Source organism: Hydractinia symbiolongicarpus, chromosome 11, assembly GCF_029227915.1.
Source record: "Hydractinia symbiolongicarpus strain clone_291-10 chromosome 11, HSymV2.1, whole genome shotgun sequence".
In the NCBI taxonomy this organism is placed as follows: Eukaryota; Metazoa; Cnidaria; class Hydrozoa; order Anthoathecata; family Hydractiniidae; genus Hydractinia; species Hydractinia symbiolongicarpus.
The window spans coordinates 3,347,683-3,419,771 of NC_079885.1; positions in this window are offsets into that span (position 1 = coordinate 3,347,683).

Below are 72,089 nucleotides of genomic sequence, written 5' to 3' on the forward strand. Positions count from 1 at the left end.
TCACTATTAAAAGCGATACAACCTAGTAATACCAGAAAGATATCACTAAATACATGTTGGTACGAATATGTGACGCAACCGCTGTAACTCAAACGGACTGATACCGTTAGAAAGTCATTGAAATGTAGTTTTTGAAACTGCCTCTATTTCTTCAACGGGCACTACCGGCCAGGATTGGTCCCAAAGTAAAAAAAGACTTATTTATCTAAATTTTTAAATGAAGTGTCCCAAACAGCTGGGATCATGTCAAATTAAGAAGAATAATACTTCTTGGTGTCCATTTCGCTCACTTATCACATTTATAAAGTCACAGTCCAAAGTTACTTCAATTAAGTCCCACAGTCAATCGTTTCACTGTTAAAACGATACAACTTAGTAATATCGGAAACAAATCACTAAATACATGTTGGTACGAAAATGTGACGCAACTGTTGTAACTCAAACGGATTGACACCGTTAGAAATTCAATGAAATGTAGTTTGTGAAAGTGTTTCTATTTCTTCAACTCGCGCTCACGCCTAGGTTTGGTCCCACAATACAAAATGACTTATTTGTCTAACCTTTTAAATAAAACGCTACCACAGCGCCCAGTGAAATCGGTAAATTCCAGCAATCATGTCAAATTAAGAAGAATGTTATTTCTTGGGTCCAATTGTCTCACTTATCACATTTATAAAGTCACAGTCCAAAATCAGTTCAATTAAGTCCCACAGTCAATCGTTTCACTGTTAAAAGCGATACAACCTAGTATTACCAGAAAAATATCACTTAATACATGTTGGTACGAATATGTGACGCAACCGTTGTAACTCAAACGGACTGATACCGTTAGAAAGTCATTGAAATGTAGTTTTTGAAACTGCCTCTATTTCTTCAACGCGCGCTAACGGCCAGGATTGGTTCCACAGTAAGAATTGACTTATTTATCTAAACTTTAAAATGAAGTACTACCACGGCGCCCAGTGAAATCGGTAAATTCCAGCAATCATGTCAAATTAAGAATAATAATACTTCTTGGTGTCCATTTCGCTCACTTATCACATTTATAAGGTCACAGTCCAAAGTTACTTCAATTAAGTCCCACAGTCAATCGTTTCACTGTTAAAAGCGATACAACTTAGTAGTATCGGAAACAAATCACTAAATACATGTTGGTACGAAAATGTGACGCAACTGTTGTAACTCAAACGGATTGACACCGTTAGAAATTCAATGAAATGTAGTTTGTGAAAGTGTTTCTATTTCTTCAACGCGCGCTCACGCCTAGGTTTGGTCCCACAATACAAAATGACTTATTTGTCTAACCTTTTAAATAAAACGCTACCACAGCGCCCAGTGAAATCGGTAAATTCCAGCAATCATGTCAAATTAAGAAGAATGTTATTTCTTGGGTCCAATTGTCTCACTTATCACATTTATAAAGTCACAGTCCACAATCAGTTCAATTAAGTCCCACAGTCAATCGTTTCACTGTTAAAAGCGATACAACCTAGTATTACCAGAAAAATATCACTTAATACATGTTGGTACGAATATGTGACGCAACCGTTGTAACTCAAACGGACTGATACCGTTAGAAAGTCATTGAAATGTAGTTTTTGAAACTGCCTCTATTTCTTCAACGCGCGCTAACGGCCAGGATTGGTTCCACAGTAAGAATTGACTTATTTATCTAAACTTTAAAATGAAGTACTACCACAGCGCCCAGTGAAATCGGTAAATTCCAGCAATCATGTCAAATTAAGAAGAATAATACTTCTTGGGTGCAATTGTCTCACTTATCACATTTATAAGGTCACAGTCCAAAATCAGTTCAATTAAGTCCCACAGCCAATCGTTTCACTGTTAAAAGCGATACAACCTAGTAATACCAGAAAGATATCACTAAATACATGTTGGTACGAATATGTGACGCAACCGCTGTAACTCAAACGGACTGATACTGTTAGAAAGTCATTGAAATGTACTTTTTGAAACTGCCTCTATTTCTTCAACGGGCACTACCGGCCAGGATTGGTCCCAAAGTAAAAAAAGACTTATTTATCTAAATTTTTAAATGAAGCGCCCCAAACAGCGACCAGTGTAATCGCTGAGTTCCGGCAATCATGTCAAATTAAGAAAAATGTTATTTCTATGGTCCAATTGTCTCACTTATCACATTTAGAAAGTCACAGTCGAAAATCAGTTCAATTAAGTACCACAGTCAATCGTTTCACTGTTAAAAGCGATGCAACCTAGTAATATTCGAATACTACAGCTAAATAGATGTTGGTACGAATATGTGACGCAACAGTTGTAACTCAAACGGATTTATACTGTCAGAAAGTCAATGAAATGTAGTCTTTGAAACTGTTCCTCTTTATTCAGCGCGTGCTAACGGCCAGGATTGGTCCCACAGTAAAAAATGACTTATTTTATATAAATTTTTAAGTGAAAGGCTACCATAGGGCCGAGTGTAATCGCTGAATTCCAGCAATCATGTCAAATTAAGAAGAATGTTATTCCTTGGAGTCCAATTGGCTCATTTATCACATTTATAAGGTCACAGTACAGAATCACTTCAATTAAGTCCCGCAGTCAATCGTTTCACTGTCAAAAGCGATACAACTTAGTAATATCGGAAACAAATCACTAAATACATGTTGGTACGAAAATGTGACGCAACTGTTGTAACTCAAACGGATTGACACCGTTAGAAATTCAATGAAATGTAGTTTGTGAAAGTGTTTCTATTTCTTCAACGCGCGCTCACGCCTAGGTTTGGTCCCACAATACAAAATGACTTATTTGTCTAACCTTTTAAATAAAACGCCACCACAGCGCCCAGTGAAATCGGTAAATTCCAGCAATCATGTCAAATTAAGAAGAATGTTATTCCTTGGAGTCCAATTGGCTCATTTATCACATTTATAAGGTCACAGTACAGAATCACTTCAATTAAGTCCCGCAGTCAATCGTTTCACTGTCAAAAGCGATACAACTTAGTAATATCGGAAACAAATCACTAAATACATGTTGGTACGAATACGTGACGCAACAGATGTAACTTATGCGGATTGACACCGTTAGAAAGTCAATGAAATGTAGTTTTTGAAAATGTTTCTATTTCTTCAGCGCGTGCTAACGGCTAGGATTGGTCCCACAGTACAAAATGATTTATTTATCTAAACTTTTATATAAAGCGCTACCACAGCGCCCATCGATATCGGTAAATTCCAGCAATCATGTCAAATTAAGAAGAATGTTATTTCTTGGGTCCAATTGTCTCACTTATCACATTTATAAAGTCACAGTCCAAAATCAGTTCAATTAAGTCCCACAGTCAATCGTTTCACTGTTAAAAGCGATACAACCTAGTATTACCAGAAAAATATCACTTAATACATGTTAGTACGAATATGTGACGCAACCGTTGTAACTCAAACGGACTGATACCATTAGAAAGTCATTGAAATGTAGTTTTTGAAACTGCTTCTATTTCTTCAAAGCGCTACCGGCCAGGATTGGTCCCACAGTAAAAAAAGACTTATTTATCTAAATTTTTAAATGAAGCGCTCTAAACAGCGACAAGTGTAATCGCTGAGTTCCGGCAATCATGTCACATTAAGAACAATGTTATTTCTTGGTGTCCATTTCGCTCACTTATCACATTTATAAGGTCACAGTCCAAAGTTACTTCAATTAAGTCCCACAGTCAATCGTTTCACTGTTAAAAGCGATACAGCTTAGTAATATCGGAAACCAAATCACTAAATACATGTTGGTACGAAAATGTGACGCAACTGTTGTAACTCAAACGGATTGACACCGTTAGAAATTCAATGAAATGTAGTTTGTGAAAGTGTTTCTATTTCTTCAACGCGCGCTCACGCCTAGGTTTGGTCTTACAATACAAAATGACTTATTTGTCTAACCTTTTAAATAAAACGCTACCACAGCGCCCAGTGAAATCGGTAAATCCCAGCAATCATGTCAAATTAAGAAGAATGTTATTTCTTGGGTCCAATTGTCTCACTTATCACATTTATAAAGTCACAGTCCAAAATCAGTTCAATTAAGTCCCACAGTCAATCGTTTCACTGTTAAAAGCGATACAACCTAGTATTACCAGAAAAATATCACTTAATACATGTTGGTACGAATATGTGACGCAACCGTTGTAACTCAAACGGACTGATACCGTTAGAAAGTCATTGAAATGTAGTTCTTGAAACTGCCTCTATTTCTTTAACGCGCGCTAACGGCCAGGATTGGTTCCACAGTAAGAATTGACTTATTTATCTAAACTTTAAAATGAAGTACAACCACAGCGCCCAGTGAAATCGGTAAATTCCAGCAATCATGTCAAATTAAGAAGAATAATACTTCTTGGTGTCCATTTCGCTCACTTATCACATTTATAAAGTCACAGTCCAAAGTTACTTCAATTAAGTCCCACAGTCAATCGTTTCACTGTTAAAACGATACAACTTAGTAATATCGGAAACAAATCACTAAATACATGTTGGTACGAAAATGTGACGCAACTGTTGTAACTCAAACGGATTGACACCGTTAGAAATTCAATGAAATGTAGTTTGTGAAAGTGTTTCTATTTCTTCAACTCGCGCTCACGCCTAGGTTTGGTCCCACAATACAAAATGACTTATTTGTCTAACCTTTTAAATAAAACGCTACCACAGCGCCCAGTGAAATCGGTAAATTCCAGCAATCATGTCAAATTAAGAAGAATGTTATTTCTTGGGTCCAATTGTCTCACTTATCACATTTATAAAGTCACAGTCCAAAATCAGTTCAATTAAGTCCCACAGTCAATCGTTTCACTGTTAAAAGCGATACAACCTAGTATTACCAGAAAAATATCACTTAATACATGTTGGTACGAATATGTGACGCAACCGTTGTAACTCAAACGGACTGATACCGTTAGAAAGTCATTGAAATGTAGTTTTTGAAACTGCCTCTATTTCTTCAACGCGCGCTAACGGCCAGGATTGGTTCCACAGTAAGAATTGACTTATTTATCTAAACTTTAAAATGAAGTACTACCACAGCGCCCAGTGAAATCGGTAAATTCCAGCAATCATGTCAAATTAAGAATAATAATACTTCTTGGTGTCCATTTCGCTCACTTATCACATTTATAAGGTCACAGTCCAAAGTTACTTCAATTAAGTCCCACAGTCAATCGTTTCACTGTTAAAAGCGATACAACTTAGTAGTATCGGAAACAAATCACTAAATACATGTTGGTACGAAAATGTGACGCAACTGTTGTAACTCAAACGGATTGACACCGTTAGAAATTCAATGAAATGTAGTTTGTGAAAGTGTTTCTATTTCTTCAACGCGCGCTCACGCCTAGGTTTGGTCCCACAATGCAAAATGACTTATTTGTCTAACCTTTTAAATAAAACGCTACCACAGCGCCCAGTGAAATCGGTAAATTCCAGCAATCATGTCAAATTAAGAAGAATGTTATTTCTTGGGTCCAATTGTCTCACTTATCACATTTATAAAGTCACAGTCCACAATCAGTTCAATTAAGTCCCACAGTCAATCGTTTCACTGTTAAAAGCGATACAACCTAGTATTACCAGAAAAATATCACTTAATACATGTTGGTACGAATATGTGACGCAACCGTTGTAACTCAAACGGACTGATACCGTTAGAAAGTCATTGAAATGTAGTTTTTGAAACTGCCTCTATTTCTTCAACGCGCGCTAACGGCCAGGATTGGTTCCACAGTAAGAATTGACTTATTTATCTAAACTTTAAAATGAAGTACTACCACAGCGCCCAGTGAAATCGGTAAATTCCAGCAATCATGTCAAATTAAGAAGAATAATACTTCTTGGGTGCAATTGTCTCACTTATCACATTTATAAGGTCACAGTCCAAAATCAGTTCAATTAAGTCCCACAGCCAATCGTTTCACTGTTAAAAGCGATACAACCTAGTAATACCAGAAAGATATCACTAAATACATGTTGGTACGAATATGTGACGCAACCGCTGTAACTCAAACGGACTGATACTGTTAGAAAGTCATTGAAATGTACTTTTTGAAACTGCCTCTATTTCTTCAACGGGCACTACCGGCCAGGATTGGTCCCAAAGTAAAAAAAGACTTATTTATCTAAATTTTTAAATGAAGCGCCCCAAACAGCGACCAGTGTAATCGCTGAGTTCCGGCAATCATGTCAAATTAAGAAAAATGTTATTTCTATGGTCCAATTGTCTCACTTATCACATTTAGAACGTCACAGTCGAAAATCAGTTCAATTAAGTACCACAGTCAATCGTTTCACTGTTAAAAGCGATGCAACCTAGTAATATTCGAATACTACAGCTAAATAGATGTTGGTACGAATATGTGACGCAACAGTTGTAACTCAAACGGATTTATACTGCCAGAAAGTCAATGAAATGTAGTCTTTGAAACTGTTCCTCTTTATTCAGCGCGTGCTAACGGCCAGGATTGGTCCCACAGTAAAAAATGACTTATTTTATATAAATTTTTAAGTGAAAGGCTACCATAGGGCCGAGTGTAATCGCTGAATTCCAGCAATCATGTCAAATTAAGAAGAATGTTATTCCTTGGAGTCCAATTGGCTCATTTATCACATTTATAAGGTCACAGTACAGAATCACTTCAATTAAGTCCCGCAGTCAATCGTTTCACTGTCAAAAGCGATACAACTTAGTAATATCGGAAACAAATCACTAAATACATGTTGGTACGAAAATGTGACGCAACTGTTGTAACTCAAACGGATTGACACCGTTAGAAATTCAATGAAATGTAGTTTGTGAAAGTGTTTCTATTTCTTCAACGCGCGCTCACGCCTAGGTTTGGTCCCACAATACAAAATGACTTATTTGTCTAACCTTTTAAATAAAACGCCACCACAGCGCCCAGTGAAATCGGTAAATTCCAGCAATCATGTCAAATTAAGAAGAATGTTATTCCTTGGAGTCCAATTGGCTCATTTATCACATTTATAAGGTCACAGTACAGAATCACTTCAATTAAGTCCCGCAGTCAATCGTTTCACTGTCAAAAGCGATACAACTTAGTAATATCGGAAACAAATCACTAAATACATGTTGGTACGAATACGTGACGCAACAGATGTAACTTATGCGGATTGACACCGTTAGAAAGTCAATGAAATGTAGTTTTTGAAAATGTTTCTATTTCTTCAGCGCGTGCTAACGGCTAGGATTGGTCCCACAGTACAAAATGATTTATTTATCTAAACTTTTATATAAAGCGCTACCACAGCGCCCATCGATATCGGTAAATTCCAGCAATCATGTCAAATTAAGAAGAATGTTATTTCTTGGGTCCAATTGTCTCACTTATCACATTTATAAAGTCACAGTCCAAAATCAGTTCAATTAAGTCCCACAGTCAATCGTTTCACTGTTAAAAGCGATACAACCTAGTATTACCAGAAAAATATCACTTAATACATGTTAGTACGAATATGTGACGCAACCGTTGTAACTCAAACGGACTGATACCATTAGAAAGTCATTGAAATGTAGTTTTTGAAACTGCTTCTATTTCTTCAAAGCGCTACCGGCCAGGATTGGTCCCACAGTAAAAAAAGACTTATTTATCTAAATTTTTAAATGAAGCGCTCTAAACAGCGACAAGTGTAATCGCTGAGTTCCGGCAATCATGTCACATTAAGAACAATGTTATTTCTTGGTGTCCATTTCGCTCACTTATCACATTTATAAGGTCACAGTCCAAAGTTACTTCAATTAAGTCCGAGAATCAATCGTTTCACTGTTAAAAGCGATACAACTTAGTAATATCGGAAAAAAATCACTAAATACATGTTGGTACGAATATGTGACGCAACCGTTGTAACTCAAGCGGGTTGATACCGTTAGAAAGTCATTGCAATGTAGTTTTTAAAACTGTCTCTATTTCTTTAGCGCGCGATAACGGCTAGGATTGGTCCCACAGTAAGAAATGACTTATTTATCTAAATTTTTAAATGAAGTGCTACCACAACGCCCAGTGTAATCGCTGAGTTCTGGCAATCATGTCAAATTAAGAAGAATGTTATTCCTTGGAGTTCAATTAGCTCATTTATCACATTTATAAGGTCACAGTCCAGAATCACTTCAATTAAGTTCCACAGTCAATCGTTTCACTGTTAAAAGCGATACAACTTAGTAATATCGGAAACAAATCACTAAATACATGTTGGTACGAACATGTGACGCAACTGTTGTAACTCAAACGGATTGACACCGTTAGAAAGTCAATGAAATGTAGTTTGTGAAAGTGTTTCTATTTCTTCAACGCGCGCTCACGCCTAGTTTTGGTCCCACAATAGAAAATGACTTATTTATCTAACCTTTTAAATAAAACGCTACCACAGCGCCCAGCGAATCGGTAAATTCCAGCAATCATGTCAACTTAAGAAGAATGTTATTCCTTGGGTCCAGTTGTCTCATTTATCACATTTATGAGGTCAAAGTCCAAAATCAGTTCAATTTAGTCCCACAGTCAATCCTTTCGCTGTTAAAGACAATGCAACCTAGTATTATCGGAAAAAATCATTAAGTACTTGTTGGTACGAATATGTTACGCAACCGTTGTATTTAGAACGGACTGATACCGTTAGAAAGTCAATGAAATGTAGTATTTAAAACTGTGTCTCTTTCTTCATAGCGCTAACGGCTAGGATTGGTCCCACCGTAGAAAAGACTTATTTATCTAAGTTTTTAAATGAAGCGCTACCACAGCGCTTAGTGAAATCGGTAAATTCCAGCAATCATGTCAAGGTAAGAAGAATGTTATTTCTTGGGTCCAATTGTCTCACTTATCACATTTATAAGGTTGCAGTCCAAAATAAGTTCAATTAAGTCCCACAGTGCATCGTTTCACTGTTAAAAGCGATGCATCCTAGTAAAATCAGAAAAATATCGCTAAATACATATTGGTACGAATATGTGACGCAACCGTTGTAATTGAAACGGACTGATACCGTCAGAGAGTCAATGAAATTTAATTTTTAAAACTGTTTCTCTTTCTTCAGCGCGCGATAACGGCTAGGATTGGTCCCACAGTAAAAAAAATGACTTATTTATCTAAACTTTTTTATAAAGCGCTACCACAGCGCCCAGCGAAATCGGTAAATTCCAGCAATCATGTCAAATTAAGAAAAATGTTTTTCCTTGGGTCCAGTTGTTTAATTTATCACATTTATGAGGTCAAAGTCCAATATCTGTTCAATTAAGTCCCACAGTCAATCCTTTCACTGTTAAAAGCGATGCAACCTAGTAAAATCAGAAAAATATCGCTAAATGCATGTTGGTACGAATATGTGACGCAACCGTTGTAATTGAAACGGACTGATACCGTTAGAAAGTCAATGAAATGTAGTTTTTAAAACTGTCTCTTTTTCTTCAGCGCGCGCTAACGGCTAGGATTGGTCCGACCGTAAAAAATGACTTATTTATCTAAACTTTAACAAGAAGTACTACCACAGCGCCCAGTGAAATCGGTGAATTCCAGCAATCATGTCAAATTAAGAAGAATAATACTTCTTGGTGTCCATTTCGCTCACTTATCACATTTATAAGGTCACAGTCCAAAGTTACTTCAATTAAGTCCCACAGTCAATCGTTTCACTGTTAAAAGCGATACAACTTAGTAATATCGGAAACAAATCACTAAATACATGTTGGTACGAAAATGTGACGCAACTGTTGTAACTCAAACGGATTGACACCGTTAGAAAATCAATGAAATGTAGTTTGTGAAAGTGTTTCTATTTCTTCAACGCGCGCTCACGCCTAGGTTTGGTCCCACAATACAAAATGACTTATTTGTCTAACCTTTTAAATAAAACGTTACCACAGCGCCCAGTGAAATCGGTAAATTCCAGCTATCATGTCAAATTAAGAAGAATGTTATTTCTTGGGTCCAATTGTCTCACTTATCACATTTATAAAGTCACAGTCCACAATCAGTTCAATTAAGTCCCACAGTCAATCGTTTCACTGTTAAAAGCGATACAACCTAGTATTACCAGAAAAATATCACTTAATACATGTTGGTACGAATATGTGACGCAACCGTTGTAACTCAAACGGACTGATACCGTTAGAAAGTCATTGAAATGTAGTTTTTGAAACTGCCTCTATTTCTTCAACGCGCGCTAACGGCCAGGATTGGTTCCACAGTAAGAATTGACTTATTTATCTAAACTTTAAAATGAAGTACTACCACAGCGCCCAGTGAAATCGGTAAATTCCGTCAATCATGTCAAATTAAGAAGAATAATAATTCTTGGGTGCAATTGTCTCACTTATCACATTTAGAAAGTCACAGTCGAAAATCAGTTCAATTAAGTACCACAGTCAATCGTTTCACTGTTAAAAGCGATGCAACCTAGTAATATTCGAATACTACAGCTAAATAGATGTTGGTACGAATATGTGACGCAACAGTTGTAACTCAAACGGATTTATACTGCCAGAAAGTCAATGAAATGTAGTCTTTGAAACTGTTCCTCTTTATTCAGCGCGTGCTAACGGCCAGGATTGGTCCCACAGTAAAAAATGACTTATTTTATATAAATTTTTAAGTGAAAGGCTACCATAGGGCCGAGTGTAATCGCTGAATTCCAGCAATCATGTCAAATTAAGAAGAATGTTATTCCTTGGAGTCCAATTGGCTCATTTATCACATTTATAAGGTCACAGTACAGAATCACTTCAATTAAGTCCCGCAGTCAATCGTTTCACTGTCAAAAGCGATACAACTTAGTAATATCGGAAACAAATCACTAAATACATGTTGGTACGAACATGTGACGCAACTGTTGTAACTCAAACGGATTGACACCGTTAGAAAGTCAATGAAATGTAGTTTGTGAAAGTGTTTCTATTTCTTCAACGCGCGCTCACGCCTAGTTTTGGTCCCACAATAGAAAATGACTTATTTATCTAACCTTTTAAATAAAACGCTACCACAGCGCCCAGCGAATCGGTAAATTCCAGCAATCATGTCAAATTAAGAAGAATATTATTCCTTGGGTCCAGTTGTCTCATTTATCACATTTATGAGGTCAAAGTCCAAAATCAGTTCAATTTAGTCCCACAGTCAATCCTTTCGCTGTTAAAGGCAATGCAACCTAGTATTATCGGAAAAAATCATTAAGTACTTGTTGGTACGAATATGTTACGCAACCGTTGTATTTAGAACGGACTGATACCGTTAGAAAGTCAATGAAATGTAGTATTTAAAACTGTGTCTCTTTCTTCATAGCGCTAACGGCTAGGATTGGTCCCACCGTAGAAAAGACTTATTTATCTAAGTTTTTAAATGAAGCGCTACCACAGCGCCTAGTGAAATCGGTAAATTCCAGCAATCATGTCAAGGTAAGAAGAATGTTATTTCTTGGGTCCAATTGTCTCACTTATCACATTTATAAGGTTGCAGTCCAAAATAAGTTCAATTAAGTCCCACAGTCCATCGTTTCACTGTTAAAAGCGATGCATCCTAGTAAAATCAGAAAAATATCGCTAAATACATATTGGTACGAATATGTGACGCAACCGTTGTAATTGAAACGGACTGATACCGTCAGAGAGTCAATGAAATTTAATTTTTAAAACTGTTTCTCTTTCTTCAGCGCGCGATAACGGCTAGGATTGGTCCCACAGTAAAAAAAATGACTTATTTATCTAAACTTTTTTATAAAGCGCTACCACAGCGCCCAGCGAAATCGGTAAATTCCAGCAATCATGTCAAATTAAGAAAAATGTTTTTCCTTGGGTCCAATTGTTTAATTTATCACATTTATGAGGTCAAAGTCCAAAATCTGTTCAATTAAGTCCCACAGTCAATCCTTTCACTGTTAAAAGCGATGCAACCTAGTAAAATCAGAAAAATATCGCTAAATGCATGTTGGTACGAATATGTGACGCAACCGTTGTAATTGAAACGGACTGATACCGTTAGAAAGTCAATGAAATGTAGTTTTTAAAACTGTCTCTCTTTCTTCAGCGCGCGCTAACGGCTAGGATTGGTCCGACCGTAAAAAATGACTTATTTATCTAAACTTTAACAAGAAGTACTACCACAGCGCCCAGTGAAATCGGTGAATTCCAGCAATCATGTGAAATTAAGAAGAATGTTATTCCTTGGAGTCCAATTGGCTCATTTATCACATTTATAAGGTCACAGTACAGAATCACTTCAATTAAGTCCCGCAGTCAATCGTTTCACTGTCAAAAGCGATACAACTTAGTAATATCGGAAACAAATCACTAAATACATGTTGGTACGAAAATGTGACGCAACTGTTTAACTCAAACGGATTGACACCGTTAGAAATTCAATGAAATGTAGTTTGTGAAAGTGTTTCTATTTCTTCAACGCGCGCTCACGCCTAGGTTTGGTCCCACAATACAAAATGACTTATTTGTCTAACCTTTTAAATAAAACGCCACCACAGCGCCCAGTGAAATCGGTAAATTCCAGCAATCATGTCAAATTAAGAAGAATGTTATTTCTTGGGTCCAATTGTCTCACTTATCACATTTATAAAGTCACAGTCCAAAATCAGTTCAATTAAGTCCCACAGTCAATCGTTTTACTGTTAAAAGCGATACAACCTAGTATTACCAGAAAAATATCACTTAATACATGTTGGTACGAATATGTGACGCAACCGTTGTAACTCAAACGGACTGATACCGGTAGAAAGTCATTGAAATGTAGTTTTTGAAACTGCCTCTATTTCTTCAACGCGCGCTAACGGCCAGGATTGGTTCCACAGTAAGAATTGACTTATTTATCTAAACTTTAAAATGAAGTACTACCACAGCGCCCAGTGAAATCGGTAAATTCCAGCAATCATGTCAAATTAAGAAGAATAATACTTCTTGGGTGCAATTTTCTCACTTATCACATTTATAAGGTCACAGTCCAAAATCAGTTCAATTAAGTCCCACAGCCAATCGTTTCACTGTTAAAAGCGATACAACCTAGTAATACCAGAAAGATATCACTAAATACATGTTGGTACGAATATGTGACGCAACCGCTGTAACTCAAACGGACTGATACCGTTAGAAAGTCATTGAAATGTAGTTTTTGAAACTGCCTCTATTTCTTCAACGGGCACTACCGGCCAGGATTGGTCCCAAAGTAAAAAAAGACTTGTTTATCTAAATTTTTAAATGAAGCGCCCCAAACAGCGACCAGTGTAATCGCTGAGTTCCGGCAATCATGTCAAATTAAGAAAAATGTTATTTCTTTGGTGCAATTGTCTCACTTATCACATTTAGAAAGTCACAGTCGAAAATCAGTTCAATTAAGTACCACAGTCAATCGTTTCACTGTTAAAAGCGATGCAACCTAGTAATATTCGAATACTACCGCTAAATACATGTTGGTACGAATATGTGACGCAACAGTTGTAACTCAAACGGATTTATACTGCCAGAAAGTCAATGAAATGTAGTCTTTGAAACTGTTCCTCTTTATTCAGCGCGTGCTAACGGCCAGGATTGGTCCCACAGTAAAAAATGACTTATTTTATATAAATTTTTAAGTGAAAGGCTACCATAGGGCCGAGTGTAATCGCTGAATTCCAGCAATCATGTCAAATTAAGAAGAATGTTATTCCTTGGAGTCCAATTGGCTCATTTATCACATTTATAAGGTCACAGTACAGAATCACTTCAATTAAGTCCCGCAGTCAATCGTTTCACTGTCAAAAGCAATACAACTTAGTATTATCGGAAAAAAATCACTAAGTACATGTTGGTACTAATACGTGACGCAACAGATGTAACTTAAGCGGATTGACACCGTTAGAAAGTCAATGAAATGTAGTTTTTGAAAATGTTTCTATTTTTTCAGCGCGTGCTAACGGCTAGGATTGGTCCCACAGTACAAAATGATTTATTTATCTAAACTTTTATATAAAGCGCTACCACAGCGCCCATCGATATCGGTAAATTCCAGCAATCATGTCAAATTAAGAAGAATGTTATTTCTTGGGTCCAATTGTCTCACTTATCACATTTAGAAAGTCACAGTCGAAAATCAGTTCAATTAAGTCCCACAGTCAATCGTTTCACTGTTAAAAGCTATACAACCTAGTATTACCAGAAAAAGATCACTTAATACATGTTAGTACGAATATGTGACGCAACCGTTGTAACTCAAACGGACTGATACCATTAGAAAGTCATTGAAATGTAGTTTTTGAAACTGCTTCTATTTTTTCAAAGCGCTACCGGCCAGGATTGGTCCCACAGTAAAAAAGACTTATTTATCTAAATTTTTAAATGAAGCGCTCTAAACAGCGACCAGTGTAATCGCTGAGTTCCGGCAATCATGTCACATTAAGAAGAATGTTATTTCTTGGTGTCCATTTCGCTCACTTATCACATTTATAAGGTCACAGTCCAAAGTTACTTCAATTAAGTCCGAGAATCAATCGTTTCACTGTCAAAAGCAGTACAACTTAGTAATATCGGAAAAAAATCACTAAATACATGTTGGTACGAATACGTGACGCAACCGTTGTAACTCAAGCGGATTGATACCGTTAGAAAGTCATTGAAATGTAGTTTTTAAAACTGTCTCTATTTCTTTAGTGCGCGATAACGGCTAGGATTGGTCCCACAGTAAGAAATGACTTATTTATCTAAATTTTTAAATGAAGTGCTACCACAACGCCCAGTGTAATCGCTGAGTTCCGGCAATCGTGTCAAATTAAGAAGAATGTTATTCCTTGGAGTTCAATTGACTCATTTATCACATTTATAAGGTCACAGTCCAGAATCACTTCAATTAAGTCCCACAGTCAATCGTTTCACTGTTAAAAGCGATACAACTTAGTAATATCGGAAACAAATCACTAAATACATGTTGGTACGAACATGTCACGCAGCTGTTTTAACTCAAACGGATTGACACTGTTAGAAAGTCAATGAAATGTAGTTTTTGAAAGTGTTTCTATTTCTTCAACGCGCGCTCACGCCTAGGTTTGGTCCCACAGTACAAAATGACTTATTTATCTAAACTTTTAAAAAAAACGCTACCACAGCGCCCAGCGAAATCGGTAAATTCCAGCAATCATGTCAAATTAAGAAGAATGTTTTTCCTTGGGTCCAATTGTTTCATTTATCACATTTTTGAGGTCAAAGTCCAAAATCAGTTCAATTAAGTCCCAAAGTCAATTCTTTCACTGTTAAAAGCGATGCAACCTAGTAAAATCAGAAAAATATTGCTAAATACATGTTCGTACGAATATGTGACGCAACCCTTGTAGTTGAAACGAAATGATACCGTTAGAAAGTCAATGAAATGTAGTATTTAAAACTGTCTCTATTTTTTCAACGCGCTCTAACGGCTAGGATTGGTCCCACAGTACAAAATGACTTACTTATCTAAACTTTTTTATAAAACGATACCACAGCGCCCAGCGAAATCGGTAAATTTCAGCAATCATGTCAAATTAAGAAGAATGTTTTTCCTTGGGTCCAATTGTTTCATTTATCACATTTATGAGGTCAAAGTCCAAAATCTGTTCAATGAAGTCCCACAGTCAATCCTTTCACTGTTAAAAGCGATGCAACCTAGTAAAGTCAGAAAAATATCGCTAAATACATGTTCGCACGAATATGTGACGTAACCGTTGTAGTTGAAACGGAATGATACCTGCAAAAAGTCAATGAAATGTAGTGTTTGAAACTGTCTCTATTTCTTCAGCGCGCGCTAACGGCTAGGATTGGTCACACAGTAAAAAAGGACTTATTTTATAAAATATTTTAAGTGAAGCGCTACCATAGGGCCGAGTGTAATCGCTGAATTCCAGCAATCATGTCAAATTAGGAAAAATGTCATTCCTTGGAATCCAATTGGCTCATTTATCACATTTATGAGGTCAAAGTCTAAAATCTGTTCAATTAAGTCCCACAGTCAATCCTTTCACTGTTAAAAGCGATGCAACCTAGTAAAATCAGAAAAATATCGCTAAATGCATGTTGGTACGAATATGTGACGCAACCGTTGTTATTGAAACGGACCGATACCGTTAGAAAGTCAATGAAATGTAGTTTTTAAAACTGTCTCTCTTTCTTCAGCGCGCGCTAACGGCTAGGATTGGTCCTACAATAAGAAATGACTTATTTATCTAAATTTTTAAATGAAGTACTACCACAGCGCCCAGTGTAATCGCTGAGTTCCGGCAATCATGTTAAATTAAGAAGAATGTTACTTCTTGCAGTCCAATTGTCTCACTTATCAAATTTTTAAGGTCACAGTCCAAGATCAGTTCAATTAAGTCCCACAGTCAATCGTTTCACTGTTAAAAGCGATACAACTTAGTAATATCGGAAACAAATCACTAAATACATGTTGGTACGAATATGTGACGCAACTGTTGTAACTCAAACGGATTGACACCGTTAGAAAGTCAATGAAATGTAGTTTTTGAAAGTGTTTCTATTTCTTCAACGCTCGCTCACGCCTAGGTTTATTCCCACAGTACAAAATGACTTATTTATCTAAACTTTTAAAAAAAACGCTACCACAGCGCCCAGCGAAATCGGTAAATTCCAGCAATCATGTCAAATTAAGAAAAATGCTATTCCTTGGGTCCAATGGTCTCATTTATCACATTTTTCAGGTCAAAGTCCGAAATCAATTCAATTAAGTCCCAAAGTCAATCCTTTCACTGTTAAAAGCGATGCAACCTAGTAAAATCAGAAAAATATCGCTAAATACATGTTCGTACGAATATGTGACGCAACCGTTGTAATTGAAACGGACTGATACCGTTAGAGAGTCAATGAAATGTTGTTTTTAAAACTGTTTCTCTTTCTTTAGCGCGGGCTAACGGCTAAGATTCGTCCCACAGTAAAAAATGACTTATTTATCTAAATTTTTAAGTGAATCCCTACCACAGCGCCCAGTGAAATCAGTAAATTCCAGCAATCATGTCAAATTAAGGAGAATGATATTTCTTGGTTCCAATTGTCTCATTTTTCACATTTATAAGGTCACAGTCCAAAATCAGTTCAATTAAGTGCCACAGTCAATCGTTTCACTGTTAAAGGCGATACAACCTAGTATTATCAGAAAAATATCCCTTAATACATGTGGGGACGAATATGTGACTCAACAGATGTAACTCAAACGGACTCATACCGTTAGAAATTTATTGAAAGGTACGTTCTAAAACTGTCTCTATTTCTTCAGCACGCAATAACGGCTAGGATTCGTCCCACAGTAAAAAATCACTTATTTATCTAAATTTTTAAATGAAGCGCTCCAAACAGCGACCAGTGTAATCGCTGAGTTGCGGCAATCATGTCAAATTAAGAAGAATGTCATTTCTTGGGGTCCAGTTGGCTCACTTATCACATTTATAAGGTCACAGTCCAAAGTTACTTCAATTAAGTCCCAGAGTCAATCGTTTCACTGATAAAAGCGATACAACTTAGTAATATCGGAAACAAATCACTAAATACATGTTGGTACGAACATGTGACGCAGCTGTTGTAACTCAAACGGATTGACACTGTTAGAAAGTCAATGAAATGTAGTTTTTGAAAGTGTTTCTATTTCTTCAACGCGCGCTCACGCCTAGGTTTGGTCCCACAGTACAAAATGACTTATTTATATAAACTTTTAAAAAAAACGCTACCACAGCGCCCAGCGAAATCGGTAAATTCCAGCAATCATGTCAAATTAAGAAGAATGTTTTTCCTTGGGTCCAATTGTTTCATTTATCACATTTTTGAGGTCAAAGTTCAAAATCAGTTCAATTAAGTCCCAAAGTCAATTCTTTCACTGTTAAAAGCGATGCAACCAAGTAAAATCAGAAAAATATCGCTAAATACATGTTCGTACGAATATGTGACGCAACCGTTGTAGTTGAAACGGAATGATACCGTTAGAAAGTCAATGAAATGTAGTATTTAAAACTGTCTCTATTTTTTCAACGCGCGCTAACGGCTGGGATTGGTCCCACAGTACAAAATGACTTACTTATCTAAACTTTTTTATAAAACGATACCACAGCGCCCAGCGAAATCGGTAAATTTCAGCAATCATGTCAAATTAAGAAGAATGTTTTTCCTTGGGTCCAATTGTTTCATTTATCACATTTATGAGGTCAAAGTCCAAAATCTGTTCAATTAAGTCCCACAGTCAATCCTTTCACTGTTAAAAGCGATGCAACCTAGTAAAGTCAGAAAAATATCGCTAAATACATGTTCGTACGAATATGTGACGCAACCGTTGTTAGTGAAACGGAATGATACCGTTAGAAAGTCAATGAAATGTAGTTTTTAAAACTGTCTCTCTTTCTTCAACGCTCGCTCACGCCTAGGTTTGGTCCCACAGTACAAAATGACTTATTTATCTAAACTTTTAAGAAAAACGCTACCACAGCGCCCAGCGAAATCGATAAATTCCAGCAATCATGTCAAATTAAGAAAAATGCTATTCCTTGGGTCCAATGGTCTTATTTATCACATTTTTCATGTCAAAGTCCGAAATCAATTCAATTAAGTCCCAAAGTCAATCCTTTCACTGTTAAAAGCGATGCAACCTAGTAAAATCAGAAAAATATCGCTAAATACATGTTCGTACGAATATGTGACGCAACCGTTGTAATTGAAACGGACTAATACCGTTAGAGAGTCAATGAAATGTTGTTTTTAAAACTGTTTCTCTTTCTTTAGCGCGGGCTAACGGCTAAGATTCGTCACACAGTAAAAAATGACTTATTTACCTAAATTTTTAAGTGAATCCCTACCACAGCGCCCAGTGAAATCAGTAAATTCCAGCAATCATGTCAAATTAAGGAGAATGATATTTCTTGGTTCCAATTGTCTCACTTTTCACATTTATAAGGTCACAGTCCAAAATCAGTTCAATTAAGTGCCACAGTCAATCGTTTCACTGTTAAAAGCGATACAACCTAGTATTATCAGAAAAATATCCCTTAATACATGTGGGGACGAATATGTGACTCAACAGATGTAACTCAAACGGACTCATACCGTTAGAAATTTATTGAAACATACCTTCTAAAACTGTCTCTATTTCTTCAGCACGCAATAACGGCTAGGATTCGTCCCACAGTAAAAAATCACTTATTTATCTAAATTTTTAAATGAAGCGCTCCAAACAGCGACCAGTGTAATCGCTGAGTTGCGGCAATCATGTCAAATTAAGAAGAATGTCATTTCTTGGGGTCCAGTTGGCTCACTTATCACATTTATAAGGTCACAGTCCAAAGTTACTTCAATTAAGTCCCAGAGTCAATCGTTTCACTGTTAAAAGCGATATAACTCAATAATATCGGACGAATATCACTAAATACATGTTGGTACGAATATGTGACGTAACCGTTGTAGGTGAAACGGACTGATACCTTTAAAAGGTCAATGAAATGTAGTGTTTGAAACTGTCTCTATTTCTCCAGCGCGCGCTAACGGCTAGGATTGGTCCCACAGTAAAAAAGGACTTATTTTATAAAAATTTTTAAGTAAAGCGCTACCATAGGGCCGAGTGTAATCGCTGAATTCCAGCAATCATGTCAAATTAAGAAGAATGTTCTTCCTTGGAGTCCAATGGGCTCATCTATCACATTTATAAGGTCAAAGTCCAAAATCTGTTCAATTAAGTCCCACAGTCAATCCTTTCACTGTTAAAAGCGATGCAACCTAGTAAAGTCAGAAAAATATCGCTAAATACATGTTCGTACGAATATGTGACGCAACCGTTGTTATTGAAACGGAATGATACCGTTAGAAAGTCAATGAAATGTAGTTTTTAAAACTGTCTCTCTTTCTTTAGCGCGCGCTAACGGCTAGGATTGGTCCTACAGTAAGAAATGACTTATTTATCTAAATTTTTAAATGAAGTACTACCACAGCGCCCAGTGTAATCGCTGAGTTCCGGCAATCATGTCAAATTAAGAAGAATGTTACTTCTTGCAGTCCAATTGTCTCACTTATCAAATTTTTAAGGTCACAGTCCAAGATCAGTTCAATTAAGTCCCACAGTCAATCGTTTCACTGTTAAAAGCGATACAACTTAGTAATATCGGAAACAAATCACTAAATACATGTTGGTACGAATATGTGACTCAACAGATGTAACTCAAACGGACTCATACCGTTAGAAATTTATTGAAACGTACCTTCTAAAACTGTCTCTATTTCTTCAGCACGCAATAACGGCTAGGATTCGTCCCACAGTAAAAAATCACTTATTTATCTAAATTTTTAAATGAAGCGCTCCAAACAGCGACCAGTGTAATCGCTGAGTTGCGGCAATCATGTCAAATTAAGAAGAATGTCATTTCTTGGGGTCCAGTTGGCTCACTTATCACATTTATAAGGTCACAGTCCAAAGTTACTTCAATTAAGTCCCAGAGTCAATCGTTTCACTGTTAAAAGCGATATAACTCAATAATATCGGACGAATATCACTAAATACATGTTGGTACGAATATGTGACGTAACCGTTGTAGGTGAAACGGACTGATACCTTTAAAAGGTCAATGAAATGTAGTGTTTGAAACTGTCTCTATTTCTCCAGCGCGCGCTAACGGCTAGGATTGGTCCCACAGTAAAAAAGGACTTATTTTATAAAAATTTTTAAGTGAAGCGCTACCATAGGGCCGAGTGTAATCGCTGATTTCCAGCAATCATGTCAAATTAAGAAGAATGTTACTTCTTGCAGTCCAATTGTCTCACTTATCAAATTTTTAAAGTCACAGTCCAAGATCAGTTCAATTAAGTCCCACAGTCAATCGTTTCACTGTTAAAAGCGATACAACTTAGTAATATCGGAAACAAATCACTAAATACACGTTGGTACGAATATGTGACACAACCGTTGTAACTCAAACAGATTTATACCGCCAGAAAGTCAATGAAATGTAGTGTTTGAAACTGTCCCTATTTCTTCAGCGCGCGCTAACGGTTGGGATTGGTCCCACAGTAAAAAAAACTTATTTTATAAAAATTTTTAAGTGAAGCGCTACCATAGGGCCGAGTGTAATCGCTGAATTCCAGCAATCATGTAAAGTTAGGAAAAATGTTATTCCTTGGAATCCAATTGGCTCAATTATTACATTTATAAGGTCACAGTCCGGAATCATTTCAATTAAGTCCCACAGTCAATCGTTTCACTTTCAAAAGCAATACAACTTAGTAATAATGGAAAAAATTCACTAAATACATGTTGATACGAATATGTCACGCAACCGTGGTAGTTGAAACGCACTAATACCGTTAGAAAGTCAATGAAATGTAGTATTTGAAATTGTCTCTATTTCTTCAGCGCGCGCTAACGGCTAGGATTGGTCCCACAGTAAAAAAGTACTTATTTTATAAAAATTTTTATGTGAAGCGCTACCATTGGGCCGAGTGTAATCGCTGAATTGCAGCAATCATGCCAAATTAGGAAGAATGTGATTCCTTGGAGTCCAATTTGCTCATTTATCACATTTATAAGGTCGCAGTCCACACTCACTTCAATTAAGTCCCACAGTCAATCGTTTCACTGTTAAAAGCAATACAACTTAGTAATATCGGAAAAAAATCACTAATTACATGTTGGTACGAATATGTGATTTAACCATTGTAACTCAAACGGACTCATACCGTTAGAAATTCATTGCACGTACCTTCTAAAACTGTCTCTATTTCTTCAGCACGCAATAACGGCTAGGATTCGTCCCACAGTAAAAAATCACTTATTTATCTAATTTTTAAATGAAGCGCTCTAAACAGCGACCAGTGTAATCGCTGAGTTGCGGCAATCATGTCAAATTAAGAAGAATGTCATTTCTTGGGGTCCAGTTGGCTCATTTATCACATTTATAAGGTCACAGTCTAGAATCACTTCAATTAAGTCCCACAGTCAATCGTTTCACTGTCAAAAGCAATACAACTTTGTAATAATGGAAAAAATTCACTAAATACATGTTGGTACGAATATGTGACGCAACCGTTGTAGTTGAAAGGAACTAATACCGTAAGAAAGTCAATGAAATGTAGTATTTGAAACTGTCTCTATTTCATCAGCGCGCGCTAACGGCTAGGATTGGTCCCACAGTAAAAAATGACTTATTTTATCTAAATTTTTAAGTGAAGCGCTACCATTGGGCCGAGTGTAATCGCTGAATTGCAGTAATCATGTCAAATTAATAAGAATGTGATTCCTTCGAGTCCAATTGGCTCATTTATCACATTTATAAGGTCGCAGTCCAGAATCACTTCAATTATGTCCCACAGTCAATCGTTTCATTGTTAAAAGCGATGCAACCTAGTAATATCCGAGTACTATCGCTAAATACATGTTGGTACGAATATGTGACGCAACCGTTGTAACTCAAACGGATTTACACAACCAGAAGGTCAATGAAATGTAGTCTTTGAAACTGTTCCTATTTATTCGGCGCGTGCTAACGGCCAGGATTGGTCCCACAGTAAAAACTGACTTATTTTATATAAATTTTCAAGTGAAGCGCTACCTTAGGGCCGAGTGTAATCGCTGAATTCCAGCAATCATGTCAAATTAAGAAGAATGTTCTTCCTTGGAGTCCAATTGGCTCATTTATTACATTTATAAGGTCACAGTACAGAATTACTTCAATTAAGACCCACAGTCAATCGTTTCACTGTCAAAAGCAATACAACTTAGTAATATCGGAAAAGAATCACTAAATACATGTTGGTTCGAATACGTGACGCAACCGTTTTAAGTTAAGCAGATTGACACCGTTAGAAAGTCAATAAAATGTAGTTTTTGAAACTGTCTCCATTTCTTCAGCGCGCACTAACGGCTAGGATTGGTCCAACAGTAAAAAAGGACTTATTTTATAAAAATTTTTAAGTGAAGCGCTACCACAGCAATCATGTCAAATTAAGACGAATGTTATTTCTTGGGTCCAATTGTCTCATTTATCACATTTTTGTGGTCAAAGTCCAAAATCAGTTCAATTAAGTCCCACAGTCAATCCTTTCACTGTTAAAAACGATACAACCTAGTAAAATCAGAAAAATATCGATAAATACATGATGGTACGAATATGTTACGCAACCGTTGTAATTGAAACGGACTGATACCCTTAGAGAGTCAATGAAATGTAGTTTTAAAAACTGTTTCTCTTTCTTCAGCGCGGGCTAACGGCTAGGATTGGTCCCACCGTAGAAAATGACTTATTTATCTAAATTTTTAAGTGAATCCCTACCACAGCGCCCAGTGAGATCACTAAATTCCAGCAATCATGTCAAATTAAGAATAATGATAATTCTTGGTTCCAGTTGTCTCACTTATAATATTTATAAGGTCACAGTCCAAAATCAGTTCAATTAAGTGCGACAGTCAATCGTTTCACTGTTAAAAGCGATACAACCTAGTATTATCAGAAAAATATCCCTAAATACATGTGGTGACGAATATGTGACTCAACCGATGTAACTCAAACGGACTCATACCGTTAGAAATTCATTGAAACGTACCTTCTAAAACTGTCTCTATTTTTTCAGCGTGCGATAACGGCTAGGATTCCTCCCACAGTAAAAAATCACTTATTTATCTAAATTTTTAAATGAAGCGCTCCAAACAGCGACCAGTGTAATCGCTGAGTTGCGGCAATCATGTCAAATTAAGAAGAATGTCATTTCTTGAGGTCCAGTTGGCTCACTTATCACATTTATAAGGTCACAGTCCAAAGTTACTTCAATTAAGTCCCAGAGTCAATCGTTTCACTGTTAAAAGCGATGTAACTCAATAATATCGGAAGAATATCACTAAAAACATGTTGGCGCGAATATGTGACGCAACCGCTGTAACTCAAACGGATTGATACCGCCAAGAAGTCAATGAAATGTAGTTTTTGAGAATGTCTCTATTTCTTCAGCGCGTGCTAACGGTCAGGATTAGTCCCACAGTAAAAAAAGACTTATTTATCTAAATTTTAAATAAAGCGCTACCATAGGGCCGAGTGTAATCGCTGAATTCCAGCAATCATGTCAAATTAAGAAGAATGTTATCCCTTGGAGTCCAATTGGCTCATTTATCACATTTATAAGGTCACAGTACAGAATCACTTCAATTAAGTCCCACAGTCAATCCTTTCACTGTCAAAAGCAATACAACTTAGTAATATCGGAAAAAAATCACTAAATACATGTTGGTACGAATACGTGACGCAACCGTTGTAACTTAAGCAGATTGACACCGTTAGAGAGTCAATGAAATGTAGTTTTTAAAACTGTTTCTCTTTCTTCAGCGCGCGATAACGGCTAGGATTCGTCCCACAGTAAAAAATAACTGATTTATCTAAATTTTTTAATGAAGCGCTCCAAACAGCGACCAGTGTAATCGCTGAGTTGCGGCAATCATGTCAAATTAAGGAGAATGATATTTCTTGGTTCCAATTGTCTCACTTTTCACATTTACAAGGTCACAGTCCAAAATCAGTTTACTTAAGTGCCACAGTCAATCGTTTCACTGTTAAAAGCGATACAACCTAGTATTATCAGAAAAATATCCCTTAATACATGTGGGGACGAATATGTGACTCAACCGATGTAACTCAAACGGACTCATACCGTTAGAAATTCATTGCACGTACCTTCTAAAACTGTCTCTATTTCTTCAGCACGCAATAACGGCTAGGATTCGTCCCACAGTAAAAAATCACTTATTTATCTAATTTTTAAATGAAGCGCTCTAAACAGCGACCAGTGTCATCGCTGAGTTGCGGCAATCATGTCAAATTAAGAAGAATGTCATTTCTTGGGGTCCAGTTGGCTCATTTATCACATTTATAAGGTCACAGTCCAGAATCACTTCAATTAAGTCCCACAGTCAATCGTTTCACTGTCAAAAGCAATACAACTTTGTAATAATGGAAAAAATTCACTAAATACATTTTGGTACGAATATGTGACGCAACCGTTGTAGTTGAAACGAACTAATACCGTTAGAAAGTCAATGAAATGTAGTATTTGAAACTGTCTCTATTTCATCAGCGCGCGCTAACGGCTAGGATTGGTCTGACAGTAAAAAATGACTTATTTTATCTAAATTTTTAAGTGAAGCGCTACCATTGGGCCGAGTGTAATCGCTGAATTGCAGCAATCATGTCAAATTAAGAAGAATGTGATTCCTTCGAGTCCAATTGGCTCATTTATCACATTTATAAGGTCGCAGTCCAGAATCACTTCAATTAAGTCCCACAGTCAATCGTTTCACTGTTAAAAGCGATACAACTTAGTAATATCGGAAAAAAATCATTAATTACATGTTGGTACGAATATGTGATTCAACCGTTCTAACTCAAATGGACCCATAGCGTTAGAAATTCATTGAATTACCGTCTAAAACTGTCTCTATTTCCTCAGCGCGCGATAACGGCTAGGATTCGTCCCACAGTAAAAAATGACTTATTTATCTAAATTTTTTAATGAAGCGCTCCAAACCGCGACCAGTGTAATCGCTGAGTTGCGACAATCATGTCAAATTAAGAAGAATGTCATTTTTGGGGGTCCAGTTGGCTCACTTAGCACATTTATAAGGTCACAGTCCAGAATCACTTCAATTAAGTCCCACAGACAATCGTTTCACTGTTAAAAGCGATACAACTTAGTAATATCGGAAAAAAATCACTAAACACATGTTGGTACAAATATGTGACGCAACCGTTGTAAGTCAAGCGGATTGACCCCGTTAAAAAGTCAATGAAATGTTGTTTTTAAAAATGTTTTTATTTCTTCAACGCGCGCTAACGGCTAGGATTGTTCCCGCAGTACAAAATGACTTATATATCTAAACTTTTAAATAAAACGCTACCACAGCGCCTAGCGAAATCAGTAAATTCCAGCAATCATGTCAAATTAAAAAGAATGTTATTCCTTGGGTCCAATTGTCTCATTTATCACATTTATAAGATTACAGTCGAAAATAAGTTCAATTAAGTCCCGCAGTCAATCGTTTCACTGTTAAAAGCGATGCAACCTAGTAATATCCGAATACTATCGCTAAATACATGTTGGTATGAATATGTGACACAACCGTTGTAACTCAAACAGATTTATACCGCCAGAAAGTCAATGAAATGTAGTGTTTGAAACTGTTCCTATTTATTCGGCGCGTGCTAACGGCCAGGATTGGTCCCACAGTAAAAACTGACTTATTTTATATAAATTTTCAAGTGAAGCGCTACCTTAGGGCCGAGTGTAATCGCTGAATTCCAGCAATCATGTCAAATTAAGAAGAATGTTCTTCCTTGGAGTCCAATTGGCTCATTTATTACATTTATAAGGTCACAGTACAGAATTACTTCAATTAAGACCCACAGTCAATCGTTTCACTGTCAAAAGCAATACAACTTAGTAATATCGGAAAAGAATCACTAAATACATGTTGGTACGAATACGTGACGCAACCGTTGTAAGTTAAGCATATTGACACCGTTAGAAAGTCAATAAAATGTAGTTTTTGAAACTGTCTCCATTTCTTCAGCGCGCACTAACGGCTAGGATTGGTCCCACAGTAAAGAAAGACTTATTTATCTAAATTTTAAATAAAGCGCTACCATAGGGCCGAGTGTAATCGCTGAATTCCAGCAATCATGTCAAATTAAGAAGAATGTTATCCCTTGGAGTCCAATTGGCTCATTTATCACATTTATAAGGTCACAGTACAGAATCACTTCAATTAAGTCCCACAGTCAATCGTTTCACTGTCAAAAGCAATACAACTTAGTAATATCGGAAAAAAATCAATAAATACATGTTGGTACGAATACGTGAAGCAACCGTTGTAACTCGAACGGTATTGTACCGCCATAAGGTCAATGAAATGTAGTCTTTGAAACTGTTCCTAATTATTCAGCGCGTGCTAACGGCCAGGATTGGTCCCACAGTAAAAAAGGACTTATTTTATATAAATTTTAAGTGAAGCGCTACCTTAGGGACGAGTATAATAGCTGAATTCCAGCAATCATGTCAAATTAAGAAGAATGTTATTCCTTGGCGTCCAATAGGCTCAGTTATCACATTTATAAGGTCACAGTACAGAATCACTTCAATTAAGTCCCACAGTCAATCGTTTCACTGTCAAAAGCAATACAACTGAGTAATATCGGAAAAAAATCACTAAATAAATTTTGGTACGAATACGTGACGCAACCGTTGTAACTTAAGCAGATTGACACTGTTAGAGAGTCAATGAAATGTAGTTTTTAAAACTGTTTCTCTTTCTTCAGCGCGCGATAACGGCTAGGATTCGTCCCACAGTAAAAAATAACTGATTTATCTAAATTTTTTAATGAAGCGCTCCAAACAGCGACCAGTGTAATCGCTGAGTTGCGGCAATCATGTCAAATTAAGGAGAATGATATTTCTTGGGTCCAATTGTCTCATTTATCACATTTATAAGATCACAGTCGAAAATAAGTTCAATTAAGTCCCGCAGTCAATCGTTTCACTGTTAAAAGCGATGCAACCTAGTAATATCCGAATACTATCGCTAAATACATGTTGGTACGAATATGTGACACAACCGTTGTAACTCAAACAGATTTATACCGCCAGAAAGTCAATGAAATGTAGTGTTTGAAACTGTCCCTATTTATTCAGCGTGCGCTAACGGTTGGGATTGGTCCCACAGTAAAAAAGGACTTATTTTATAAAAAATTTTAAGTGAAGCGCTACCATATGGGCGAGTGTAATCGCTGAATTCCAACAATCATGTCAAGTTAGGAAAAATGTTATTCCTTGGAATCCAATTGGCTCATTTATCACATTTATAAGGTCACAGTCCAGAATCACTTCAATTAAGTCCCACAGTCAATCGTTTCACTGTCAAAAACAATACAACTTAGTAATAATGGAAAAAATTAACTAAATACATGTTGATACGAATATGTCACGCAACCGTTGTAGTTGAAACGCACTAATACCGTTAGAAAGTCAATGAAATGTAGTATTTGAAACTGTCTCTATTTCTTCAGCGCGCGCTAACGGCTAGGATTGGTCCCACAGTAAAAAATGACTTATTTTATTTATATTTTTAAGTGAAGCGCTACCATTGGGCCGAGTGTAATCGCTGAATTGCAGCAATCATGTCAAATTATGAAGAATGTTATTCCTTGGAGTCCAGTTGGCTCATTTATCACATTTATAAGGTCGCAATCCAGAATCACTTCAATTAAGTCCCACAGTCAATCGTTTCACTGTTAAAAGCAATACAACTTTGTAATATCGGAAAAAAATCACTAATTACATGTTGGTACGAATATGTGATTCAACCATTGTAACTCAAATGGACTCATACCGTTAGAAATTCATTGAAATGTACCTTCTAAAACTGCCTCTATTTCTTCAGCGCGCGATAACGGCTAGGATTCGTCCCACAGTAAAAAATGACTTATTTATCTAAATTTTTTAATGAAGCGCTCCAAACCGCGACCAGTGTAATCGCTGAGTTGCGGCAATCATGTCAAATTAAGAAGAATGTCATTTCTTGGGGTCCAGTTGTCTCACTTATCACATTTATAAGGTCACAGTCCAGAATCACTTCAATTAAGTCCCACAGACAATCGTTTCACTGTTAAAAGTGATACAACTTAGTAATATCGGCAAAAAATCACTAAACACATGTTGGTACAAATATGTGACGCAACCGTTGTAATTCAAGCGGATTGACAACGTTAGAAAGTCAATGAAATGTAGTTTTTGAAAATGTTTTTATTTCTTCAACGCGCGCTAACGGCTAGGATTGGTCCTGCAGTACAAAATGACTTATATATCTAAACTTCTAAATAAAACGCTACCACAGCGCCCAGCGAAATCGGTAAATTCCAGCAATCATGTCCAATCAAAAAGAATGTTATTCCTTGGGTCCAATTGTCTCATTTATCACATTTATAAGATCACAGTCCAAAATAAGTTCAATTAAGTCCCACAGTCAATCGTTTCATTGTTAAAACGATGCAACCTAGTAATATCCGAGTACTATCGCTAAATACATGTTGGTACGAATATGTGACGCAACGGTTGTAACTCAAACGGATTTATACCGCCAGAAGGTCGATGAAATGTCGTCTTTGAAACTTTTCCTATTTATTCAGCGCGTGCTAACGGCCAGGATTGGTCCCACAGTAAAAAAGGACTTATTTATCTAAACTTTTAAATAAAGCGCTACCACAGCGCCCAGCGATATCGGTAAATTCCAGCAATCATGTCAAATTAAGACGAATGTTATTTCTTGGGTACAATTGTCGCATTTATCACATTTTTGAGGTCAAAGTCCAAAATCAGTTCAATTAAGTCCCACAGTCAATCCTTTCACTGTTAAAAACGATACAACCTAGTAAAATCAGAAAAATATCGATAAATACATGATGGTACGAATATGTTACGCAACCGTTGTAATTGAAACGGACTGACACCTTTAGAGAGTCAATGAAATGTAGTTTTTCAAACTGTTTCTCTTTCTTCAGCGCGGGCTAACGGCTAGGATTGGTCCCACCGTAGAAAATGATTTACTTATCTAAATTTTTAAGTGAATCCCTACCACAGCGCCCAGTGAGATCATTAAATTCCAGAAATCATGTCAAATTAAAAAGAATGATATTTCTTGGTTCCAGTTGTCTCACTTATAACATTTATAAGGTCACAGTCCAAAATCAGTTCAATTAAGTGCCACAGTCAATCGTTTCACTGCTAAAAGCGATACAACCTAGTATTATCAAAAAAATATCCCTAAATACATGTGGGGACGAATATGAGACTCAACCGATGTAACTCAAACGGACTCATACCGTTAGAAATTCATTGAATTACCTTCTAAAACTGCCTCTATTTCCTCAGCGCGAGATAACGGCTAGGATTCGTCCCACAGTAAAAAATGACTTATTTATCTAAATTTTTTAATGAAGCGCTCCAAACCGCGACCAGTGTAATCGCTGAGTTGCGACAATCATGTCAAATTAAGAAGAATGTCATTTTTTGGGGTCCAGTTGGCTCACTTATCACAATTATAAGGTTACAGTCCGGAATCACTTCAATTAAGTCCCACAGACAATCGTTTCACTGTTAAAAGCGATACAACTTAGTAATATCGGAAAAAAATCACTAAACACATGTTGGTACAAATATGTGACGCAACCGTTGTAAGTCAAGCGGATTGACCCCGTTAAAAAGTCAATGAAATGTTGTTTTTGAAAATGTTTTTATTTCTTCAACGCGCGCTAACGGCTAGGATTGTTCCCGCAGTACAAAATGACTTATATATCTAAACTTTTAAATAAAACGCTACCACAGCGCCTAGCGAAATCAGTAAATTCCAGCAATCATGTCAAATTAAAAAGAATGTTATTCCTTGGGTCCAATTGTCTCATTTATCACATTTATAAGATCACAGTCGAAAATAAGTTCAATTAAGTCCCACAGTCAATCGTTTCACTGTTAAAAGCGATGCAACCTAGTAATATCCGAATACTATCGCTAAATACATGTTGGTACGAATATGTGACACAACCGTTGTAACTCAAACAGATTTATACCGCCAGAAAGTCAATGAAATGTAGTGTTTGAAACTGTCCCTATTTCTTCAGCGCGCGCTAACGGTTGGGATTGGTCCCACAGTAAAAAAGGACTTATTTTATAAAAAATTTTAAGTGAAGCGCTACCATATGGGCGAGTGTAATCGCTGAATTCCAGCAATCATGTCAAGTTAGGAAAAATGTTATTCCTTGGAATCCAATTGGCTCATTTATCACATTTATAAGGTCACAGTCCAGAATCACTTCAATTAAGTCCCACAGTCAATCGTTTCACTGTCAAAAACAATACAACTTAGTAATAATGGAACAAATTCACTAAATACATGTTGATACGAATATGTCACGCAACCGTTGTAGTTGAAACGCACTAATACCGTTAGAAAGTCAATGAAATGTAGTATTTGAAACTGTCTCTATTTCTTCAGCGCGTGCTAACGGCTAGGATTGGTCCCACAGTAAAAAATGACTTATTTTATTTATATTTTTAAGTGAAGCGCTACCATTGGGCCGAGTGTAATCGCTGAATTGAAGCAATCATGTCAAGTTATGAAGAATGTTATTCCTTGGAGTCCAGTTGGCTCATTTATCACATTTATTAGGTCGCAATCCAGAATCACTTCAATTAAGTCCCACAGTCAATCGTTTCACTGTTAAAAGCAATACAACTTAGTAATATCAGAAAAAAATCACTAATTACATGTTGGTACGAATATGTGATTGAACCATTGTAACTCAAATGGACTCATACCGTTAGAAATTCATTGAAATGTACCTTCTAAAACTGTCTCTATTTCTTCAGCGCGCGATAACGGCTAGGATCCGTCCCACAGTAAAAAATGACTTATTTATCTAAATTTTTTAATGAAGCGCTCCAAACAGCGACCAGTGTAATCGCTGAGTTGCGGCAATCATGTCAAATTAAGAAGAATGTCATTTCTTGGGGTCCAGTTGTCTCACTTATCACATTTATAAGGTCACAGTCCGGAATCACTTCAATTAAGTCCCACAGTCATTCGTTTCACTGTTAAAAGCGATACAACTTAGTAATATCGGAAAAAAATCACTAAATACATGTTGGTACAAATATGTGACGCAACCGTTGTAATTCAAGCGGATTGACACCGTTAGAAAGTCAATGAAATGTAGTTTTTGAAAAAGTTTTTATTTCTTCAACGCGCACTAACGGCTAGGATTGGTCCCGCAGTACAAAATGACTTATATATCTAAACTTCTAAATAAAACGCTACCACAGCGCCCAGCGAAATCGGTAAATTCCAGCAATCATGTCAAATCAAAAAGAATGTTATTCCTTGGGTCCAATTGTCTCATTTATCACATTTATAAGATCACAGTCCAAAATAAGTTCAATTAAGTCCCACAGTCAATCGTTTCATTGTTAAAAGCGATGCAACCTAGTAATATCCGAGTACTATCGCTAAATACATGTTGTTACGAATATGTGACGCAACGGTTGTAACTCAAACGGATTTATACCGCCAGAAGGTCGATGAAATGTCGTCTTTGAAACTGTTCCTATTTATTCAGCGCGTGCTAACGGCCAGGATTGGTCCCACAGTAAAAAAGGACTTATTTATCTAACCTTTTAAATAAAGCGCTACCACAGCGCCCAGCGAAATCGGTAAATTCCAGCAATCATGTCAACTTAAGACGAATGTCATTTCTTGGGTCCAATTGTCGCATTTATCACATTTTTGAGGTCAAAGTCCAAAATCAGTTCAATTAAGTCCCACAGTCAATCCTTTCACTGTTAAAAACGATACAACCTAGTAAAATCAGAAAAATATCGATAAATACATGATGGTACGAATATGTTACGCAACCGTTGAAATTGAAACGGACTGACACCTTTAGAGAGTCAATGAAATGTAGTTTTTCAAACTGTTTCTCTTTCTTCAGCGCGGGCTAACGGCTAGGATTGGTCCCACCGTAGAAAATGACTTACTTATCTAAATTTTTAAGTGAATCCCTACCACAGCGCCCAGTGAGATCACTAAATTCCAGAAATCATGTCAAATTAAAAAGAATGATATTTCTTGGTTCCAGTTGTCTCACTTATAACATTTATAAGGTCACAGTCCAAAATCAGTTCAATTAAGTGCCACAGTCAATCGTTTCACTGCTAAAAGCGATACAACCTAGTATTATCAGAAAAATATCCCTAAATACATGTGGGGACGAATATGTGACTCAACCGATGTAACTCAAACGGACTCATACCGTTAGAAATTCATTGAATTACCTTCTAAAACTGCCTCTATTTCCTCAGCGCGCGATAACGGCTAGGATTCGTCCCACAGTAAAAAATGACTTATTTATCTAAATTTTTTAATGAAGCGCTCCAAACCGCGACCAGTGTAATCGCTGAGTTGCGACAATCATGTCAAATTAAGAAGAATGTCATTTTTTGGGGTCCAGTTGGCTCACTTATCACATTTATAAGGTCACAGTCCGGAATCACTTCAATTAAGTCCCACAGACAATCGTTTCACTGTTAAAAGCGATACAACTTAGTAATATCGGAAAAAAATCACTAAACACATGTTGGTACAAATATGTGACGCAACCGTTGTAAGTCAAGCGGATTGACCCCGTTAAAAAGTCAATGAAATGTTGTTTTTGAAAATGTTTTTATTTCTTCAACGCGCGCTAACGGCTAGGATTGTTCCCGCAGTACAAAATGACTTATATATCTAAACTTTTAAATAAAACGCTACCACAGCGCCTAGCGAAATCAGTAAATTCCAGCAATCATGTCAAATTAAAAAGAATGTTATTCATTGGGTCCAATTGTCTCATTTATCACATTTATAAGATCACAGTCGAAAATAAGTTCAATTAAGTCCCACAGTCAATCGTTTCACTGTTAAAAGCGATGCAACCTAGTAATATCCGAATACTATCGCTAAATACATGTTGGTACGAATATGTGACACAACCGTTGTAACTCAAACAGATTTATACCGCCAGAAAGTCAATGAAATGTAGTGTTTGAAACTGTCCCTATTTCTTCAGCGCGCGCTAACGGTTGGGATTGGTCCCACAGTAAAAAAGGACTTATTTTATAAAAAATTTTAAGTGAAGCGCTACCATATGGGCGAGTGTAATCGCTGAATTCCAGCAATCATGTCAAGTTAGTAAAAATGTTATTCCTTGGAATCCAATTGGCTCATTTATCACATTTATAAGGTCACAGTCCAGAATCACTTCAATTAAGTCCCACAGTCAATCCTTTCACTGTTAAAAACGATACAACCTAGTAAAATCAGAAAAATATCGATAAATACATGATGGTACGAATATGTTACGCAACCGTTGAAATTGAAACGGACTGACACCTTTAGAGAGTCAATGAAATGTAGTTTTTCAAACTGTTTCTCTTTCTTCAGCGCGGGCTAACGGCTAGGATTGGTCCCACCGTAGAAAATGACTTACTTATCTAAATTTTTAAGTGAATCCCTACCACAGCGCCCAGTGAGATCACTAAATTCCAGAAATCATGTCAAATTAAAAAGAATGATATTTCTTGGTTCCAGTTGTCTCACTTATAACATTTATAAGGTCACAGTCCAAAATCAGTTCAATTAAGTGCCACAGTCAATCGTTTCACTGCTAAAAGCGATACAACCTAGTATTATCAGAAAAATATCCCTAAATACATGTGGGGACGAATATGTGACTCAACCGATGTAACTCAAACGGACTCATACCGTTAGAAATTCATTGAATTACCTTCTAAAACTGCCTCTATTTCCTCAGCGCGCGATAACGGCTAGGATTCGTCCCACAGTAAAAAATGACTTATTTATCTAAATTTTTTAATGAAGCGCTCCAAACCGCGACCAGTGTAATCGCTGAGTTGCGACAATCATGTCAAATTAAGAAGAATGTCATTTTTTGGGGTCTAGTTGGCTCACTTATCACATTTATAAGGTCACAGTCCGGAATCACTTCAATTAAGTCCCACAGACAATCGTTTCACTGTTAAAAGCGATACAACTTAGTAATATCGGAAAAAAATCACTAAACACATGTTGGTACAAATATGTGACGCAACCGTTGTAAGTCAAGCGGATTGACCCCGTTAAAAAGTCAATGAAATGTTGTTTTTGTAAATGTTTTTATTTCTTCAACGCGCGCTAACGGCTAGGATTGTTCCCGCAGTACAAAATGACTTATATATCTAAACTTTTAAATAAAACGCTACCACAGCGCCTAGCGAAATCAGTAAATTCCAGCAATCATGTCAAATTAAAAAGAATGTTATTCATTGGGTCCAATTGTCTCATTTATCACATTTATAAGATCACAGTCGAAAATAAGTTCAATTAAGTCCCACAGTCAATCGTTTCACTGTTAAAAGCGATGCAACCTAGTAATATCCGAATACTATCGCTAAATACATGTTGGTACGAATATGTGACACAACCGTTGTAACTCAAACAGATTTATACCGCCAGAAAGTCAATGAAATGTAGTGTTTGAAACTGTCCCTATTTCTTCAGCGCGCGCTAACGGTTGGGATTGGTCCCACAGTAAAAAAGGACTTATTTTATAAAAAATTTTAAGTGAAGCGCTACCATATGGGCGAGTGTAATCGCTGAATTCCAGCAATCATGTCAAGTTAGTAAAAATGTTATTCCTTGGAATCCAATTGGCTCATTTATCACATTTATAAGGTCACAGTCCAGAATCACTTCAATTAAGTCCCACAGTCAATCGTTTCACTGTCAAAAACAATACAACTTAGTAATAATGGAACAAATTCACTAAATACATGTTGATACGAATATGTCACGCAACCGTTGTAGTTGAAACGCACTAATACCGTTAGAAAGTCAATGAAATGTAGTATTTGAAACTGTCTCTATTTCTTCACCGCGCGCTAACGGCTAGGATTGGTCCCACAGTAAAAAATGACTTATTTTATTTATATTTTTAAGTGAAGCGCTACCATTGGGCCGAGTGTAATCGCTGAATTGCAGCAATCATGTCAAATTATGAAGAATGTTATTCCTTGGAGTCCAGTTGGCTCATTTATCACATTTATTAAGTCGCAATCCAGAATCACTTCAATTAAGTCCCACAGTCAATCGTTTCACTGTTAAAAGCAATACAACTTAGTAATATCGGAAAAAAATCACTAATTACATGTTGGTACGAATATGTGATTCAACCATTGTAACTCAAATGGACTCATACCGTTAGAAATTCATTAAAATGTACCTTCTAAAACTGTCTCTATTTCTTCAGCGCGCGATAACGGCTAGGATCCGTCCCACAGTAAAAAATGACTTATTTATCTAAATTTTTTAATGAAGCGCTCCAAACAGCGACCAGTGTAATCGCTGAGTTGCGGCAATCATGTCAAATTAAGAAGAATGTCATTTCTTGGGGTCCAGTTGTCTCACTTATCACATTTATAAGGTCACAGTCCAGAATCACTTCAATTAAGTCCCACAGTCAATCGTTTCACTGTTAAAAGCGATACAACTTAGTAATATCGGAAAAAATCACTAAATACATGTTGGTACAAATATGTGACGCAACCGTTGTAATTCAAGCGGATTGACACCGTTAGAAAGTCAATGAAATGTAGTTTTTGAAAATGTTTTTATTTCTTCAACGCGCGCTAACGGCTAGGATTGGTCCCGCAGCACAAAATGACTTATATATCTAAACTTCTAAATAAAACGCTACCACAGCGCCCAGCGAAATCGGTAGATTCCAGCAATCATGTCAAATCAAAAAGAATGTTATTCCTTGGGTCCAATTGTCTCATTTATCACATTTATAAGATCACAATCCAAAATAAGTTCAATTAAGTCCCACAGTCAATCGTTTCATTGTTAAAAGCGATGCAACCTAGTAATATCCGAGTACTATCGCTAAATACATGTTGGTACGAATATGTGACGCAACCGTTCTAACTCAAACGGATTTATACCGCCAGAAGGTCGATGAAATGTCGTCTTTGAAACTGTTCCTATTTATTCAGCGCGTGCTAACGGCCAGGATTGGTCCCACAGTAAAAAAGGACTTATTTTATATAAATTTTTAAGTGAAGCGCTACCATACGGTCGAGTATAATAGCTGAATTCCAGCAATCATGTCAAATTAAGAAGAATGTTATTCCTTGGAGTCCAATAGGCTCATTTATCTCATTTATAAGGTCACAGTCCGGAATCACTTCAATTAAGTCCCACAGACAATCGTTTCACTGTTAAAAGCGATACAACTTAGTAATATCGGAAGAAAATCACTAAACACATGTTGGTACAAATATGTGACGCAACCGTTGTAAGTCAAGCGGATTGACCCCGTTAAAAAGCCAATGAAATGTTGTTTTTGAAAATGTTTTTATTTCTTCAACGCGCGCTAACGGCTAGGATTGTTCCCGCAGTACAAAATGACTTATATATCTAAACTTTTAAATAAAACGCTACCACAGCGCCTAGCGAAATCAGTAAATTCCAGCAATCATGTCAAATTAAAAAGAATGTTATTCCTTGGGTCCAATTGTCTCATTTATCACATTTATAAGATCACAGTCGAAAATAAGTTCAATTAAGTCCCACAGTCAATCGTTTCACTGTTAAAAGCGATGCAACCTAGTAATATCCGAATACTATCGCTAAATACATGTTGGTACGAATATGTGACACAACCGTTGTAACTCAAACAGATTTATACCGCCAGAAAGTCAATGAAATGTAGTGTTTGAAACTGTCCCTATTTATTCAGCGCGTGCTAACGGCCAGGATTGGTCCCACAGTAAAAAAGGACTTATTTTATATAAATTTTTAAGTGAAGCGCTACCATACGGTCGAGTATAAGAGCTGAATTCCAGCAATCATGTCAAATTAAGAAGAATGTTATTCCTTGGAGTCCAATAGGCTCATTTATCACATTTATAAGGTCACAGTCCGGAATCACTTCAATTAAGTCCCACAGACAATCGTTTCACTGTTAAAAGCGATACAACTTAGTAATATCGGAAAAAAATCACTAAACACATGTTGGTACAAATATGTGACGCAACCGTTGTAAGTCAAGCGGATTGACCCCGTTAAAAAGTCAATGAAATGTTGTTTTTGTAAATGTTTTTATTTCTTCAACGCGCGCTAACGGCTAGGATTGTTCCCGCAGTACAAAATGACTTATATATCTAAACTTTTAAATAAAACGCTACCACAGCGCCTAGCAAAATCAGTAAATTCCAGCAATCATGTCAAATTAAAAAGAATGTTATTCCTTGGGTCCAATTGTCTCATTTATCACATTTATAAGATCACAGTCGAAAATAAGTTCAATTAAGTCCCACAGTCAATCGTTTCACTGTTAAAAGCGATGCAACCTAGTAATATCCGAATACTATCGCTAAATACATGTTGGTACGAATATGTGACACAACCGTTGTAACTCAAACAGATTTATACCGCCAGAAAGTCAATGAAATGTAGTATTTGAAACTGTCTCTATTTCTTCAGCGCGTGCTAACGGCTAGGATTGGTCCCACAGTAAAAAATGATTTAATTTATTTATATTTTTAAGTGAAGCTCTACCATTGGGCCGAGTGTAATCGCTGAATTGCAGCAATCATGTCAAATTATGAAGAATGTTATTCCTTGGAGTCCAGTTGGCTCATTTATCACATTTATTAGGTCGCAATCCAGAATCACTTCAATTAAGTCCCACAGTCAATCGTTTCACTGTTAAAAGCAATACAACTTAGTAATATCGGAAACAAATCACTAATTACATGTTGGTACGAATATGTGATTCAACCATTGTAACTCAAATGGACTCATACCGTTAGAAATTCATTGAAATGTACCTTCTAAAACTGTCTCTATTTCTTCAGCGCGCGATAACGGCTAGGATCCGTCCCACAGTAAAAAATGACTTATTTATCTAAATTTTTTAATGAAGCGCTCCAAACAGCGACCAGTGTAATCGCTGAGTTGCGGCAATCATGTCAAATTAAGAAGAATGTCATTTCTTGGGGTCCAGTTGTCTCACTTATCACATTTATAAGGTCACAGTCCAGAATCACTTCAATTAAGTCCCACAGTCAATCGTTTCACTGTTAAAAGCGATACAACTTAGTAATATCGGAAAAAAATCACTAAATACATGTTGGTACAAATATGTGACGCAACCGTTGTAATTCAAGCGGATTGACACCGTTAGAAAGTCAATGAAATGTAGTTTTTGAAAATGTTTTTATTTCTTCAACGCGCGCTAACGGCTAGGATTGGTCCCGCAGTACAAAATGACTTATATATCTAAACTTCTAAATAAAACGCTACCACAGCGCCCAGCGAAATCGGTAGATTCCAGCAATCATGTCAAATCAAAAAGAATGTTATTTCTTGGGTCCATTTGTCTCATTTATCACATTTATAAGATCACAGTCCAAAATAAGTTCAATTAAGTCCCACAGTCAATCGTTTCATTGTTAAAAGCGATGCAACCTAGTAATATCCGAGTACTATCGCTAAATACATGTTGGTACGAATATGTGACGCAACCGTTGTAACTCAAATGGATTTATACCGCCAGAAGGTCGATGAAATGTCGTCTTTGAAACTGTTCTTATTTATTCAGCGCGTGATAACGGCCAGGATTGGTCCCACAGTAAAAAAGGACTTATTTTATATAAATTTTTAAGTGAAGCGCTACCATACGGTCGAGTATAATAGCTGAATTCCAGCAATCATTTCAAATTAAGAAGAATGTTATTCCTTGGAGTCCAATAGGCTCATTTATCACATTTATAAGGTCACAGTACAGAATCACTTCAATTAAGTCCCACAGTCAATCGTTTCACTGTCAAAAGCAATACAACTGAGTAATATCGGAAAAAATCACTAAATACATGTTGGTACGAATACGTGACGCAACCGTTGTAACTTAAGCAGATTGATACCGTTAGAAAGTCAATGAAATGTAGTTTTTGGAAATTTTTCTATTTCTTCAGCGCGCTAACGGCTAGGATTGGTCCCACAGCAAAAAAGGACTTATTTATCTAAACTTTTAAATAAAGCGCTACCACAGCGCCCAGCGAAATCGGTAAATTCCAGCAATCATGTCAAATTAAGACGAATGTTATTTCTTGGGTCCAATTGTCGCATTTATCACATTTTTGAGGTCAAAGTCCAAAATCAGTTTAATTAAGTCCCACAGTCAATCCTTTCACTGTTAAAAACGATACAACCTAGTAAAATCAAAAAAATATCGATAAATACATGATGGTACGAATATGTTACGCAACCGTTGTAATTGAAACGGACTGATACCTTTAGAGAGTCAATGAAATGTAGTTTTTCAAACTGTTTCTCTTTCTTCAGCGCGGGCTAACGGCTAGGATTGGTCCCACCGTAGAAAATGACTTACTTATCTAAATTTTTAAGTGAATCCCTACCACAGCGCCCAGTGAGATCACTAAATTCCAGCAATCATGTCAAATTAAAAAGAATGATATTTCTTGGTTCCAGTTGTCTCACTTATAACATTTATAAGGTCACAGTCCAAAATCAGTTCAATTAAGTGCCACAGTCAATCGTTTCACTGTTAAAAGCGATACAACCTAGTATTATCAGAAAAATATCCCTAAATACATGTGGGGACGAATATGTGACTCAACCGATGTAACTCAAACGGACTCATACCGTTAGAAATTCATTGAAACGTACCTTCTAAAACTGTCTCTATGTCTTCAGCGTGCGATAACGGCTAGGATTCCTCCCACAGTAAAAAATCACTTATTTATCTAAATTTTTAAATTAAGCGCTCCAAACAGCGAACAGTGTAATCGCTGAGTTGCGGCAATCATGTCAAATTAAGAAGAATGTCATTTCTTGAGGTCCAGTTGGCTCACTTATCACATTTATAAGGTCACAGTCCAAAGTTACTTCAATTAAGTCCCAGAGTCAATCGTTTCACTGTTAAAAGAGATATAACTCAATAATATCGGAAGAATATCACTAAATACATGTTGGCACGAATATGTGACGCAACCGTTGTAACTCAAACGGATTGATACCGCCAAGAAGTCATTGAAATGTAGTTTTTGAGAATGTCTCTATTTCTTCAGCGCGTGCTAACGGTCAGGATTAGTCCCACAGTAAGAAAAGACTTATTTATCTAAATTTTAAATAAAGCGCTACCATAGGGCCGAGTGTAATTGCTGAATTCCAGCAATCATGTCAAATTAAGAAGAATGTTATCCCTTGGAGTCCAATTAACTCATTTATCACATTTATAAGGTCACAGTACAGAATCACTTCAATTAAGTCCCGCAGTCAATCGTTTCACTGTCAAAAGCAATGCAACTTAGTAATATCGGAAAAAAATCACTAAATACATGTTGGTACGAATACGTGAAGCAACCGTTGTAACTCAAACGGAATTGTACCGCCATAAGGTCAATGAAATATAGTCTTTGAAACTGTTCCTATTTATTCAGCGCGTGCTAACGGACAGGATTGGTCCCACAGTAAAAAAGACTTATTTTATATAAATTTTAAGGTGAAGCGCTACCATAGGGCCGAGTATAATAGCTGAATTCCAGCAATCATGTCAAATTAAGAAGAATGTTATTCCTTGGCGTCCAATAGGCTCATTTATCACATTTATAAGGTCACAGTACAGAATCACTTCAATTAAGTCCCACAGTCAATCGTTTCACTGTCAAAAGCATAACAACTGAGTAATATCGGAAAAAAATCACTAAATACATGTTGGTACGAATACGTGACGCAACCGTTGTAACTTAAGCAGATTGACACCGTTAGAAAGTCAATGAAATGAAGTTTTTGGAAATTTTCCTATTTCTTCAGCGCTCTAACGGCTAGGATTGGTCCCACAGTAAAAAAGGACTTATTTATCTAAATTTTTAAATGAAGCGCTCCAAACAGCGACCAGTGTAATCGCTGAGTTGCCGCAATCATGTCAAATTAAGAAGAATGTCATTTCTTGAGGTCCAGTTGGCTCACTTATCTCATTTATAAGGTCACAGTCCAAAGTTACTTTAATTAAGTCCGAGAGTCAATCGTTTCACTGTTAAAAGCGATATAACTCAATAATGTCGGAAGAATATCACTAAATACATGTTGGTACGAACATGTGACACAACCGTTGTAATTGAAACGGACTGATACCGTTACAGAGTCAATGAGATGTAGTTTTTAAAACTGTCTCCCTTTCTTCAGCGCGCGCTAACGGCTAGGATTCGTCCCACAAAAAAAATGACTTATTTATCTAAATTTTTAAATGACGCGCTCCAAACAGCGCCCAGTGTAATCGCTGAGTTGGGGAAATCATGTCAAACTAAGAAGAATGTCATTTCTTGAGGTCCAGTTGGCTCACTTATCTAATTTATTAGGGCACAGTCCAAAGTTACTTCAATTAAGTCCCAGAGTCAATGGTTTCACTGTTAAAAGCGATATAACTCAATAATATCGGAAGAATATCACTAAATACATGTTGGTACGAACATGTGACATAACCGTTGTAATTGAAACGGACTGATACCGTTACAGAGTCAATGAGATGTAGTTTTTAAAAATGTTTTTATTTCTTCATCGCGCGCTAACGGCTAGGATTCGTCCCACAAAAAAAATGACTTATTTATCTAAATTTTTAAATGACGCGCTCAAAACAGCGCCCAGTGTAATCGCTGAGTTGGGGAAATCATGTCAAACTAAGAAGAATGTTATTTCTTGGGTCCAATTGTTTGATTTATCACATTTATGAGGTCAAAATCTAAAATCAGTTCAATCAAGTCCCACAGTCAATCCTTTCACTGTTAAAAGCGATGCAACCTAGTAAAATCAGAAAAATATCGCTAAATACATGTTGGTACGAATATGTGACGCAACCGTTGTAATTCCAGCGGATTGACACCGTTAGAAAGTTAATAATATGTAGTTTTTAAAAATGTTTCTATTTCTTCATCGCGCGCTAACGGCTAAGATTCGTCCCACAAAAAAAATGACTTATTTATCTAAATTTTTAAATGACGCGCTCCAAACTGCGCCCAGTGTAATCGCTGAGTTAGGGAAATCATGTCAAACTAAGAAGAATGTTATTTCTTGGGTTCCAGTTGGCTCCCTTATCACATTTATTAGCTCACAGTCCAAAGTTATTTCAATTAAGTCCCAGAGTCAATCGTTTCACTGTTAAAAGCGATATAACTTAATAATATCGGAAAATATCACTAAATACATGTTGGTACGAATATGTGACGCAACCGTTGTAACTCAAACGGATTTATACCGCCAGAAAGTCAATGAAATGTAGTCTTTGAGAATGTCTCTATTTCTTCAGCGCGTGCTAACGGCCAGGATTAGTCCCACATTTAAAAATGTCTTATTTTGTATAAATTTTTAAGTGAAGCGCTACCACAGTGCCCAGCGAAATCGGTAAATTCTAGCAATCATATTAAATTAAGAAGAATGATATTTCTTGGGTCCAATTGTCTCATTGATCACATTTATGAGGTCAAGGTCCAAAATCAGTTCAATCAAGTCCCACAGTCAATCCTTTCACTGTTACAAGCGATGCAACCTAGTAAAATCAAAAAAATATCGCTAAATACATGTTGGTACGAATATGTGACACAACCGTTGTAATTGAAACGGACTGATACCGTTACAGAGTCAATGAGATGTAGTTTTTAAAACTGTCTCTCTTTCTTCAGCACGCGCTAACGGCTAGGATTCGTCCCACAAAAAAAATGACTTATTTATCTAAATTTTTAAATGACGCGCTCCAAACAGCGCCCAGTGTAATCGCTGAGTTGGGGAAATCATGTCAAACTAAGAAGAATGTTATTCCTTGGCGTCCAATAGGCTCATTTATCACATTTATAAGGTCACAGTACAGAATCACTTCAATTAAGTCCCACAGTCAATCGTTTCACTGTCAAAAGCAATACAACTGAGTAATATTGGAAAAAAATCACTAAATACATGTTGGTACAAATACGTGACGCAACCGTTGTAACTTAAGCAGATTGACACCGTTAGAAAGTCAATGAAATGTAGTTTTTGGAAATTTTCCTATTTCTTCAGCGCGCTAACGGCTAGGATTGGTCCCACAGTAAAAAAGGACTTATTTATCTAAATTTTTAAATGAAGCGCTCCAAACAGCGACCAGTGTAATCGCTGAGTTGCGGCAATCATGTCAAATTAAGAAGAATGTCATTTCTTGAGGTCCAGTTGGCTCACTTATCTAATTTATAAGGTCACAGTCCAAAGTTACTTCAATTAAGTCCCAGAGTCAATCGTTTCACTGTTAAAAGCGATATAACTTAATAATATAGGAAGAATATCACTAAATACATGTTGGTACGAACATGTGACACAACCGTTGTAATTGAAACGGACTGATACCGTTACAGAGTCAATGAGATGTAGTTTTTAAAAATGTTTCTATTTCTTCATCGCGCGCTAACGGCCAGGATTAGTCCCACAGTCAAAAATGACTTATTTTGTATAAATTTTTAAGTGAGGCGCTACCACAGTGCCCAGCGAAATCGGTAAATTCTAGCAATCATGTCAAATTAAGAAGAATGATATTTCTTGGGTCCAATTGTCTCATTTATCACATTTATGAGGTCAAAGTCTAAAATCAGTTCAATCAAGTCCCACAGTCAATCCTTTCACTGTTAAAAGCGATGCAACCTAGTAAAATCAGAAAATTATCGCTAAATACATGTTGGTACGAATATATGACACAACCGTTGTAATTGAAACGGACTGATACCGTTACAGAGTCAATGAGATGTAGTTTTTAAAACTGTCTCTCTTTCTTCAGCGCGCGCTAACGGCTAGGATTCGTCCCACAAAAAAAATGACTTATTTATCTAAATTTTTAAATGACGCGCTCCAAACAGCGCCCAATGTAATCGCTGAGTTGGGGAAATCATGTCAAACTAAGAAGAATGTTATTTCTTGGGTTCCAGTTGGCTCCCTTATCACATTTATAAGCTCACAGTCCAAAGTTATTTCAATTAAGTCCCAGAGTCAATCGTTTCACTGTTAAAAGCGATATAACTTAACATTATCGGAAAACATCACTAAATACATGTTGGTACGAATATGTGACGCAACCGTTGTAACTCAAACGGATTTACACCGCCAGAAAGTCAATGAAATGTAGTCTTTGGGAATGTCTCTATTTCTTCAGCGCGTGCTAACGGCCAGGATTAGTCCCACAGTCAAAAATGACTTATTTTGTATAAATTTTTAAGTGAAGCGCTACCACAGTGCCCAGCGAAATCGGTAAATTCTAGCAATCATGTCAAATTAAGAAGAATGATATTTCTTGGGTCCAATTGTCTCATTTATCACATTTATGAGGTCAAAGTCTAAAATCAGTTCAATCAAGTCCCACAGTCAATCCTTTCACTGTTAAAGGCGATGCAACCTAGTAAGATCAGAAAAATATCGCTAAATACATGTTGGTACGAATATGTGACGCAACCGTTGTAATTCCAGCGGATTGACACCGTTAGAAAGTTAATAATATGTAGTTTTTAAAAATGTTTCTATTTCTTCATCGCGCGCTAACGGCTAGGATTGGTTCCACAGTACAAAATGACTTATTTATCAAAACTTTTTTTTAAAACGCTACCACAGCGCCCAGCGAAATCGGTAAATTCCAGCAATCATGTCAAATTAAGAAGAATGTTGTTCCTTGGATCCAATTGTCTCATTTATCACATTTATGAGGTCAAACTCCAATATCAGTTCAATTAAGTCCCACAGTCAATCCTTTCACTGTTAAAAGCGATGCAACCTAGTAAAATCCGAATACTATCGCTAAATACATGTTGGTACGAATATGTGACGCAACCGTTGTAACTCAAACGGATTTATACCGCCAGAAAGGCAATGAAATGTAGTCTTTGAGAATGTCTCTATTTCTTCAGCGCGTGCTAACGGCCAGGATTAGTCCCACAGTCAAAAATGACTTATTTTGTATAAATTTTTAAGTGAGGCGCTACCACAGTGCCCAGCGAAATCGGAAAATTCTAGCAATCATGTCAAATTAAGAAGAATGATATTTCTTGGGTCCAATTGTCTCATTTATCACATTTATGAGGTCAAAGTCTAAAATCAGTTCAATCAAGTCCCACAGTCAATCCTTTCACTGTTAAAGGAGATGCAACCTAGTAAAATCAGAAAAATATCGCTAAATACATGTTGGTACGAATATGTGACGCAACCGTTGTAATTCCAGCGGATTGACACTGTTAGAAAGTTAATAATATGTAGTCTTTGAGAATGTCTCTATTTCTTCAGCGCGTGCTAACGGTCAGGATTAGTCCCACAGTCAAAAATGACTTATTTTGTATAAATTTTTAAGTGAGGCGCTACCACAGTGCCCACCGAAATCGGAAAATTCTAGCAATCATGTCAAATTAAGAAGAATGATATTTCTTGGGTCCAATTGTCTCATTTATCACATTTATGAGGTCAAAGTCTAAAATCAGTTCAATCAAGTCCCACAGTCAATCCTTTCACTGTTAAAAGCGATGCAACCTAGTAAAATCAGAAAAATATCGCTAAATACATGTTGGTACGAATATGTGACACAACCGTTGTAATTCCAGCGGATTGACACCGTTAGAAAGTTAATAATATGTAGTTTTTAAAACTGTCTCTCTTTATTCAGCGCGCGCTAACGGCTAGGATTCGTCCCACAAAGAAAATGACTTATTTATCTAAATTTTTAAATGACGCGCTCAAAACAGCGCCCAGTGTAATCGCTGAGTTGGGGAAATCATGTCAAACTAAGAAGAATGTTATTTCTTGGGTTCCAGTTGGCTCCCTTATCACATTTATTAGCTCACAGTCCAAAGTTATTTCAATTAAGTCCCAGAGTCAATCGTTTCACTGTTAAAAGCGATATAACTTAATATTATCGGAAAATATCACTAAATACATGTTGGTACGAATATGTGACGCAACCGTTGTAACTCAAACGGATTTATACCGCCAGAAAGTCAATGAAATGTAGTCTTTGAGAATGTCTCTATTTCTTCAGCGCGTGCTAACGGCCAGGATTAGTCCCACAGTCAAAAATGACTTATTTTGTATAAATTTTTAAGTGAAGCGCTACCAGAGTGCCCAGCGAAATCGGTAAATTCTAGCAATCATGTCAAATTAAGAAGAATGATATTTCTTGGGTCCAATTGTCTCATTTATCACATTTATGAGGTCAAAGTCTAAAATCAGTTCAATCAAGTCCCACAGTCAATCCTTTCACTGTTAAAGGCGATGCAACCTAGTAAAATCAGAAAAATATCGCTAAATACATGTTGGTACGAATATGTGACGCAACCGTTGTAATTCCAGCGGACTGACACCGTTAGAAAGTTAATAATATGTAGTTTTTAAAAATGTTTCTATTTCTTCATCGCGCGCTAACGGCTAGGATTGGTTCCACAGTACAAATGACTTATTTATCAAAACTTTTTTTTAAAACGCTACCACAGCGCCCAGCGAAATCGGTAAATTCCAGCATTCATGTCAAATTAAGAAGAATGTTGTTCCTTGGGTCCAATTGTCTCATTTATCACATTTATGAGGTCAAACTCCAATATCAGTTCAATTAAGTCCCACAGTCAATCCTTTCACTGTTAAAAGCGATGCAACCTAGTAATATCCAAATACTATCGCTAAATACATGTTGGTACGAATATGTGACGCAACCGTTGTAACTCAAACGGATTTATACCGCCAGAAGGTCAATGAAATGTAGTCTTTGAAACTGTTCCTATTTATTCAGCGCGTGCTAACGGTTAGGATTGGTCCCACAGTAAGAAATGATTTATTTTATATAAATTTTTAAGTGAAGCGCTACCATAGGGCCGAGTGTAAACGCTGAATTCCAGCAATCATGTCAAATTAAGAAGAATGTTATTCCTTGGAGTCCAATTGGCTCATTTATTACATTTATAAGGTCACAGTACAGAATCACTTCAATTAAGTCCCACAGTCAATCCTTTCACTGTCAAAAGAAATACAACTTAGAAATATCGGAAAAGAATCACTAAATACATGTTGGTACGAATACGTGACGCAACCGTTGTAAGTTACGCGGATTGACACCGTTAGAAAGTCAATGAAATGTAGTTTTTGAAACTGTTTCTATTTCTTCACCGCGCGCTAACGGCTAGGATTGGTCCCACAGTAAAATAGACTTATTTTATAAAAATTTTTAAGTGAAGCGCAGGGCCGAGTGTAATCGCTGAATTCCAGCAATCATATCAAATTAGGAAAAATGTTATTCCTTGGAATCCAATTGGCTCATTTATCACATTTATAAGGTCACAGTCCAGAATCACTTCAATTAAGTCCCACAGTCAATCGTTTCACTGTCAAAAGCAATACAACTTAGTAATAATGGAAAAAATTCACTAAATACGTGTTGGTACGAAAATGTGACGCAACCGTTGTAACTCAAACGGATTTATACCGCCAGAAAGTCAATGAAATGTAGTCTTTGAGAATGTCTCTATTTCTTCAGCGCGTGCTAACGGCTAGGATTGGTCCCACAGTAAAAAATGACTTATTTTATCTAAATTTTTAAGAGAAGCGCTACCATTGGGCTAAGTGTAATCGCTGAATTGCAGAAATCATGTCAAATTAAGAAGAATGTTATTCCTTGGAATCCAATTGGCTCATCTATCACATTTATAAGGTCACAGTCCAGAATCACTTCAATTAAGTCCCACAGGCAATCGTTTCACTGTCAAAAGCAATGCAACTTAGTAATACCGGAAAAAAATCACTAAATACATGTTGGTACGAATATGTGACGTAACCGTTGTAGTTGAAACGGACTGATACCTGCAAAAAGTCAATGAAATGTAGTGTTTGAAACTGTCTCTATTTCTTCAGCGCGCGCTAACGGCTAGGATTGGTCACACAGTAAAAAAGGACTTATTTTATAAAATATTTTAAGTGAAGCGCTACCATAGGGCCGAGTGTAATCGCTGAATTCCAGCAATCATGTCAAATTAGGAAAAATGTCATTCCTTGGAATCCAATTGGCTCATTTATCACATTTATAAGGTCACAGTCCAGAATCACTTCAATTAAGTCCCACAGTCAATCGTTTCACTGTCAAAAGCAATGCAACTTAGTAATAATGGAAAAAATTCACTAAATACATGTTGGTACGAATATGTGACGCAACCATTGTAGTTTAAACGAACTAATACCGTTAGAAAGTCAATGAAATGTAGTATTTGAAACTGTCTCTATTTAATCAGCGCGTGCTAACGGCCAGGATTAGTCACACAGTCAAAAATGACTTATTTTGTATAAATTTTTAAGTGAAGCGCTACCAAAGTGCCCAGCGAAATCGGTAAATTCTAGCAATCATGTCAAATTAAGAAGAATGATATTTCTTGGGACCAATTGTCTCATTTATCACATTTATGAGGTCAAAGTCTAAAATTAGTTCAATCAAGTCCCACAGTCAATCCTTTCACTGTTAAAAGCGATGCAACCTAGTAATATCCGAATACTATCGCTAAATACATGTTGGTACGAATATGTGACGCAACCGTTGTAATTCCAGCGGATTGACACCGTTAGAAAGTTAATAATATGTAGTTTTTAAAAATGTTTCTATTTCTTCATCGCGCGCTAACGGCTAGGATTGGTTCCACAGTACAAAATGACTTATTTATCATAACTTTTTTTTAAAACGCTACCACAGCCCCCAGCGAAATCGGTAAATTCCAGCAATCATGTCAAATTAAGAAGAATGTTGTTCCTTGGGTCCAATTGTCTCATTTATCACATTTATGAGGTCAAACTCCAATATCAGTTCAATTAAGTCCCACAGTCAATCCTTTCATTGTTAAAAGCGATACAACTTAGTAATATCGGAAAAGAATCACTAAATACATGTTGGTACGAATACGTGACGCAACCGTTGTAAGTTAAGCGGATTGACACCGTTAGAAAGTCAACGAAATGTAGTTTTTGAAACTGTTTTTATTTCTTCAGCCCGTGCTAACGGCTAGGATTGTTCCCACAGTAAAAAGGACTTATTTTATAAAAATTTTTAAGTGAAGCGCAGGGACAAGTGTAATCGCTGAATTCCAGCAATCATGTCAAATTAGGAAAAATGTTATTCCTTGGAATCCAATTGGCTCATTTATCACATTTATAAGGTCACAGTCCAGAATCACTTCAATTAAGTCCCACAGTCAATCGTTTCACTGTCAAAAGCAATACAACTTAATAATAATGGAAAAAATTCACTAAATACATGTTGGTACGAATATGTGACGCAACCATTGTAGTTGAAACGGACTAATACCGTTAGAAAGTCAATGAAATGTAGTATTTGAAACTGTCTCTATTTCATCAGCGCGCGCTAACGGCTAGGATTGGTCCCACAGTAAAAAATGATTTATTTTATCTAAATTTTTAAGGGAAGCGCAACCATTGGGCCGAGTGTAATCGCTGAATTGCAGCAATCATGTCAAATTAAGAAGAATGTTATTCCTTGGAGTCCAATTGGCTCATTTATCACATTTATAAAGTCGCAGTCCAGAATCACTTCAATTAACTCCCACAGTCAATCGTTTCACTGTTAAATCGATACAACTTAGTAATATCGGAAAAAAATCACTAATTACATGTTGGTACGAATATGTGATTCAACCGTTGTAACTCAAATGGACTCATACCGTTAGAAATTCATGGAAATGTACCTTCTAAAACTGTCTCTATTTCTTCAGCGCGCGATAACGGCTAGGATTCGTCCCACAGTAAAAAATGACTTATTTATCTAAATTTCTTAATGAAGCGCTCCAAACAGCGACCAGTGTAATCGCTGAGTTGCGGCAATCATGTCAAATTAAGAAGAATGTCATTTCTTGAGGTCCAGTTGGCTCACTTATCACATTTATAAGGTCACAGTCCAGAATCACTTCAATTAAGTCCCACAGTCAATCGTTTCACTGTTAAAAGCGACACAACTTAGTAATATCGTAAAAAAATCACTAAATACATGTTGGTACAAATATGTGACGCAACCGTTGTAAGTCAAGCGGATTGACACCGTTAGAAAGTCAATGAAATGTAGTATTTGATACTGTCTCTATTTCTTCAGCGCGCGCTAACGGCTAGGATTTGTCCCACAGTAAAAAATGACTTATTTTATCTAAATTTTTAAGTGAAGCGCTACCATTGGGCCGAGTGTAATCGCTGAATTGCAGCAGTCATGTCAAATTAAGAAGGATGTTATTCCTTGGAGTCCAATTGGCTCATTTATCACATTTATAAGGTCCCAGTCCACAGAATCACTTCAATTAAGTCCCACAGTCAATCGTTTTACTGTTAAAAGCGATACAACTTAGTAATTCCGGAAAAAAATCACTAATTACATGTTGGTACGAATATGTGATTCAACCGTTGTAACTCAAATGGACTCATACCGTTAGAAATTCACTGAGAAGTACCTTCTAAAACTGTCTCTATTTCTTCAGCGCGCGGTAACGGCTAGGATTCGTCCCACAGTAAAAAATGACATATTTATCTAAATTTTTTAATGAAGCGCTCCAAACAGCGACCAGTGTAATCGCTAGTTGCGGGGCAATCATGTCAAATTAAGAAGAATCTCATTTCTTGGGGTCGAGTTGGCTCACTTATCACATTTATAAGTTCACAGTCCAGAATCACTTCAATTAAGTCCCACAGTCAATCGTTTCACTGTTAAAAGCGATACAACGTAGTAATATCAGAAAAAAATCACTAAATACATGTTGGTACAAATATGTGACGCAACCGTTGTAAATCAAGCGGATTGACACCGTTAGAAAGTCAATGAAATGTAGTTTTTGAAAATGTTTTTATTTCTTCAATGCGCGCTAACGGCTAGGATTGGTCCCGCAGTACAAAATGACTTATATATCTAAACTTTTAAATAAAGCGCTACCACAGCGCCCAGTGAAATCGGTAAATTCCAGCAATCATGTCAAATTAAAAAGAATGTTATTTCTTGGGTCCAATTTTTTCATTTATCACATTTATAAGGTCGCAGTCCAGAATCACTTCAATTAAGTCCCACAGTCAATCGTTTCACTGTTAAAAGCGATACAACTTAGTAATTCCGGAAAAAAATCATTAATTACATGTTGGTACGAATATGTGATTCAACCGTTGTAACTCAAATGGACTCATACCGTTAGAAATTCATTGAAAAGTACCTTCTAATACTGTCTCTATTTCTTCAGCGCGCGATAACGGCTAGGATTCGTCCCACAGTAAAAAATGACTTATTTATCTAAAGTTTTTAATGAAGCGCTCCAAACAGCGACCAGTGTAATCGCTGAGTTGCGGCAATCATGTCAAATTAAGAAGAATGTCATTTCTTGGGGTCCAATTGTCTCATTTATCACATTTATGAGGTCAAAGTCTAAAATCAGTTCAATCAAGTCCCACAGTCAATCCTTTCACTGTTAAAGGCGATGCAACCTAGTAAAATCAGAAAAATATCGCTAAATACATGTTGGTACGAATATGTGACGCAACCGTTGTAATTCCAGCGGACTGACACCGTTAGAAAGTTAATAATATGTAGTTTTTAAAAATGTTTCTATTTCTTCATCGCGCGCTAACGGCTAGGATTGGTTCCACAGTACAAATGACTTATTTATCAAAACTTTTTTTTAAAACGCTACCACAGCGCCCAGCGAAATCGGTAAATTCCAGCATTCATGTCAAATTAAGAAGAATGTTGTTCCTTGGGTCCAATTGTCTCATTTATCACATTTATGAGGTCAAACTCCAATATCAGTTCAATTAAGTCCCACAGTCAATCCTTTCACTGTTAAAAGCGATGCAACCTAGTAATATCCAACTACTATCGCTAAATACATGTTGGTACGAATATGTGAAGCAACCGTTGTAACTCAAACGGATTTATACCGCCAGAAGGTCAATGAAATGTAGTCTTTGAAACTGTTCCTATTTATTCAGCGCGTGCTAACGGTTAGGATTGGTCCCACAGTAAGAAATGATTTATTTTATATAAATTTTTAAGTGAAGCGCAGGGCCGAGTGTAATCGCTGAATTCCAGCAATCATATCAAATTAGGAAAAATGTTATTCCTTGGAATCCAATTGGCTCATTTATCACATTTATAAGGTCACAGTCCAGAATCACTTCAATTAAGTCCCACAGTCAATCGTTTCACTGTCAAAAGCAATACAACTTAGTAATAATGGAAAAAATTCACTAAATACGTGTTGGTACGAAAATGTGACGCAACCGTTGTAACTCAAACGGATTTATACCGCCAGAAAGTCAATGAAATGTAGTCTTTGAGAATGTCTCTATTTCTTCAGCGCGTGCTAACGGCTAGGATTGGTCCCACAGTAAAAAATGACTTATTTTATCTAAATTTTTAAGAGAAGCGCTACCATTGGGCTAAGTGTAATCGCTGAATTGCAGAAATCATGTCAAATTAAGAAGAATGTTATTCCTTGGAATCCAATTGGCTCATCTATCACATTTATAAGGTCACAGTCCAGAATCACTTCAATTAAGTCCCACAGGCAATCGTTTCACTGTCAAAAGCAATGCAACTTAGTAATACCGGAAAAAAATCACTAAATACATGTTGGTACGAATATGTGACGTAACCGTTGTAGTTGAAACGGACTGATACCTGCAAAAAGTCAATGAAATGTAGTGTTTGAAACTGTCTCTATTTCTTCAGCGCGCGCTAACGGCTAGGATTGGTCACACAGTAAAAAAGGACTTATTTTATAAAATATTTTAAGTGAAGCGCTACCATAGGGCCGAGTGTAATCGCTGAATTCCAGCAATCATGTCAAATTAGGAAAAATGTCATTCCTTGGAATCCAATTGGCTCATTTATCACATTTATAAGGTCACAGTCCAGAATCACTTCAATTAAGTCCCACAGTCAATCGTTTCACTGTCAAAAGCAATGCAACTTAGTAATAATGGAAAAAATTCACTAAATACATGTTGGTACGAATATGTGACGCAACCATTGTAGTTGAAACGAACTAATACCGTTAGAAAGTCAATGAAATGTAGTATTTGAAACTGTCTCTATTTTATCAGCGCGTGCTAACGGCCAGGATTAGTCACACAGTCAAAAATGACTTATTTTGTATAAATTTTTAAGTGAAGCGCTACCAAAGTGCCCAGCGAAATCGGTAAATTCTAGCAATCATGTCAAATTAAGAAGAATGATATTTCTTGGGACCAATTGTCTCATTTATCACATTTATGAGGTCAAAGTCTAAAATTAGTTCAATCAAGTCCCACAGTCAATCCTTTCACTGTTAAAAGCGATGCAACCTAGTAATATCCGAATACTATCGCTAAATACATGTTGGTACGAATATGTGACGCAACCGTTGTAATTCCAGCGGATTGACACCGTTAGAAAGTTAATAATATGTAGTTTTTAAAAATGTTTCTATTTCTTCATCGCGCGCTAACGGCTAGGATTGGTTCCACAGTACAAAATGACTTATTTATCATAACTTTTTTTTAAAACGCTACCACAGCCCCCAGCGAAATCGGTAAATTCCAGCAATCATGTCAAATTAAGAAGAATGTTGTTCCTTGGGTCCAATTGTCTCATTTATCACATTTATGAGGTCAAACTCCAATATCAGTTCAATTAAGTCCCACAGTCAATCCTTTCATTGTTAAAAGCGATACAACTTAGTAATATCGGAAAAGAATCACTAAATACATGTTGGTACGAATACGTGACGCAACCGTTGTAAGTTAAGCGGATTGACACCGTTAGAAAGTCAACGAAATGTAGTTTTTGAAACTGTTTTTATTTCTTCAGCCCGTGCTAACGGCTAGGATTGTTCCCACAGTAAAAAGGACTTATTTTATAAAAATTTTTAAGTGAAGCGCAGGGACAAGTGTAATCGCTGAATTCCAGCAATCATGTCAAATTAGGAAAAATGTTATTCCTTGGAATCCAATTGGCTCATTTATCACATTTATAAGGTCACAGTCCAGAATCACTTCAATTAAGTCCCACAGTCAATCGTTTCACTGTCAAAAGCAATACAACTTAATAATAATGGAAAAAATTCACTAAATACATGTTGGTACGAATATGTGACGCAACCATTGTAGTTGAAACGGACTAATACCGTTAGAAAGTCAATGAAATGTAGTATTTGAAACTGTCTCTATTTCATCAGCGCGCGCTAACGGCTAGGATTGGTCCCACAGTAAAAAATGATTTATTTTATCTAAATTTTTAAGGGAAGCGCAACCATTGGGCCGAGTGTAATCGCTGAATTGCAGCAATCATGTCAAATTAAGAAGAATGTTATTCCTTGGAGTCCAATTGGCTCATTTATCACATTTATAAAGTCGCAGTCCAGAATCACTTCAATTAACTCCCACAGTCAATCGTTTCACTGTTAAATCGATACAACTTAGTAATATCGGAAAAAAATCACTAATTACATGTTGGTACGAATATGTGATTCAACCGTTGTAACTCAAATGGACTCATACCGTTAGAAATTCATGGAAATGTACCTTCTAAAACTGTCTCTATTTCTTCAGCGCGCGATAACGGCTAGGATTCGTCCCACAGTAAAAAATGACTTATTTATCTAAATTTCTTAATGAAGCGCTCCAAACAGCGACCAGTGTAATCGCTGAGTTGCGGCAATCATGTCAAATTAAGAAGAATGTCATTTCTTGAGGTCCAGTTGGCTCACTTATCACATTTATAAGGTCACAGTCCAGAATCACTTCAATTAAGTCCCACAGTCAATCGTTTCACTGTTAAAAGCGACACAACTTAGTAATATCGTAAAAAAATCACTAAATACATGTTGGTACAAATATGTGACGCAACCGTTGTAAGTCAAGCGGATTGACACCGTTAGAAAGTCAATGAAATGTAGTATTTGATACTGTCTCTATTTCTTCAGCGCGCGCTAACGGCTAGGATTTGTCCTACAGTAAAAAATGACTTATTTTATCTAAATTTTTAAGTGAAGCGCTACCATTGGGCCGAGTGTAATCGCTGAATTGCAGCAGTCATGTCAAATTAAGAAGGATGTTATTCCTTGGAGTCCAATTGGCTCATTTATCACATTTATAAGGTCCCAGTCCACAGAATCACTTCAATTAAGTCCCACAGTCAATCGTTTTACTGTTAAAAGCGATATAACTTAGTAATTCCGGAAAAAAATCACTAATTACATGTTGGTACGAATATGTGATTCAACCGTTGTAACTCAAATGGACTCATACCGTTAGAAATTCACTGAGAAGTACCTTCTAAAACTGTCTCTATTTCTTCAGCGCGCGGTAACGGCTAGGATTCGTCCCACAGTAAAAAATGACATATTTATCTAAATTTTTTAATGAAGCGCTCCAAACAGCGACCAGTGTAATCGCTAGTTGCGGGGCAATCATGTCAAATTAAGAAGAATCTCATTTCTTGGGGTCGAGTTGGCTCACTTATCACATTTATAAGTTCACAGTCCAGAATCACTTCAATTAAGTCCCACAGTCAATCGTTTCACTGTTAAAAGCGATACAACGTAGTAATATCAGAAAAAAATCACTAAATACATGTTGGTACAAATATGTGACGCAACCGTTGTAAATCAAGCGGATTGACACCGTTAGAAAGTCAATGAAATGTAGTTTTTGAAAATGTTTTTATTTCTTCAATGCGCGCTAACGGCTAGGATTGGTCCCGCAGTACAAAATGACTTATATATCTAAACTTTTAAATAAAGCGCTACCACAGCGCCCAGTGAAATCGGTAAATTCCAGCAATCATGTCAAATTAAAAAGAATGTTATTTCTTGGGTCCAATTTTTTCATTTATCACATTTATAAGGTCGCAGTCCAGAATCACTTCAATTAAGTCCCACAGTCAATCGTTTCACTATTAAAAGCGATACAACTTAGTAATTCCGGAAAAAAATCATTAATTACATGTTGGTACGAATATGTGATTCAACCGTTGTAACTCAAATGGACTCATACCGTTAGAAATTCATTGAAAAGTACCTTCTAATACTGTCTCTATTTCTTCAGCGCGCGATAACGGCTAGGATTCGTCCCACAGTAAAAAATGACTTATTTATCTAAAGTTTTTAATGAAGCGCTCCAAACAGCGACCAGTGTAATCGCTGAGTTGCGGCAATCATGTCAAATTAAGAAGAATGTCATTTCTTGGGGTCCAGTTGCCTCACTTATCACATTTATAAGTTCACAGTCCAGAATCACTTCAATTAAGTCCCACAGTCAATCGTTTCACTGTTAAAAGCGATACAACTTAGTAATATCAGAAAAAAATCACTAAATACATGTTGGTACAAATATGTGACGCAACCGTTGTAATTCAAGCGGATTGACACCGTTAGAAATTCAATGAAATGTAGTTTTTGAAAATGTTTTTATTTCTTCAATGCGCGCTAACGGCTAGGATTGGTCCCGAAGTACAAAATGACTTATATATCTAAACTTTTAAATAAAGCGCTACCACAGCGCCCAGCGAAATCGATAAATTCCAGCAATCATGTCAAATTAAAAAGAATGTTATTTCTTGGGTCCAATTGTCTCAATTATCACATTTATAAGATCACAGTCCAAAATAAGTTCAATTAAGTCCCACAATCAATCATTTCTCTGTTAAAAGCGTAGCAACCTAGTAATATCCGAATACTATCGCTAAATACATGTTGGTACGAATATGTGACGCAACCGTTGTAACTCAAACGGATTTATACCGCCAGAAAGTCAATGAAATGTACTCTTTGAAACTGTTCCTATTTATTCAGCGCGTGCTAACGGCCAGGATTGGTCCCACAGTAAAAAAGGACTTATTCTATATAAATTTTTAAGTGAAGCGCTACCATAGGGCCGAGTATAATAGCTGAATTCCAGCAATCATGTCAAATTAAGAAGAATGTTATTCCTTGGCGTCCATTAGGCTCATTTATCACATTTATAAGGTCACAGTACAGAATCACTTCAATTAAGTCCCACAGTCAATCGTTTCAATGTCAAAAGCAATACAACTGATAATATCGGAAAAAAATCACTAAATACATGTTGGTACGAATACGTGACGCAACCGTTGTAACTTAAGCAGATTGACACCGTTTGAAAGTCAATAAAATGTAGTTTTTGAAATTTTTCTATTTCTTCAGCGCGCTAACGGCTAGGATTGGTCCCACAGTAAAAAAGGAGATATTTATCTAAACTTTTAAATAAAGCGCTACCACAGTGCCCAGCGAAATCGGTAAATTCCAGCAATCATGTCGAATTAAGACGAATGTTATTTCTTGGGTCCAATTGTCTCATTTATCACATTTTTGAGGTCACAGTCCAAAATCAGTTCAATTAAGTGCCACAGTCAATCGTTTCACTGTTAAAAGCGATACAACCTAGTATTATCAGAAAAATATCCCTAAATACATGTGGGGACGAATATGTGACTCAACCGATGTAACTCAAACGGACTCATACCGTTAGAAATTCATTGAAACGTACCTTCTAAAACTGTCTCTATTTCTTCAGCGCGCGATAACGGCTAGGATTTGTCCCACAGTAAAAAATCGCTTATTTATCTAAATTTTTAAATGAAGCGCTCCAAACAGCGACCAGTGTAATCGCTGAGTTGCGGCAATCATGTCAAATTAAGAAGAATGATATTTCTTGGGTCCAATTGTCTCATTTATCACATTTATGAGGTCAAAGTCCAAAATCAGTTCAATCAAGTCCCACAGTCAATCCTTTCACTGTTAAAAGCGATGCAACCTAGTAAAATCAGAAAAATATCGCTAAATACATGTTGGTATGAATATGTGACGCAACCGTTGTAATTGAAACGGACTGATACCGTTACAGAGTCAATGAGATGTAGTTTTTAAAACTGTCTCTCTTTCTTCAGCGTGCGCTAACGGCTGGGATTCGTCCCACAAAAAAAATGACTTATTTATCTAAATTTTTAAATGAAGCGCTCCAAACAGCGCCCAGTGTAATCGCTGAGTTTGGGAAATAATGTCAAATTAAGAAGAATGATATTTCTTGGGTTCCAGTTGGCTCACTTATCACATTTATTAGGTCACAGTCCAAAGTTATTTCAATTAAGTCCCAGAGTCAATCGTTTCACTGTTAAAAGCGATATCTCTTTAATAATAGCCGTATTCTGTCTGTGTGTCCGCGAAAGCGGCGTCCTGTAACGGAAACACGAAATTTTCAAAATGCGCACGAATATCAAATGCGATATATTTTTATTGACTTTGTTTTTACCGCTCGCGCGTGGAACACCATTCACAACGCCTGGTTCTTTAAAAAAAAACCAAGATTTTCGCGACCAGAAAGAATCCAAGATCTTCGCGGAACGAAGGCCATTTTGATAATGGTCGTGTTTGTGGTCAGTGTGTGAGGTTTGTAGGCCTGTTTGACTTTTTTATCTTCTAAAAGCCTTATATATTTGTAATATTTGTTTTCTGTTTGTTTTCAATGTTAGGATAAATATATTGTCACGTTTTCTAGCCACGTACAGATCTTAAACGCACCAGTTTTAGGATGTTTGGCTAGGAACGAAGATTAGCTAGCTATAGCTACTTAGCTAGCTAGAGCCTCACTTATTGCTATTCTGTATGGTATAAGAGCTTTTTATCCTAGCCAACATTTATTTTTATGTTGAGGCTGTGGCTATTTAGCTAGCTCCTTAAAAAGTGAAAGTATAAAAATGCAGTTTGGCTACAACAATATTCTTAAGCAATATATAATTTTTATGCTAAATGCAGTTAGCTAGCTAGGTATAGCTACATATTTTATTTTTTTTCTGCAAACTTTTTCTGCAAATGAAATGGCTGAGCGATTGTTTTGGCTGGACGAGTAACGACAGGCTGTTCCCTGTGTTTTTATTTAAACCGAAGTTGCAATGAACATTTTTGGAAAAGGGTAATACGCCTTATGCGCCTGTTCAACTGTGTTTAACTGTACTAAGCGGTTAGCCCAGTGTTAAAAACAGACTGTTTTTTGTAAAAGGCTGTTACGCCTATGGGCATGTGCAACACCGTTTACCTGTATATACTAAGGTCAGCCCACCACTGTGACAATTAATTTTTAAACTTCCTTGGGAATCACGCCTGGACTAACCGCTCAGCCCTGTGTCTGCAAGAAAGTTTTTTTCAAAAGGGTATTATTACTATACGCTGTACAACACGGTTTAACTGTACTAAGCGCTCAGCCCAGTGTCACGATTAATTTTTTAACTTTTAAAAAGACTTTTCCACAAAATAAAATAATATTGACCGATTGTTTTTGCTATGATGGAGTAACAACACTTTGTAAACTCTGTTTTTATATCAGTTATTGTTGCGGGAAAGTTATTTTTTGAAAAATATGTTACAGTCGCACACTATAATGTTGTATGCGCTTCAAATGATTAACAACATACTGTATACCTGTACTAAAGCGCTCCACCTGATCGTGTGGGACAGTTTACAGCTCTTATTAAGCGCTCCACAGAGTGTTCAATGCCGGATCACACCTTTACTTGTGGCTTAACCCGGCGTTTCGACGCCGGGTTTCCCGGCTAGTAACTTAATAATATCGGAAAAATATTACTAAATACATGTTAGTACGAATATGTGACGCAACCGTTGTAACTCAAACGGATTTATACCGCCAGAAAGTCAATGAAATGCAGTCTTTGAAACTGTTCCTATTTATTCAGCGCGTGCTAACGGCCAGGATTGGTCCCACAGTAAAAAATGACTTATTTTGTATAAATTTTTAAGTGAAGCGCTACCATAGGGCCGAGTGTAATCGCTGAATTCCAGCAATCATGTCAAATTAAGAAGAATGTTTTTCCTTGGAGTCAAACTGTCTCATTTATCACATTTATGAGGTCAAAGTCCAAAATCAGTTCAATCAAGTCCCACAGTCGATCCTTTCACTGTCAAAAGCGATGCAACCTAGTAAAATCAGAAAAATATCGCTAAATACATGTTGGTACGAATATGTGACGCAACCGTTGTAATTGAAACGGACTGATACCGTTACAGAGTCAATGAGATGTAGTTTTTAAAACTGTCTTTCTTTCTTCAGCGCGCGCTAACGGCTAGGATTCGTCCAACAAAAAAAATGACTCAGTTATCTAAAATTTTAAATGAAGCGCTCCAAACAGCGCCCAGTGTAATCGCTGAGTTGGGGAAATCATGTCAAATTAAGAAGAATGTTATTTCTTGGGTTCCAGTTGGCTCACTTATCACATTTATTAGGTCACAGTTCAAAGTTATTTCAATTAAGTCTCAGAGTCAATCGTTTCACTGTTAAAAGCGATATAACTTAATAATATCGGAAAAATATCACTAAATACATGTTGGTACGAATATGTGACGCAACCGTTGTAACTCAAACGAATTTATACCGCCAGAAAGTCAATGAAATGTAGTCTTTGAGAATGTCTCTATTTCTTCAGCGCGTGCTAACGGCCAGGATTGGTCCCACAGTAAAAAATGACTTATTTTGTATAAATTTTTAAGTGAAGTGCTACCACAGTGCCCAGCGAAATCGGTAAATTCTAGCAATCATGTCAAATTAAGAAGAATGTTTTTCCTTGGAGTCAAATTGTCTCATTTATCACATTTATGAGGTCAAAGTCCAAAATCAGTTCAATCAAGTCCCACAGTCGATCCTTTCACTGTTAAAAGCGATGCAACCTAGTAGAATCAGAAAAATATCGCTAAATACATGTTGGTACGAATATGTGACGCAACTGTTTTAATTGAAACGGACTGATACCGTTACAGAGTCAATGAGATGTAGTTTTTAAAACTGTCTCTCTTTCTTCAGCGCGCGCTAACGGCTAAGATTCGTCCCACAAAAAAAATGACTTATTTATCTAAATTTTTAAATGAAGCGCTCCAAACAGCGCCCAGTGTAATCGCTGAGTTGGGGAAATCATGTCAAGTTAAGAAGAATGTTATTTCTTGGGTTCCAGTTGGCTGACTTATCACATTTATTAGGTCACAGTTCAAAGTTATTTCAATTAAGTCCCAGAGTCATTCGTTTCACTGTTAAAGGCGATATAACTTAATAATATCGGAAAAATATCACTAAATACATGTTGGTACGAATATGTGACGCAACCGTTGTAACTCAAACGAATTTATACCGCCAGAAAGTTAATGAAATGTAGTCTTTGAGAATGTCTGTATTTTTTCAGCGCGTGCTAACGGCCAGGATTGGTCCCACAGTAAAAATGACTTATTTTCTATAAATTTTTAGGGGAGCGCTACCACAGTGCCCAGCGAAATCGGTAAATTCTAGCAATCATGTCAAATTAAGAAGAATGATATTTCTTGGATCCAATTGTCTCATTTATCACATTTATGAGGTCAAAGTCTAAATTCAGTTCAATCAAGTCCCACAGTCAATCCTTTCAATGTTAAAAGCGATGCAACCTAGTAAAATCAAAAAAATTTCGCTAAATACATGTTGGTACGAATATGTAACGCAACCGTTGTAATTGAAACGGACTGATACCGTTACAGAGTCAATGAGATGTAGTTTTTAAAACTGTTTCTCTTTCTTCAGCGCGGGCTAACGGCTAGGATTGGTCCCACCGTAAAAAATGACTTATTTATCTAAATTTTTAAGTGAAACCCTACCACAGCGCCCAGTGAAATCAGTAAATTCCAGCAATCATGTCAAATTAAGAAGAATGATATTTCTTAGTTCCAATTGTCTCACTTTTCACATTTATAAGGTCACACTCCAAAATCAGTCCAATTAAGTGCCACAGTCAATCGTTTTACTGTTAAAAGTGATACAACCTAGTATTATCAGAAAAATATCCCTAAATACATGTGGGGACGAATATGTGACTCAACCGATGTAACTCAAACGGACTCATACCGTTAGAAATTCATTGAAACGTACCTTCTAAAACTGTCTCTATTTCTTCAGCGCGCGATAACGGCTAGGATTCGTCCCACAGTAAAGAAACGCTTATTTATCTAAATTTTTAAATGAAGCGCTCCAAACAGCGACCAGTGTAATCGCTGAGTTGCGGCAATCGTGTCGAATTAAGAAGAATGTCATTTCTTGAGGTCCAGTTTGCTCACTTATCACATTTATAAGGTCACAGTCCAAAGTTACTTCAATTAAGTCCCAGAGTCAATCATTTCACTGTTAAAAGCGATATCACTCAATAATATCGGAAGAATATCACTAAATACACGTTGGTACGAATATGTGACGCAACCGTTGTAACTCAAACGGATTGATACCGCCAAGAAGTCAATGAAATGTAGTTTTTGAGAATGTCCCTATTTCTTCAGCGCGTGCTAACGGTCAGGATTAGTCCCACAGCAAAAAAAGACTTATTTATCCAATTTTTAAATAAAGCGCTACCACAGTGCCCAGCGAAATCGGTAAATTCTAGCAATCATGTCAAATTAAGAAGAAAGATATTTCTTGGGTCCAATTGTCTCATTTATCACATTTTTGAGGTCAAAATCCAAAATCAGTTCAATTAAGTCCCACAGTCAATCGTTTCTCTGTTAAAAGCGTAGCAACCTAGTAATATCCGAATACTATCGCTAAATACATGTTGGTACGAATATGTGACGCAACCGTTGTAACTCAAACGGATTTATACCGCCAGAAAGTCAATGAAATGTACTCTTTGAAACTGATCCTATTTATTCAGCGCGTGCTAACGGCCAGGATTGGTCCCACAGTAAAAAAGGACTTATTCTATATGAATTTTTAAGTGAAGCGCTACCATAGGGTCGAGTATAATAGCTGAATTCCAGCAATCATGTCAAATTAAGAAGAATGTTATTCCTTGGCGTCCATTAGGCTCATTTATCACATTTATAAGGTCACAGTACAGAATCACTTCAATTAAGTCCCACAGTCAATCGTTTCAATGTCAAAAGCAATACAACTGATAATATCGGAAAAATTTCGCTAAATACATGTTGGTACGAATATGTAACGCAACCGTTGTAATTGAAACGGACTGATACCGTTACAGAGTCAATGAGATGTAGTTTTTAAAACTGTTTCTCTTTCTTCAGCGCGGGCTAACGGCTAGGATTGGTCCCACCGTAAAAAATGACTTATTTATCTAAATTTTTAAGTGAAACCCTACCACAGCGCCCAGTGAAATCAGTAAATTCCAGCAATCATGTCAAATTAAGAAGAATGATATTTCTTAGTTCCAATTGTCTCACTTTTCACATTTATAAGGTCACACTCCAAAATCAGTCCAATTAAGTGCCACAGTCAATCGTTTTACTGTTAAAAGTGATACAACCTAGTATTATCAGAAAAATATCCCTAAATACATGTGGGGACGAATATGTGACTCAACCGATGTAACTCAAACGGACTCATACCGTTAGAAATTCATTGAAACGTACCTTCTAAAACTGTCTCTATTTCTTCAGCGCGCGATAACGGCTAGGATTCGTCCCACAGTAAAGAATCGCTTATTTATCTAAATCTTTAAATGAAGCGCTCCAAACAGCGACCAGTGTAATCGCTGAGTTGCGGCAATCGTGTCAAATTAAGAAGAATGTCATTTCTTGAGGTCCAGTTTGCTCACTTATCACATTTATAAGGTCACAGTCCAAAGTTACTTCAATTAAGTCCCAGAGTCAATCATTTCACTGTTAAAAGCGATATCACTCAATAATATCGGAAGAATATCACTAAATACACGTTGGTACGAATATGTGACGCAACCGTTGTAACTCAAACGGATTGATACCGCCAAGAAGTCAATGAAATGTAGTTTTTGAGAATGTCTCTATTTCTTCAGCGCGTGCTAACGGTCAGGATTAGTCCCACAGCAAAAAAAGACTTATTTATCCAATTTTTAAATAAAGCGCTACCACAGTGCCCAGCGAAATCGGTAAATTCTAGCAATCATGTCAAATTAAGAAGAAAGATATTTCTTGGGTCCAATTGTCTCATTTATCACATTTTTGAGGTCAAAATCCAAAATCAGTTCAATTAAGTCCCACAGTCAATCGTTTCTCTGTTAAAAGCGTAGCAACCTAGTAATATCCGAATACTATCGCTAAATACATGTTGGTACGAATATGTGACGCAACCGTTGTAACTCAAACGGATTTATACCGCCAGAAAGTCAATGAAATGTACTCTTTGAAACTGATCCTATTTATTCAGCGCGTGCTAACGGCCAGGATTGGTCCCACAGTAAAAAAGGACTTATTCTATATGAATTTTTAAGTGAAGCGCTACCATAGGGTCGAGTATAATAGCTGAATTCCAGCAATCATGTCAAATTAAGAAGAATGTTATTCCTTGGCGTCCATTAGGCTCATTTATCACATTTATAAGGTCACAGTACAGAATCACTTCAATTAAGTCCCACAGTCAATCGTTTCAATGTCAAAAGCAATACAACTGATAATATCGGAAAAATTTCGCTAAATACATGTTGGTACGAATATGTAACGCAACCGTTGTAATTGAAACGGACTGATACCGTTACAGAGTCAATGAGATGTAGTTTTTAAAACTGTTTCTCTTTCTTCAGCGCGGGCTAACGGCTAGGATTGGTCCCACCGTAAAAAATGACTTATTTTTCTAAATTTTTAAGTGAAACCCTACCACAGCGCCCAGTGAAATCAGTAAATTCCAGCAATCATGTCAAATTAAGAAGAATGTTATTTCTTGGGTCCAATTGTCTCATTTATCACATTTTTGAGGTCACAGTCCAAAATCAGTTCAATTAAGTGCCACAGTCAATCGTTTCACTGTTAAAAGCGATACAACCTAGTATTATCAGAAAAATATCCCTAAATACATGTGGGGACGAATATGTGACTCAACCGATGTAACTCAAACGGACTCATACCGTTAGAAATTCATTGAAACGTACCTTCTAAAACTGTCTCTATTTCTTCAGCGCGCGATAACGGCTAGGATTTGTCCTACAGTAAAAAATCGCTTATTTATCTAAATTTTTAAATGAAGCGCTCCAAACAGCGACCAGTGTAATCGCTGAGTTGCGGCAATCATGTCAAATTAAGAAGAATGATATTTCTTGGGTCCAATTGTCTCATTTATCACATTTATGAGGTCAAAGTCCAAAATCAGTTCAATCAAGTCCCACAGTCAATCCTTTCACTGTTAAAAGCGATGCAACCTAGTAAAATCAGAAAAATATCGCTAAATACATGTTGGTATGAATATGTGACGCAACCGTTGTAATTGAAACGGACTGATACCGTTACAGAGTCAATGAGATGTAGTTTTTAAAACTGTCTCTCTTTCTTCAGCGTGCGCTAACGGCTGGGATTCGTCCCACAAAAAAAATGACTTATTTATCTAAATTTTTAAATGAAGCGCTCCAAGCAGCGCCCAGTGTAATCGCTGAGTTTGGGAAATAATGTCAAATTAAGAAGAATGATATTTCTTGGGTTCCAGTTGGCTCACTTATCACATTTATTAGGTCACAGTCCAAAGTTATTTCAATTAAGTCCCAGAGTCAATCGTTTCACTGTTAAAAGCGATATCTCTTTAATAATAGCCGTATTCTGTCTGTGTGTCCGCGAAAGCGGCGTCCTGTAACGGAAACACGAAATTTTCAAAATGCGCACGAATATCAAATGCGATATATTTTTATTGACTTTGTTTTTACCGCTCGCGCGTGGAACACCATTCACAACGCCTGATTCTTTAAAAAAAAACCAAGATTTTCTCGACCAGAAAGAATCCAAGATCTTCGCGGAACGAAGGCCATTTTGATAATGGTCGTGTTTGTGGTCAGTGTGTGAGGTTTGTAGGCCTGTTTGACTTTTTTATCTTCTAAAAGCCTTATATATTTGTAATATTTGTTTTCTGTTTGTTTTCAATGTTAGGATAAATATATTGTCACGTTTTCTAGCCACGTACAGATCTTAAACGCACCAGTTTTAGGATGTTTGGCTAGGAACGAAGATTAGCTAGCTATAGCTACTTAGCTAGCTAGAGCCTCACTTATTGCTATTCTGTATGGTATAAGAGCTTTTTATCCTAGCCAACATTTATTTTTATGTTGAGGCTGTGGCTATTTAGCTAGCTCCTTAAAAAGTGAAAGTATAAAAATGCAGTTTGGCTACAACAATATTCTTAAGCAATATATAATTTTTATGCTAAATGCAGTTAGCTAGCTAGGTATAGCTACATATTTTATTATTTTTCTGCAAACTTTTTCTGCAAATGAAATGGCTGAGCGATTGTTTTGGCTGGACGAGTAACGACAGGCTGTTCCCTGTGTTTTTATTTAAACCGAAGTTGCAATGAACATTTTTGGAAAAGGGTAATACGCCTTATGCGCCTGTTCAAATGTGTTTAACTGTACTAAGCGGTTAGCCCAGTGTTAAAAACAGACTGTTTTTTGTAAAAGGCTGTTACGCCTATGGGCATGTGCAACACCGTTTACCTGTATATACTAAGGTCAGCCCACCACTGTGACAATTAATTTTTAAACTTCCTTGGGAATCACGCCTGGACTAACCGCTCAGCCCTGTGTCTGCAAGAAAGTTTTTTTCAAAAGGGTATTATTACTATACGCTGTACAACACGGTTTAACTGTACTAAGCGCTCAGCCCAGTGTCACGATTAATTTTTTAACTTTTTAAAAGACTTTTCCACAAAATAAAATAATATTGACCGATTGTTTTTGCTATGATGGAGTAACAACACTTTGTAAACTCTGTTTTTATATCAGTTATCGTTGCGGGAAAGTTATTTTTTGAAAAATATGTTACAGTCGCACACTATAATGTTGTATGCGCTTCAAATGATTAACAACATACTGTATACCTGTACTAAAGCGCTCCACCTGATCGTGTGGGACAGTTTACAGCTCTTATTAAGCGCTCCACAGCGTGTTCAATGCCGGATCACACCTTTACTTGTGGCTTAACCCGGCGTTTCGACGCCGGGTTTCCCGGCTAGTAACTTAATAATATCGGAAAAATATTACTAAATACATGTTAGTACGAATATGTGACGCAACCGTTGTAACTCAAACGGATTTATACCGCCAGAAAGTCAATGAAATGCAGTCTTTGAAACTGTTCCTATTTATTCAGCGCGTGCTAACGGCCAGGATTGGTCCCACAGTAAAAAATGACTTATTTTGTATAAATTTTTAAGTGAAGCGCTACCATAGGGCCGAGTGTAATCGCTGAATTCCAGCAATCATGTCAAATTAAGAAGAATGTTTTTCCTTGGAATCAAACTGTCTCATTTATCACATTTATGAGGTCAAAGTCCAAAATCAGTTCAATCAAGTCCCACAGTCGATCCTTTCACTGTCAAAAGCGATGCAACCTAGTAAAATCAGAAAAATATCGCTAAATACATGTTGGTACGAATATGTGACGCAACCGTTGTAATTGAAACGGACTGATACCGTTACAGAGTCAATGAGATGTAGTTTTTAAAACTGTCTCTCTTTCTTCAGCGCGTGCTAACGGCTAAGATTCGTCCCACAAAAAAAATGACTTATTTATCTAAATTTTTAAATGAAGCGCTCCAAACAGCGCCCAGTGTAATCGCTGAGTTGGGGAAATCATGTCAAGTTAAGAAGAATGTTATTTCTTGGGTTCCAGTTGGCTCACTTATCACATTTATTAGGTCACAGTTCAAAGTTATTTCAATTAAGTCCCAGAGTCAATCGTTTCACTGTTAAAGGCGATATAACTTAATAATATCGGAAAAATATCACTAAATACATGTTGGTACGAATATGTGACGCAACCGTTGTAACTCAAACGAATTTATACCGCCAGAAAGTCAATGAAATGTAGTCTTTGAGAATGTCTGTATTTCTTCAGCGCGTGCTAACGGCCAGGATTGGTCCCACAGTAAAAAATGACTTATTTTGTATAAATTTTTAGGGGAGCGCTACCACAGTGCCCAGCGAAATCGGTAAATTCTAGCAATCATGTCAAATTAAGAAGAATGATATTTCTTGGATCCAATTGTCTCATTTATCACATTTATGAGGTCAAAGTCTAAATTCAGTTCAATCAAGTCCCACAGTCAATCCTTTCAATGTTAAAAGCGATGCAACCTAGTAAAAGCAGAAAAATTTCGCTAAATACATGTTGGTACGAATATGTGACGCAACCGTTGTAATTGAAACGGACTGATACTGTTACAGAGTCAATGAGATGTAGTTTTTAAAACTGTTTCTCTTTCTTCAGCGCGGGCTAACGGCTAGGATTGGTCCCACCGTAAAAAATGACTTATTTATCTAAATTTTTAAGTGAAACCCTACCACAGCGCCCAGTGAAATCAGTAAATTCCAGCAATCATGTCAAATTAAGAAGAATGATATTTCTTGGTTCCAATTGTCTCACTTTTCACATTTATAAGGTCACACTCCAAAATCAGTCCAATTAAGTGCCACAGTCAATCGTTTCACTGTTAAAAGCGATACAACCTAGTATTATCAGAAAAATATCCCTAAATACATGTGGGGACGAATATGTGACTCAACCGATGTAACTCAAACGGACTCATACCGTTAGAAATTCATTGAAACGTACCTTCTAAAACTGTCTCTATTTCTTTAGCGCGCGATAACGGCTAGGATTCGTCCCACAGTAAAGAATCGCTTATTTATCTAAATTTTTAAATGAAGCGCTCCAAACAGCGACCAGTGTAATCGCTGAGTTGCGGCAATCGTGTCAAATTAAGAAGAATGATATTTCTTGGTTCCAATTGTCTCACTTATCACACTTATTAGGTCACAGTCAAAGATCAGTTCAATTAAGTGCCACAGTCAATCGTTTCACTGGTAAAAGCGATGCAACCTAGTATTATCAGAAAAATATCCCTAAATACATGTGGGAACGAATATGTGACTCAACCGATGTAACTTAAACGGACTCATACCGTTAGAAACTCATTGAAACGTACCTTCTAAAACTGTCTCTATTTCTTCAGCACGCGATAACGGCTAGGATTCGTCCCACAGTAAAAAATGACTTATTTATCTAAATTTTTAAATGAAGCGCTCCAAACAGCGACCAGTGTAATCGTTGAGTTGCGGCAATCATGTCAAATTAAGAAGAATGTCATTTCTTGGGGTCCATTTGGCTCACTTATCACATTTATAAGGTCACAGTCCAAAGTTACTTCAATTAAGTCCCAGAGTCAATCGTTTCACTGCTAAAAGCGATATAACGCAATAATATCGGAAAAATATCACTAAATACATGTTGGTACGAATATGTGACGCAACCGTTGTTACTCAAACGGATTGATACCGCCAAGAAATCAATGAAATGTAGTTTTTGAGAATGACTCTATTTTTTCAGCGCGTGCTAACGGTCAGGATTAGTCCCACAGTAAAAAAAAAACTTCTTTATCTAAACTTTAAATAAAGCGCTACCACAGTGCCCAGCGAAATCGGTAAATTCTAGCAATTATGGCAAATTAAGGAGAATGATATTTCTTAGGTCCAATTGTCTCATTTATCACATTTATGAGGTCAAAGTCCAAAATCAGTTCAATCAAGTCCCACAGTCAATCCTTTCACTGTTAAAAGCGATGCAACCTAGTAAAATCAGAAAAATATCGCTAAATACATGTTGGTACGAATATGTGACGCAACCGTTGTAACTCAAACGGATTGATACCGCCGAGAAGTCAATGAAATGTAGTATTTGAGAATGTCTCTTTTTCTTCAGCGCGTGCTAACGGTCAGGATTAGTCCCACAGTAAAAAAAGACTTATTTATCTAAACTTTAAATAAAGCGCTACCACAGTGCCCAGCGAAATCGGTAAATTCTAGCAATCATGTCAAATTAAGAAGAATGATATTTCTTGGGTCCAATTGTCTCATTTATCACATTTATGAGGTCAAAGTCCAAAATCAGTTCAATCAAGTCCCACAGTCAATCCTTTCACTGTTAAAAGCGATGCAACCTAGTAAAATCAGAAAAATGTTGCTAAATACATGTTGGTACGAATATGTGACGCAACCGTTGTAATTGAAACGGACTGATACCGTTACAGAGTCAATGACATGTAGTTTTTAAAACGGTCTCTCTTTCTTCAGCGCGCACTAACGGCTAGGATTCGTCCTACAGAAAAAAATGACTTATTTATCTAAATTTTTAAATGAAGCGCTCCAAACAGCGCCCAGTGTAATCGCTGAGTTGCGGCAATCATGTCAAATTAAGAAGAATGTTATTTCTTGGGTTCCAGTTGGCTCACTTATTACATTTATTAGGTCACAGTTCAAAGTTATTTCAATTAAGTCCCAGAGTCAATCGTTTCACTGTTAAAAACGATATAACTTAATAATATCGGAAAAATATCACTAAATACATGTTGGTACGAATATGTGACGCAACCGTTGTAACTCAAACGGATTTATTCCGCCAGAAATTCAATGAAATGTAGTCTTTGAAACTGTTCCTATTTATTCAGCGCGTGCTAACGGCCAGGATTGGTCCCACAGTAAAAAATGACTTATTTATCTAAATTTTTAAGTGAAGCCCTACCACAGCGCCCAGTGAAATCGGTAAACTCCAGCAATCATGTCAAATTAAGAAGAATGTTATTCCTTAGAGTCCAATTCGCTCATTTATCACATTTATAAGGCCACAGTACAGTATCACTTCAATTAAGTCCCACAGTCAATCGTTTCACTGTCAAAGGCAATACAACTTAGTAATGTCGGAAAAAAATCACTAAATACATGTTGGTACGAATACGTGAAGCAACCGCTGTAATTTAGGCGGATTGACACCGTTAGAAAGTCAATGAAATGTAGTTTTTGAAAATGTTTCTATTTCTTCAGCGCGCGCTAACAGCAAGGATTGGTCCCACCGTAAAAAATGACTTATTTATCTAAATTTTTAAGTGAAGCCCTACCACAGCGCCCAGTGAAATCGGTAAATTCCAGCAATCATGTCAAATTAAGAAGAATGATATTTCTTGGGTCCAATTGTCTCACTTATCACATTTATAAGGTCACAGTCCAAAATCAGTTCAATTAAGTACCACAGTCAATCGTTTCACTGTTAAAAGCGACACAACCTAGTGTTATCAGAAAAATATCCCGAAATACATGTGGGGACGAATATGTGACTCAACCGTTGTAACTCAAACGGACTCACACCGTTAGAAATTAATTGAAATGTAGTTTTTAAAACTGTCTCTATTTCTTCAGTGCGCGATAACGGCTAGGATTTGTCCCACAGTAAAAAATGACTTATTTATCTAAATTTTTTAATGAAACGCTCGAAACACCGCCCAGTGTAATCGCTGAGTTGCGGCAATCATTTCAAATTAAGAAGAATGATATTTCTTGGTTCCAATTGTCTCACTTATCACATTTATAAGGTCACAGTACAAAATCAGTTCA